This window comes from Armigeres subalbatus, chromosome 2, assembly GCF_024139115.2.
Source record: "Armigeres subalbatus isolate Guangzhou_Male chromosome 2, GZ_Asu_2, whole genome shotgun sequence".
In the NCBI taxonomy this organism is placed as follows: Eukaryota; Metazoa; Arthropoda; class Insecta; order Diptera; family Culicidae; genus Armigeres; species Armigeres subalbatus.
Window position 1 is genome coordinate 359,086,181 of NC_085140.1, and position 72,089 is coordinate 359,158,269.

At 39.6% G+C, this 72,089-nt stretch overlaps 3 protein-coding genes across 3 annotated transcripts; 1 reads left to right on the plus strand and 2 right to left on the minus strand.

The window, feature by feature from the left end:
* Window positions 1–771: 771 nt before the first annotated feature.
* LOC134217140 (putative ATPase N2B) lies at window positions 772–13,671 on the minus strand. Its single transcript, XM_062695922.1, has 6 exons — window positions 13,089–13,671; window positions 2,112–2,297; window positions 1,724–1,965; window positions 1,494–1,665; window positions 1,288–1,434; window positions 772–1,192 (listed from the first exon to the last, which is right to left on the minus strand). Exons 1-6 carry the CDS (start codon window positions 13,467–13,469, stop codon window positions 950–952), a joined length of 1,371 nt encoding a protein of 456 aa, XP_062551906.1. The 5' UTR covers window positions 13,470–13,671; the 3' UTR covers window positions 772–949.
* A 37,910-nt stretch (window positions 13,672–51,581) lies between these two features.
* Window positions 51,582–61,279, plus strand: LOC134217141 (endocuticle structural glycoprotein ABD-4). Its single transcript, XM_062695923.1, has 3 exons — window positions 51,582–51,716; window positions 60,436–60,611; window positions 60,671–61,279. Exons 1-3 carry the CDS (start codon window positions 51,705–51,707, stop codon window positions 61,014–61,016), a joined length of 534 nt encoding a protein of 177 aa, XP_062551907.1. The 5' UTR covers window positions 51,582–51,704; the 3' UTR covers window positions 61,017–61,279.
* Window positions 61,280–70,782: 9,503 nt separating this feature from the next.
* Window positions 70,783–71,461, minus strand: LOC134217142 (cuticle protein CP14.6-like). Its single transcript, XM_062695924.1, has 3 exons — window positions 71,227–71,461; window positions 70,999–71,169; window positions 70,783–70,936 (listed from the first exon to the last, which is right to left on the minus strand). The coding sequence occupies exons 1-3, from the start codon at window positions 71,352–71,354 to the stop codon at window positions 70,870–70,872; spliced, it is 366 nt and encodes a 121-aa protein (XP_062551908.1). The 5' UTR covers window positions 71,355–71,461; the 3' UTR covers window positions 70,783–70,869.
* Between the last annotated feature and the right edge of the window lie 628 nt (window positions 71,462–72,089).

The window sequence follows — 72,089 nt, forward strand, 5'->3', positions numbered from 1 at the left end:
TTACACAGTAGCACAATTGACGGCTCATTCCGAGATATTGGTGGGATGGGGCGTCGATATTTTTAAAAGTTGCTTGTAATTTATAATGTTTGTGATTTTTTTTTCAGCAATGAGCACGCATGATAAGAATTAAGACGACACAAATTAATCCGGAACTATCTGTTTTACGAATCTGATTTATGTGGAAGCATAATTATATTATTAATAATGGAACACATATCTTCTTCTTCTTTCTTATATATAAAAATGAAATGGTCTGTGTTCGTATCCGCATAACTCGAAAACGGCTGGATGGATTTTTTTCATTTCTTCAGCAGAAACATTCGTTATAGTTTCCGACGGGTTTATATTATATTTCCTAATGGGAAAATTACGAGTAAGGTTGAGCAAACCGTGAAAAACTAAAATTAAATTTTGTATGGAAATTTCACATGGGCAGTTCACCGCGCGTTTTCGCCTACTATGCAGGACAACGTCTGCCGGGTCGACTAGTTTTATATAAAAATAAAATGAATTGTTTTCGTATCGGCATAACTTGAAAACGGCTGAACGTATATTCTTCAATTCTTAATATCCGACGAGTTCATACGAAATTACGAGTGAAATTTAGATTTGTATGGGGATTTTGTGTGACAATATCTGTCTAGTCAGCTAGTACAAAAGAGAGGGTTTTCAGAACAACTCACAAGTAGGTACTGTACAAGTACAGTCAGATCTACTAAACATTTCGGAATATTCAGAAAAATTGATGCAATGAATAAAACATTAACATAAATTAAATCATCTATATCAACCAAATAAATATATTTACATTTTCTCTGTAAATTTACACGAATTAGTTATTCTACGGTACGTGACTCCAACTAACGACGCTTCAGGCGCCATCTCATAAGCGTAACTGCATTGTGCGGCAACATCAAGCTCAACAGAACAAACATAAATGGCAGCCTTATCGGTGCTTCTCCCAGAGGGACCAATACTCGGCCGACTGCATCTCGGCCAGCCGAGATACGGTCCGTTCGAAGGCAAACAATTCCTCCTCACCGGTGAAGATGTTCGAGCTGGCATCGCTGGAGTCCTTCGTGATTTTCAAGTCATCCATCAGCATACGGTGCTCGTCCGAAGTGTGCATGTCGTCGGGTTTCTCGTTCGAGAAAAGGCTCTTGTACGGAACTTCCGAAGACACGACCAGCTATGAATAAGGTAAAAATGAATTATATTTCGACTGCAATGTTTCAAAATGCAAAGATGTCTAGATCATAATGTTTTACTAAACACTCTACTCACCCGAACACGACTATCGTATAATGTATCAATCAGAGTGATAAACCGCCTCGTCTGCGATTTAAGTTTCAAATTCAACTGTGGAATATCTCGTATAAGTACGGTGTGAAAGAACTGCGATATCTGAAGGTAGTCCGATGCACCAAGTGGCTGAAATAAATATAAAATATGTAATGATATTAATCTTATGGAACAAACTAAACAGTTACCCTATCACAGAGCTCCTCGAATGTACTGTCCAATACCTGCCCACAGGTTTTAGCAAAGGAAATGTTTCGCCCAAAATGGGTAAAGGTTTTCGGTCGAATCATATCGTTCTCTTGCGAGCACAGAACCTTGAACAATTTGTCCATGGCTCCGTCAGCATCCATTTGAGATTTACTGAAAATAAAGTAATTATCACTTCGATTGATTTTTGTTAACTCGACAAAAACCTTACACGAAATAGTGCATCCCCTCGCCCTTGAGTGTTGCCGTGCGATAATCGACACCGCTGTCCAACGTGACCACCTGGCAATGATTCTTCAGCACGCCGATGAACGGAACAAAGTTGCTACGTTGCAGCCCATTCTTGTAGAGATCGTCGGGGGCTCGATTGCTTGTTGCCACCACGATGACTCCGCTGTCGAATAGATAAGTGAACAGCCGTTTCAGAATCATCGCGTCCGCGATGTCTGTGACCTGTAATTGATTACGGTGCAGTCGGTTTGAATCATATGTTCCGCAATTGATAAGCGCCCCACATGTCATGGGCGTGTGATGGATGCATGAAGCTCAAAGATTATTTTTGCATCGTATCAATCGGTTGGGGGATAGGCACGACTTACCTGGAATTCGTCAAAACAAATCAGCCACGAATCCTGGCTGATAATTTCTGCAACCGGTTTGATTGGATCGAAGGGTTGAGGCTTGGTATTGCTCACATCACGGACCTGTTTCGACTTTATCTCGTGGATTTTCGAATGCACATCGGTCATAAATGAATTGAAGTGCACGCGACGCTTATTGTCTGTCTGTTGTTTGAGCGAATATGAAAAGAAAGAACTGATTAGCACCTCGGATGCGCTTTGAGTGGCTTGATTATTTAGCGATAGATGAAAATGTCAGTCGAAAAAAAGTAGAACTTAGCATTTGGCCAGTGTCTCGCATAACTCCAAAAATAAAGCAATTTTCGCATTTTTTTTCTATGGCTCCATCTAAACCAAATTTTGAACTCAGTTGGTTAGTTAGTCAAGTTGATATTATGTATTTTATTAGACCCTTGACTAGACACTGTCTTTGGAGCGTGACAAAATTGGTAGCAGTATGTTTGTCATTGTCACTGTTTGCCACTTTAATCAACATAAATTTTTAATGAAAGATTTTTTTAAATAAGGTTTTGCGTAACAGAAATTAAAACAAAATGCGTTGCATTTTTAGTGAAGAATCTTATTTAAAAAAATCCAACATAAAAAAAAAATTTTTTTTTGCCTTTTGCAAGCGAAAGCCGCGATTGTCTAAACTTCCAAAAACAAATACACCCGATTCTTTTTTTACACGGGGGATGCGTTCCGTGTAAAAAAAGTTTTCAGTTCAAAATTCGAGAATCCGTGTAAAAAAGTTTTATGATTTCTCGACGAATCATGCAAAATGGAGCAACTTTGCAAAAATTTTGTATGGGTTTTTTTTTACACAGCCGTGTAAAATAAATCCGTGTAAAAACATATTCGGGTGTAATACAATATACAGAAAGGCAAATATTTTTTCCGAAGCAAATCACTACATAAAAGGGTCTGGAGCATTTCTGTAGAACTACTCAAAATTTAAAAAATAGAGGTTCTGACAGGCAATTTTTGAAATAAGTAGTTTTTTTGTAAATCCGTCGGTGCTATGCAATTATGTGACATCTACAACCATTTAAATATCATAATAAAACAATTTTTTTCGATGATTTTCGCAGAAAATCGCCTCGTATCCTGAAAATATTTTTTTCTCATGCTTTATCAAGTACTATTAAAAAAGTATTTTTTATAACAGAAGTTTTAGAGAGAACAGGTCGAAAAAATAATGTAACGGGGCTGAAATATTAAAGTTTTAGTAAACCTTAATAAACACAAAATTGGCTAATCTATCGAGTATTCAAAAATGAATATTTCAACATCTTTGACGTTTTGACATCACATAAATCCGTCCGTTCAACCCGAGGCTAAAGCATTTAATATATTCTACTTCTAACCATAGGCGTAACTAGAGTCTCGGTCTAGGGGGGGCCATGGCACCAGCTGGTGGGATGTAATTTTCAAAGGTGATTTAAACAAGGATTTAAAGCACTGTGCGCATGGATTGCAATAGAAATTGTTTGACTAACTTAATCGCTCATTCGTCCTAGAACTAACATAAAAAAAATCGCGAATAATACAATTGATTTCCAATGATGCTGTGATTGCTTCAAAACGCTGTGTCTGTGTCAACTTGTCTTCTCCATGTTACTAAATGTGGATAAGTATGTAATCTAAGATTCAAGAATCTTCTTCGAATTATCTATAAATGAAATTCAATATGAGTATATTTCTGAAAGTTTTCAAGCATTTCCATGATTACTTAATGCATAAAGATCTCGATTTTTTTGAAACTTGAAATTTTTGAAACTCTTTAGATGTGGAATAAATTCCACGAAATTTTGTCATCTTCTTATATATAAAAATGAAATGGTCTGTGTTCGTATCCGCATAACTCGAAAACGGCAGGATGGATTACATTAATTCCTTCAGCAGTTACTTTTGTTATAGTTTCCGACGGGTTTATATGATATTTCCTCATGCGAAAATTATTAGTTAAGTTGAGTAAATCGTGAAAAACTAAAATAAAAATTTGTATGAGAATTTCGTATGGGGAGTTAACAACGCGCATTTTCGCCTACTATGCAGGACAACGTCTGCCGGGTCGAGACTAGTAATCAATATAAGTATTCATGCAATTCCAAAATGTATGCTATGTGCTGAAATAGTTAAGTACCGATGAACACAAATTTGGAATCATAATTTGTTTTTTATGAGTCATAAATTCCATGAGTCATAAAATTATGAGTCATAAATCAAACTCCAGAATAACATAGGGTTTTTGTAGTTACTGACGTTAGGAAGAGGCTTTATTATGGTTTTCTGAATAGGTGAGCGATTTCTCTGCAAAAATCAAAGAGACTCGAGAAGCAACCAAATCGATCTGAATTGTGCTGCAAAAGAAATGTTTTTTAAAAATATTTCTTTAATGCAATCTCTGTTGTGAGTGCGAAGGTTGCCTTTTTGTCCTAATACTTTCAATGGAATGCGTTGTTGATTTTTCTGTCACTGTAACAAAGATTCTTAAGTTTTATAATTTTATATTTTTCTGTGCCAGAATTATATAGCGAGAGCAAAAAGCTCCATAGGAATTTGATCAATTGTTTTGCGACATACCTTGCGATTAACTCGAAGATTTTCGAAAGAATGGTCGTTCGAAATTTCATTGACCGGATTTGTATACATGTGCTCATTTTGATGTAGTTGCTTCAGTCTTTTTTGAAGCAGATGGTAGTTTAATAGAACAGAAATATTTATATCTTAATACAATTATGTTTTTATGTTTCTGCGACCAGGATACTAGTCAAACAAATGCAGAACAAATTTATTATTTTAAACTAGCAACTGAATTAGAAGCGGCATTGATTTTAGCTTAAAAATCGAGAAAATGTTCCCGGGGGTCCAACTAAAATATTTCGATGCTTTGCTGAACAAATCTCGCTTAACTTTTCAAAAGGACCTAAGTAACATTTTTTTCATGAATTAATTTGAATAGCGCAATCAACAGAAAAACATGAAAGCTTTTAATTAATTGCATATTATTCGGCAACTCGGCCGTACGAAAACCATTTTTTTGTTAAATATCTTGGCTGTGCATATGCACAGCATATGTTTCGAAATGGACAAATTGATATGAAATTTGCGAAAAAGAATCCACGTGTCTTGGAGGGACTCGAACCCTCAACCTCCTACTCTCTAGATAGGCGTGATAACCCCTACACAACAAGACCACTTAAAGGTCACGATTGCGGAAAAGCCATCAGAATCCGACTACCAACCACCACCGCGGTTCGCACTCTTTTCTTGCAAATTGAATATCTTTCGGATGCTTGATTTGCCCAATCTCCACATTTGCTTTACTGTTGTATATCCACAGCCAAGCGAGTGCACATTGTTTATTAAACGAGAGGATCGCACTCCATGCCCCCCAGCAACGGACTGGGCGGGACGGTATAGAATGCGAATTCAATCGCACTCTGCTGTGCCAAAGGCTTGCTTGGCTAAAGCATTTGATGAGTTTGATTGCCTTTACGTAAACGGTCGCGTGTACTCAGACAATGTGCACTCGCTTGGCTGTGGATATACAACAGTAAAGCAAATGTGGAGATTGGGCAAATCAAGCATCCGAAAGATATTCAATTTGCAAAAAAGAGAGCTAACCGCGGTGGAGGTTGGTACTCGGATTCTGATGGCTTTTCCGCAATCGTGACCTTTATGGTCTTTGTTGTAGGGTTATCACGCCTATCTAGAGAGTAGGAGGTTGAGGGTTCGAGTCCTCCAAGACACGTGGATTCTTTTTCGCAAATTTCATATCAATTTGTCCATTTCGAAACATATGCTGTGCATATGCACAGCCAAGATATTTAACAAAAAAATGGTTTTCGTACGGCCGAGTTGCCGAATAATATGCAATTAATTGTAATCAAGTGTCGGTCTTTCACCGTCATTAGTCGTCTGAGTACACGCGACCGTTTACGTAAAGGCAATCAAACTCATCAAATGCTTTAGCCAAGCAAGCCTTTGGCACAGCAGAGTGCGATTGAATTCGCATTCTATACCGTCCCGCCCAGTCCGTTGCTGGGGGCATGGAGGCGATCCTCTCGTTTAATAAACAATGTGCACTCGCTTGGCTGTGGATATACAACAGTAAAGCAAATGTGGAGATTGGGCAAACTCAAGCATCCGAAAGATATTCAATTTGCAAAAAGAGAGCTAACCGCGGTGGAGGTTGGTACCTGATTCTGATGGCTTTTCCGCAATCGTGACCTTTAAGTGGTCTTGTTGTGTAGGGGTTATCACGCCTATCTAGAGAGTAGGAGGTTGAGGGTTCGAGTCCCTCCAAGACACGTGGATTCTTTTTCGCAAATTTCATATCAATTTGTCCATTTCGAAACATATGCTGTGCATATGCACAGCCAAGATATTTAACAAAAAATGGTTTCGTACGGCCGAGTTGCCGAATAATATGCAATTAATTGTAATCAAGTGTCGGTCTTTCACCGTCATTAGTCGTCTGAGTACACGCGACCGTTTACGTAAAGGCAATCAAACTCATCAAATGCTTTAGCCAAGCAAGCCTTTGGCACAGCAGAGTGCGATTGAATTCGCATTCTATACCGTCCCGCCCAGTCCGTTGCTGGGGGGCATGGAGTGCGATCCTCTCGTTTAATAAACAATGTGCACTCGCTTGGCTGTGGATATACAACAGTAAAGCAAATGTGGAGATTGGGCAAATCAAGCATCCGAAAGATATTCAATTTGCAAAAAAGAGAGCTAACCGCGGTGGAGGTTGGTACTCGGATTCTGATGGCTTTTCCGCAATCGTGACCTTTAAGTGGTCTTGTTGTGTAGGGGTTATCACGCCTATCTAGAGAGTAGGAGGTTGAGGGTTCGAGTCCCTCCAAGACACGTGGATTCTTTTTCGCAAATTTCATATCAATTTGTCCATTTCGAAACATATGCTGTGCATATGCACAGCCAAGATATTTAACAAAAAAATGAAAGCTTTTGATTGCAGTACTCAAATTAATTCATGAAAAAAATGTTACTTAGGTCCTTTTGAAAAGTTAAGCGAGAAATGGTCATAGATGTGATAACGCAACAAAAAATATGTTTATAGAATTCATAATCAAAATTAAGAAATATGTAGAAAATATGTAAATGAAATAAAAACTGACTAAGTTGGAATCACTTTTCAAAATTTTCTGGGGGGGCCACAAGTAGGTCTGGAGGGGGCCAGGCCCCCCCCGGCCCCCCCTTATTTACGCCAATGCTTCTAACACGTGGTTTTGGAAAGCAGTCAGTTTAAATTATGCCATTTTTGTGATAATAAATCATTAAAACATTCTTACATATATTCAACCAGCCAAATCGATCTTTACATACTAAAGAACAATAACGGTTTCCATAGTAACTAGTGTGCGCTGTATAATTCACATTTTTTAATTTTATTTAAGGTGTAACACTTTCTTGTTTCAAAGCTTGGTTCTTTGTTACCTACTACAAAATATTTTTAAAAAATCGATTATAGAGTTGTCCACTATTCGCTTTTTTATTGGTTGACATTTTTAAAACCAATAAACCCGATTCTTTTTTTACACGGGGGATGCGGTCCGCGTAAAAAAAGTTTTATGATTTCTCGACAAATCATGCAAAATGGAGCAGCTTTGCAAAAATTTTGTATGGGATTTTTTTACATGGCCGTTTTTCCGCTCAAACTTTCGTTCGACAGATTTAATTGATCTCAAATCGTATCAGATATCCCTCAATCCCATTACTGAGGATATCCTTCTGCTAATGTACGCTTAAATTGATATGAAACTATTTCCGTTGTCCTTGTACGAGCAAAATATCACAAGTCAATCGAAAAGCCGCTTGATGCGGTTTGGCCACATAACATATAGGCATCTTTGCTGTGGAATGTGGTCTTTCCATGATTTGGAACGCTAGCGAACCTAGCGGTGGAAGTCAAGCTTTACTGAAAAACGCGCATTAGACAGAGTAGCATCGCAAGCTATGCTGTCTCTATCTTTCGCCTTGGATATACGGGAGTGCCGTTCGTCGATTATTGCTACACAAAAAGCCTACTTTGAAATTTGCAGTTTGTTCTATGATACCTAATCTGTTTTGTGGTTTGGCTGAACCCCGACCAGTTATTAGTGAAACTGGCAATATTGACAGTTTAGGCATCGTCAGAATCGTTAGATGTTGAAACTGTTATGACCAGCAAAACGTACACTAAAACGTTATTAAGTTATAATTAATTAATAATGTTTGTATAAAATAAAGTGACCAGATTTTTCTTGGGCTAATCCGGAACACAATATGCATTTTCCTCCTGTCAACCTACAATATCCAGTATGATGCTAAAGACTGTCCACGTTAGATTTCTTCATTGAACTACTGAATGTTGTCCTTTGTCTATTGTCTTATGTAAGTGTCCAACTGAACGACCGTCGTAGGTTTCAAGCAGTTTCTTGATTATAAAGATTTTTAGATCTTTGCAGATTTAAGAATACACAGTAGGGTGGCTCAAATTAGTATGGGAAAAACTTTGTTCAATTTTTTTGATGGGCCGCCCTCTTATTCGGTTCTATTTGATGCCCTGATGCTCTGGACAAAATTTCAGCCAAATCGGTCAACGTTTGGGCGGTGCTAAACTCGTTGGAAGTTTATATGGAAAAATGTATGCAGAAACATCCAAAAACAGTAAATTTCAGCTGGACTACACAACTTACGATGAAGAACTATGATACTCATTCAGATCTTGGAGAATTTAATACAGAATGTTATGCAGAAAACCGCGAGAAGATTCGAGTTTGCCCGGCTAAGTTATTAGCATTTCTCTGCAGTGGGGTTTGAGCAAATTTCGTTTCTTTTACCTTTGAAAAGAAATAAATTCACCCCTACAACACTCCAGTAAAATGCTAATATCTTTGCGTAATAAACTCTAATCTTCTCGCGGTTTTCAGCATAACGTTCTGTATTTTATTTTACAAGAACTGAATGAGTATCATGGTTCTTGATCGTAAATTGTGCCGTCCAACTGCAAATCACTGTTTTTGGATGTTTCTGCATACATTTTTCCATATAAACTTCCAACGAGTTTAGCACTGCCCAAACGTTGACCGATTTGGCTGAAATTTTGTCCAGAGCATCAGGGCATCAAATAGAACCGAATAAGAGGGCGGCCCATCAAAAATTTGAAAAAGTGTTTTTTGAGCCACCCTAATACACAGGGTTCTGTTTTTACACGTTTTTTTCGCTTGTATTTTTGATCGTTTGACAATTTGTTACCAAAATCTTTGCAACATGTTTCAAATAATCCTAAATAGTTCAAAGAAAAACCACAGGGCAATTAATATGCGTTAAACATTTGGGATGCGTGCAAAATTGAAAAAATGTAAATCGTGTAAAAACAGAATCCAGTGTACTCTAGATTATACAGATTTTCTGATATCCCATTTTTTCTCGATTATGGAGGTGGCCTTAACTTCTCTGAATATCACTAGACATTTTTAATTTTGTACCTAGGTCATAAAAATTCCTAATATTCCCACATTTCTCCTTTTAGTTCAATAAAACGAATAAGATTCCGGAGATTTCTGCGTTATCCAAAGGCTGACAAATCAACTCAACTTTTGTTGATTTTTTAACAAGGCTGGGGTTTTAAAAAAATCGTTTTAGTTAAGATAGCTTGGTCAACTGGTCCACGGATTTTGTCCCAGTCTATTTTCTAGTGGCGGGAGTAAAGAGATCTCGACATGAAAAATCAATTATCCCGCTGGCCTCATTTATTAATTTATTTAAATTATAGAAATTATTTCAATCCTCAAAACATTTAAAACTTTATTCTCCAAGTTCAGTGAACCCTCTAGATTGCTTAGTTCTTCCTTTTTCTTCTGAATAGTTCGGTCTTTTACAGTTTTTCTAAACATCCCATTACCTAATGAATCCATACATGTCCCGAATTTTATGGATTTATCATGGAATGCGGGACGTTTTCCGGGACACCTGGCAATGCGGGACAGGTATGCTGAATCCGGGACTGTTCCGCACAAACCGGGACGTCTGGTTACTTTAGTATAAAATATGAAATAAACATTACAGCATTGAAGCTGTTATAATATTTTTCAATCTGTTTTCACGAAAACTTTACTTATAAAAAATAGTTCTCGAATAAGAGTTACAAAGTACGAGGAAAAATTATTTTACGGACACGTGGCGAAAATTATCATTACCATGCATTTTTACGGTATTTAAATAGTTTTAAAGGTCATACTATTGCACAACATCAATCATATTACCATGTATCACACTCATAATGGTACACGAAAATTCAAAAAAATATGTAACGATTGAAAAAGTTATTAAAATATGCCAAAAAAGTCAAAATAAGATAATAAATGAAAAAAAAACACCTTTATTCAAAAATAGCTCTGTCGGAGCCTCTAAATTATTTTTTAAATTTTTAGGTTGTTCTACAGAAATACTCCAGAAAAAAATCTTTCATTAAGTGCTTGAGCATCATGACTTTTCGAACATAGTGTTTTTTTTGGACGCCCTACAACATATTTAAACACAGGAGATTCAACATAATAAATATCAATGGTAAAAATATGTCTTTGTCGGTTTTTTAACGAATTGCAACTGAAAATCCTCCATCCACTCAAAAATGACGCTAGATCGCAAAAAACTGTAATCAAATTGACATTTCAATTTATTTTCTGGCTCAGTATCATCTTCTTCGAAGTTTTTGTTTTCCTTAGGTTTGTGTTTTTTGTTTAATTATAAAAATTAAACCAAATCTTAATCCCAAAACTAGTGGAATCTCAGGAGTTATTTCTATTCCCATGTTCTATTCGGTACCACCAAAGACTAATATTATTATCACGTCATGAAACAGTTTAGGGAAAATTACTTCATACAAAGAAAAAACTATCTGTCACATAGACGAGCCAGCCTAGGGCTGAAAGCCTCTCTAATGAAGAAGCAAAAATGTATAACATTTACAAAGCTTATTCAGATAGCAATATAACATAATTTAAATTATGCTTAGTTAGAGCTATCCCAAATGATTACGATTTGCATAGTTAAATGCAATTCAAAAACACCTAGTCGTTATATAAATTGTTATCTTTTACCGAATGATAAAGGATTTCAACAAACTTCCCTTTGAATCACATTGCGGAACAACCCTAATCAAGAGTCACACACCTTTCTTGCGTCACTACATCAGCTTCGGGCAGCAGGGACCATGTCCAAGGGCTTGACGACCCCTCCCCAGCCGTCTGTGAGTCAGGGGGTTCTGCCTAGGAGGTGGTGGGGTTAACAGGGGGCGCTGTTAATTCCCTCCCAAAAACCACATATCCGCAAGCAAACCTTATCAAGCGACCGTGTGCCGCTTAAAGCATACAAGCCCCTAACCCCGAATCCCAAGGTGTCAGGCGACCCGTGCCGAAGGGATGAATGGCCTGGGGGGTGAAACAATTAGCCAGGTCGTTAACGGAGCCTGTGGAGGTTCCACAGAGTGAGGGCTGCTTCGGCGGCAAGCGGGTGGCAGTGGGTGGTACCCACACACCCCCAAGTGGTGCACATGTGGTGCAAGCGAATGGAAGTTGGGGGTATTCCTTGTAATACTCCTACAGAATGAGGGACCGAGTGTATGGGTGAGCACACAAGTAAGTCTCGCATGGTACGCATGGTCGGTAGTGTTAGAATGACTGAAGTCTGGTGAGGCCTGGCAGGAGTGTCAGGGGCAGATACCTCTGCGGCACCTCAGAAGTAGGGGACACGAAAGTCTCGCTGCGTCTGGCAGGAGTGTCAGGGGTTGATGCTTCTGCGGCACCTCAGAAATCGGAGACATGTAAGGTAGTGGTGTGACCCCGTCCCAGGATGGGGAGACCACCACATTGGCTGAGGACTACCTGGGCCTCGAAACGTCAATGGGTGGGTGCTACCGGCATAGTACCTTATGGAGTCCTATTGACAGTGTCAAGGCCCGGGTAGGTGAGTGTTAGGCACGCTTGACGTGCCGGGTGTTCCACGCCCAAACGATGCACAGGAGGTGCACAGAGTGGATAAAAATGGGAGATGGGGGTATTACAACCCCCACTGAGTGAGTGACTGAATGTCAAAGAGAGTGGTGCACAAGTGGTGCAAGCGATTGGGACTGAATGTATGAGCGAGCACACAAGTTAGACTCGCATGGTACGTATGGTCAGAGTGGCTGCTTAGGCAGTAGTGTGATCCGGCTGTCAGGGACGGAATGAGTGAAGTCTCGCTAGGCCTGGCAGGAGTGTCGGGGGCAGATACCTCTGCGGCACCTCAGAAGTAGGGGACACGAAAGTCTCGCTATGACTGGCAGGAGTGTCGGGGGATTGATGCCTCTGCGGCACCTCAGAAATAGGAGACATGAAAGAGTCTGCCTCATAGCTGAGGTAGGAGCGGCATAGGAGCCACCAACCTAGGGTCGCCTCCGGCTTGGTAGACAAGTGGTGCCATTCTGTTGCAGGACGGGGTGAGCACCATACTGAATGAGGACTGTCTATGTTGTGAGATGGCGGCATTGGGGTACCCCCTGCAGGGTGCCTGATCTTCCCTTGCAGTCATTCAAGCGGCATAGGCAGGTGAGTGTTGGGGCACATGTGGTGCCAGTATGTCTTGTGCAAATGTGTTGCATGGGGAGTGTCGAAGAGTTGAGGCGCATACGTGCACTTGTGTACGTCATGGAGGGGGCGCAATGCCCAATAGTCATCCCCCGAAGTATTGCTTAATTGCGGGCCGGGGGAATGACTGGAGAGGAAGGAGTTGGTTTTAGTGGGTCGGGAGTGGTGATCCCATCCCCACACTACCTGGGTTCGCCTCCCCAGGTGTCTGTTTGCAGATTTCCATTACCTTCGTTAAAAAAAAAAAAAAAAAATAAACATAAGCTGCTTGTCATGCCGTCTATTCGTTTTCGCCATCCACCCTACCACTCTTACTCACCGAGCAGCAATCGTAGAACATATCCATTAGCATGGTTTTTCCTCCACCCACACTGCCATAGATGTACAATCCCTTCGGGGCTTTCACCTTGGGGTCCTTTTTCCCGAAGCTGAACCATTTGCCCAGCCCGCTGGACGCCTTCGGGGGGATATAGCTCTGAATACTGTCGTACACGGCCTGCAAGGCCGCCGTCACTTGTCGCTGATGGTCATCGGGCTGAATTTCATTGCGGGCGAGTTTGCCATCCAACAAATCGAGTGGTGATTGTCCGGCCGAGGCGCTCCGCTGCTGACTGTACCATCTCACTAATGCACAAGAACACTGCTTCCAGCTCCCACTAGCAATCAAACCACCAGCACTGGTTCTCGTCAGGAATAGCATCTTAGGACCTAGGATTTTTGCACAGACAACAGGAAGCAGCTCGCGCTAGAACGGTTTTCAGCTGGGTCAAGTTTGATCATACTATTTTTTTATTATGTAAGGAACGGCGGCAAAGACGTAAACTGGCAGTACTGGCAATGAGCAGAATTTCGCGCGAGTGTCAAGTATAGCACTAACTGCTTGATGCGGAACGTTTTCTCTAATGATGATGACGTTGGGAAATGCCTAAGCAGAAGCGGGTGAGAGATTGGCGGTGTAGTGGTGTTTAATCAAGGGGTCGGTGGATGGTAATGTGCATGACAAATACTTTTCTACAGTTGTGTTGATACGGTTATTGAGGCTAAATATTGCACAACGCAGTTATATTACCAAAACAAAATGCTTTATACCATTGTGTGGTCCCTTGATGAGATCATGCTGTATTTGTTTTCGATTCCTGTCACCAGAGCGATATGACGCGCACGTGGTTTGCTTTGCTCGTGTTTGTATACCTCGATTTCATTGCCATAAGTTGTGTTTGAGAACCGTCGCTTTTCAGTTATATTGTGCTATGAGAAATTTTAAACATTTATTTTAGGCAATTTAACCAATAATATGAATATTGGTGTCGTGACGAATTGGAATCCGTCAGGCTAAGGGATTATTGCAAGCTTACCGACGGTCCGATGGCAGAGGGCAATAATCTGTATAAGGTAAGCTTCTTCTTCGTCTTCTTATTGGCATTACACCCCACACTGGGACGCTGCTGCCTCACAGCTAGTGTTCATTTAGTACTTCCACAGTTATATTAACTTCCAGCTTTCTAAGACAAAGTACCATTTATGCATTCGTATATCATGAGTAATGTGACCAGCAAGCGTCCTGCGAAGCGCGGGACGCCTATCTGGATTGCGTCACTGGCTTGAAAGTGGATCCTCCAAAAGTGCATTTCGCATAGATTTTGGCCCAAAAATTGGAAAAAAAATTGTAAGGCTGTATAAATTGTAATAAATTTGTAAAACGAAATTGAAAAATGCAGCGTCCCGCGAAACGCGATGTCTGGTCACATTAATCATGAGGCTAGCACGATGATACTTTTATGCCCAAGGAAATCGAGACAATTTCCAATCCGAAAATTGCCTAGACCGGCAGCGGGAATCGGGTATTGGTTTGTAGTCGTGCGTCTTACCGCTAGCCTAAGGAGGGCCCCATTAGAGGTAAATTTTAGAGGAGAAATTTATTAACAGAACGAAAAATTGAGAAAAAAAAATTTGTGTCCAGTAAATTTGTATAAAATGAGCCACCTCATTCTTACTTGATAACACAAATTTTGTCGCAATATTGAAATTGGCTTAAGCCAATAAACATTTGTAAGGAGCTTAATGATTTTCTTTTCAAAATCAACTAAAAAACCACAAATTGATAAATCAACTTCGAATTGATTTAGCAACATCCGATTTTGGTAACATTCATTTTTGAGAATAATTCCATTGTATTTTGGCAATAAAATTATTCGACTTTTTTAAGTTAATTATTACATCACGTATATATCTCGAAATAATAAAAAAAAAGAATTATGAATTAATTCAGGGGTTTCTAGTTGGTTAGCAAAGGCCTAAGAATGCCAATCCATCCATAAGCAGTTGGGGTAAGAAAGTTAAAGAATATACATGATAGCTATCAGTAAGCAATCTTCAAAATACTCCGTTACAACGCAACGCAAAAGGCCTAAGATTGCCAATCCGAAGATGGCGACCTCGATTCTCTGTCCCACTTAAGGATGTTTTTGGATGGTAGATATTCTTGGCTCTGTGTGCTCTTGGCTGTTAATGATGTTGGTTTGCGTGGGAGTGCCATCAGACCCGTTAAATCGACGTTTGAATCTCTGTTTGCAAATGCAGACAAGTAGTTTTGAAAATTTGGCATTGAAAATATAAATGTGATAATAAAATTTACGAATGATTGAAATATTAAAAATAGTTAAAATCGGTTAGAAAAATAGTGGAGTCAAACAAACCAGTTTATCTTACGACCCGGTATGACACCTTGACACATACAGTAAGCTTTAGAAAACCTCTAGTAAAACTGAATGGAATCTTGACAAATACTTAATTGCCAGCTCCCTATGCACATATTTCATATAAGGCATGAAAAAGTAGTACATATATGCACTTTGAACTGAAATTATCAAGCATTGATTGCTACAAGTCCATCCGGGCTTTCAGTTTTGTCAATAACTATTGATCTATATTGAAAAAATAAAAACGGCTTTAAAATGGATATTTTTATGTTCGAAGAAAATTATTTCTTATATATGTAAATAATTCATATGTTCTCTTGAGCTTTATACAAGAAAAACAATAATAACAAAATTAGAAAACTTTGAAAAGCTCATCTCAAAGAACTATACTGAATTGTAATTAAAGCTAAACTTATTGGTAATGGCAGCAAAATAAAATTTCCATGAAGAATAAGAAATTTTCAAAAAAAAAAAATAGAAAGTCGCCAATAAAGAAATCAGGATATGAGCAATTAATAAAGATAAAATTCCCACAAATAAGGCAAAATTTCCATAAACAATCAAGAATTTTCCACAAAACAAAAATAAACTACCACTTTTAAAAGCAGAAATTGCAATTATAAAAAAAGAACTTTCCATAAATAAATCAATATGTTATACGGAAAAAAATCAAAATTTTCATAAACGAATCAATATAAGCAATTAATAATTGTAAGATTTTCCACAAAATAATCAATAAAGAGCAATAAAAAAATAAGAAAATTTCCATAAAAAATACAAAAAAGCAATGAAATTGATGAAACTTTCCATGAAATTAAAACGCTTTTAAATAAGTGGTCATCTATGGAAAAATGCTCAGTTTTATTGCTTTTTATATTTTTTTATTGTAATTTTGATATATTTTTATTGCTTTTTGTTATTTTTTTCTGGCAAAGTTTTTAATTTTTTGTGGAAGACAAAATATTTATTTTGTGGAAAATTTTGTAATTATTAAATTGATTTAGTTATGGAAGTTTTGTATTTTTTCTGTGAAACATTTTGATTTCTTTATGAAAAATTCTTCTTTCATAATTCAAATTTTTGCTTCTAAAAGTGCTAATTTATTTTTGTTTTGTGGAACATTCTTGATTGTTTATGTAAATTTTGCTTCATTTGTGGGAATTTTATCTTTATTAATTGCTCATATCCTAATTTCTTTATTGGCGATTTTCTATTTTTTTTTTATTGAAGGAGTTTTTATTTTAGTCATTGGTAACACTCGTATCTGAAAACGATTAAAAATGAAACAAAAAAAACATATCCCATTATTATTTCACAGGATATGTCCTCCATCTTCAATAAAAGAGCAACCGCAATTCATTCCTTAGAAACTTCCTTCCGACCAATACCGGTACGAGAATCGAAAGGGGTGACAACGACTCACAAGGCAGAGTTGTGATTTTCTATCAAAACAGTTTGTTCAATAACTTGCCACAAAATTGATTAGATTGATAGAGATCAGTGTGATTTGAATATTTCTCATAAAATCATTATTCGATCATCACATTTTTCGAATCAAGATCCATCTATTCTCCATGTATTTTTGGATTATTAGATTATTATACATCTTCACGTTCTTGTTCTCCGTTGCGCTTACACTTGCTCCAACACTATATCAACAGAAATTACAATTTACAACAGATAAATATTTCTTAAGACTATTACAATTTTACAATAAAATAATACTTTATTTCTATCCTGACTAACTATCTATCAAAGGGTGTTTGTGTTAGAAGCGGCAAGTACCTATTTGGCAAAAAAATTCCGAAGATAAGGACGAGAGAGGTGGAAGTCAAATTCAGTAGCACATCGATTGAAGATACGGCTCATACTAGTGAATGGCTTGATATGTCCATAATTTGTACGAGCACCCTGGAGGAACAAAAAAGAACTGAACCTAAGCTGACGACGGGGGGCATTTAGGTTCAAAATAGAGAGCAAATAGGAGGAATCAAGGGAGGAACCAATTATTGATTGTAGAAGGTCGGAAATAAATAAAGCCCTGGATATATCCCGACGCTCACTCAACAACTCTAATCCAATGAGCTTGCAGCGGTCATGGTAACTTGGTAGGTTGTTTGGATCATGCCAATGATCCCGATGCCGTAAAGCGAAACGAACAAATTTTCGTTGGATTGCCTCGATACGCGATATACTGTTTTGGTAAAACGGTGCCCAACAGAGAGTATTCTACAATCGATCTTACCAAGGAACAATACATTGCTTTCAAACAATGGATATTCTTGAAGTCTTTAGATATGCGGAAAATGAAACCAATTCTCTTATAAGCTTTGGAGGACACGAAAGCGACATAATCGTTGAAAGATAGTTTTGAATCTAATAGTACGCCTAGATCCTTAACTACGCATTATTTTTTAAGATTCGTTGTTCCAATTTTATAGCAGTAGTCAATCGAGGAGGGTTTGCGCGAGAATGAGATCACTGAACATTTGGCAGCATTAAGTACCATACAGTTTATCTCACACCAATCGATGAACACGTCAAGCTGAGTTTGAATATAGGCATCAGAAGTGTCATTAACAATCCAGTAAAGTATGAAATCGTCGGTAAAGGACAACTTAAATTCGTTCCTTGAACAGTCGTTAAAATCGCCGCTTTTCACCTTCACACCCATTCACAGTAAAATCTGTCAAAATAACCGAAGCTGCCACGGGATTTTTGCTGTTTCCTTTAGACTTCTCTTTCTTTTCCGATGTATTGACATCTGTTTTGACAGTCAAGGACTAAAAAGCAAGGCAATCTACCGAACATTTATTGATCTTTGCAAACCTTGGTGCAAAACAAACGTTTGAAATAGATTACTGAACCGAGCTTCGAATCCATTGGTCAAGTAAATCCACAATATGTATCAAGAAATTATTATCAAAAACCAGTTTGTTAACGTTCACGTTTACGGGAGGTTTACAGCAGGCTAAAGCCGAAACTACGAGCACAATTGCTAACGCTAGCATTTATCTATACATTTTGTAAAATTAGTTTAAATACATGAGTTTGTATCCGCTGTATACACTGATTACAAATTTGATTAAGGCTCTATAAACCGTAATCAATTTGATGATGAAGATGATTTTGTTCTCATTCGCACTAATACTAATGCAATTTTAGCCAAAATTCAATATTTCACTGCTATTCACCAACTTACCTCTGTCAACGTATATTCATGGTATTTTCATATGAATTTTTCACTCACCTAGCTAATTAACTATCAATTAATTGACTAAAAAGCGCTTAAAACTGCTTTTTTCCTAGACAAATTTTCGTATGCTAATTATACACACACCAACTCCGAACGATCGAGACACACACATACACATGCACTCAGTTTTTCACTTGTTCTTTTCTCGCCGTTTTCTTGATTTTATCACAACTAAACATAATTCACTACCTAACTTTCACTTTTGTTTTTGATGTTGCACACCAATTTCTTCACTTCATGTCGAAAAACCAACGAAAACTGCTTTAAAAAATTTGAAGTGAGAGACAAATTTGACGGCCGTATTGTGAATGTAGCAAAATTCGGAACACCCAAATTCACTACCGCATTAGGTGAAATAGTGCGCTCAAAAGCTCGGCAAAGCAACTTAGCAATATCAAAACAATACATCGAATATGCTAGTCGACACGCAAACAACTTTATGCATATACAAGAAAAGAATCATCATTTCATCGTTGCCAGATTTATTTGATCAAATAATTACTGCGGTTTGTAGAATTAATCAAATCCCCCAGAAAAAAAAAGATTATGCAAGCTTTTGTTGGCAGGGTGGATAATGGTTGACATTTAATTTTACCGTACCATTCATCCTACCATGCAGTCAAAAAAAAACAAAACTATGGCAGCCGCAGCAGCAGCCACGACCAAGCAGACGACAGCATATACTTTTACTATTTTCTCCCCCCACAATCAATGTTTTCGTAGAATAATTTCTCAACGTATAGCCGGTTTTGGTGGCAAATATACATTTCGTTATTCCTTACTCATTTTACAGATTAGAACTAATAAATCAGTATCTGTGGCTAGCACTCTTTCAAGGCTGTGTGCCACAGCCTAATTCAACTCGATTCTGTTCTATTTGCACTGCGCACAAGAAAGTGTGGATGGATGGCACGAGACTCACGCAGCAGCAAACAAACAGTCTGCGGATGAAGAATAAAAAAAAACTTAATTTCTGTCTCAGTGTGCTCGACTGCTCAGTGCACGAAATTTTACCGGATAAAATGTAAATATTCGGAGAATCAAAATGTTTTACTGTACTTTCCCCAACACTGTATGTTGAAAGCCCAGTGGTGTACGAAGAAATTTAAAATAAGTTTCCATATAATAAATATTTCATAAATGCTCAAAAATAAACATTTTGTTGCATCTGGCAACATTATGTAGCAGCTGACAAGCTTTTACCACCCCATTTCCACCCACCTCAAATTTTCGTCACTTTTTCGTACAAGTTACCTCACCAATACTAACAAGCAATAACGTCATTAATTTTCAAAACAGAGTTACGGAGCCTTGAGCCTTAAAAGTTTACCTATTTTGATTTTCTTTGCAATGTGTTAAAAATGTGTTTTTGCTTATCTAGATGTATTACCCAAAGTTTATAAGACTTCACAAATTGAATGTTTATCTTGAGCCTGACTCTCTGATTCAGAAAACTGATCCCTGGGTTGCCTCTGTAGCGACGTCCAGCTAGGTTTAAATAGCAAAGCTTGTTTACAGATTTCGTTTTCACCCCTACGTAAGGTGTGACCGACCCAGCACCACTTCCGTTTTCGCATTTCAGTTACAATCGGCCTCTGGTGATAACGACGATGGAGCTCGGTGTTTGACATCAAATAAAGGGGCCATCAGGCACGAATCAAGCACCGCAGGCATCTGTTGACATCTGCAACTGTTGAGTGTTCTCCAGTGACACACACCATGGTTCACTAGCATATGGCAGTACAGATTCACGCTAGAATTGAATTTTCGGATTTTGATGCGCTTTCGTCTGACTCATTTGGAGAATTAAACTTAAGTCACAGTTTGCGAATAAAAAAATCACCCGGTCATAAGAATGGCTAGTGCTATCCAGCAACTCCAATAAGACGTCTATGGAAAATGATTCAATATCTGTCAAAAGTAATTTTGCAATGCGAGCAGGGTTATACGATATTTATTGAAAATTTTAATTTTAATCTCACCTGTCATAAAACGAGCTTAGTACATTCCATTTAATTCCACCACGTTTTGTAATCTATTCATTCATTCATTTAATCAGACTAAGGCCGAAGTGGCCTGTGCGGTATATAAAAGTCTTCTCCATTCGGCTCGGTCCATGGCTACACGTCGCCAACCACGCAGTCTACGGAGGGTCCGCAAGTCATCTTCCACCTGATCGATCCACCTTGCCCGCTGCGCACCTCGCCTTCTTGTGCCCGTCGGATCGTTGTCGAGAACCATTTTCACCGGGTTACTGTCCGACATTCTGGCTACGTGCCCGGCCCATCGCAGTCGTCCGATTTTCGCGGTGTGAACGATGGATGGTTCTCCCAACAGCTGATGCAATTCGTGGTTCATTCGCCTCCTCCACGTACCGTCCGCCATCTGCACCCCACCATAGATGGTACGCAGCACTTTCCTTTCGAAAACTCCAAGTGCGCGTTGGTCCTCCACGAGCATCGTCCAGGTCTCGTGTCCGTAGAGGACTACCGGTCTAATTAGCGTTTTGTAGATTGTCAGTTTGGTACGGCGGCGAACTCTATTCGATCGGAGCGTCTTGCGGAGTCCAAAGTACGTACGATTTCCAGCCACTATGCGTCTCCGAATTTCTCTGCTGGTGTCATTTTCGGCAGTCACCAGTGAGCCCAAGTACACACAAATTCTTCTACCACCTCGATTTCGTCACCACCGATGCAAACTCGCGGTGGGTGGCTCACATTGTCTTCTCTTGAACCTCTTCCTATCATGTACTTCGTCTTCGACGTGTTGATGACTAGTCCGATCCGCTTAGCTTCCCTCTTCAGTCTGATGTAGGCTTCCTCCATCTTCTCAAAGTTACGTGCCATAATATCTATGTCGTCGGCGAAACCAAATAGCTGGACGGACTTATTGAAAATTGTACCACTCGTGTTAATCCCTGCTCTTCGTATTACCCTTCCAAAGCGATGTTGAATAGCAAACACGAAAGACCATCACCTTGCCGTAACCCTCTGCGGGTTTCGAAGGGACTCGAGAATGCCCCTGAAACTCGAACTACGCACATCACCCGATCCATCGTCGCTTTGATCAACCGTGTCAGTTTATCCGGAAAACCGTGTTCGTGCATTAGCTGCCATAGCTGGTCCCGATCGATTGTATCATATGCGGCTTTGAAGTCGATGAATAGATGATGTGTGGGCACATTGTATTCGCGGCATTTCTGCAGTACTTGGCGAATGGCGAACACCTGGTCCGTGGTGGAGCGTTCGCCCATAAAACCCGCCTGGTACTGCCCCACGAACTCCCTTGCAGTTGGTGCTAGTCGACGGCATAAAATTTGAGAGAACACCTTGTAGGCGGCGTTCAGCAATGTGATTGCGCGGTAGTTGCTACAATCCAGCTTATCGCCCTTTTTGTAGATGGGACACACGACACCTTCCATCCACTCCTGCGGCAAAACTTCCTCCTCCCAAATCTTGGTAATGACCCAGTGCAGCGCTCTAGCCAGTGCCTCACCACCGTGTTTAAATAGCTCTCCTGGTAGTTGGTCAACCCCAGGGGCTTTGTTGTTCTTCAGCCGGCCAATCTCCTCCTGGATTTCCTGGAGATCCGGAGCCGGTAGAATTATGTCCTGCGCGCGTTCTCCCAGGTCCATCACCATACCGCCATCTTCGTCTGCCACATCGCCATTCAGGTGTTCTTCGTAGTGCTGCCGCCACCTTTGGATCACCTCACGCTCGTTCGTAAGAAGGTTCCCGTTTATGTCCTTACACATATCAGGCTGTGGCACGTGGCCCTTACGTGAACGGTTCAACTTCTCATAGAACTTTGGTGTGTTATTAGCGCGGTACAGTTGCTCCGTTTCTTCACGGTCTCGATCTTCCTGCTGGCGCTTTTTCCTCCGGAAAATCGAGTTTTGTCTGTTCCGCGCCTGTTTATATCGTGCCTCGTTCGCCCTCGTGCGGTGTTGCAGCAATCTCGCCCATGCTGCATTCTTCTCTTCCACTAACTGCTCACATTCGCCGTCATACCAGTCGTTTCTCTGATCGGGGGCACCGTGCCAAGTGCAGCGGTTGCGGTGCTACCAATGGCGGATCGAATATCTCTCCAGCCATCTTCAAGAGACGCTGCGCCTAGCTGCTCTTCCGTTGGAAGTGCCACTTCCAGCTGCTGCGCGTATTCTTGGGCTAGTCTACCATCTTGTAGCCGCCCAATGTTAAGCCGTGGCGTCCGACTTCGACGCGTGTTGTACACCGTCGAGAGTTTTGAGCGCAGGCATACTGCAACGAGGTAGTGGTCGGATTCAATATTCGCACTGCGGTAAGTGCGGACGTTCGTGATGTCGGAGAAGAATTTACCGTCGATTAGAACGTGGTCGATTTGGTTTTCCGTTTCTTGGTTAGGTGATCTCCATGTGGCCTTGTGGATATTTTTGCGGGGAAAGAAGGTGCTTCGGACTACCATTCCGCGGGAGGCTGCGAAGTTTATGCATCGTTGGCCGTTGTCATTCGATACGGTGTGCAGACTATCCGGTCCGATGACCGGTCTATACATTTCCTCCCTTCCTACCTGTGCGTTCATGTCACCGATGACGGTTTTGACGTCCCGCAGTGGGCATCCATCGTATGTCTGCTCCAGCTGTGCGTAGAACGCTTCTTTCTCGTCGTCGGGTCTCCCTTCGTGTGGGCAGTGCACGTTGATGATGCTATAGTTGAAGAAACGGCCTTTAATCCTCAGCTTGCACATCCTTGCGTTGATTGGCTGCCACCCAATCACGCGTTGGCGCATCTTACCCAGCACTATGAAGCCGGTTCCCAGCTCGTTGGTGGTGCCACAGCTTTGGTAGAAGGTAGCCGCTCGATGCCCGCTTTTCCACACTTTCTGTCCTGTCCAGCAAATCTCCTGCAGCGCCACGACGTCGAAGTTGCGGGGATGTAATTCATCGTAGATCATCCTGTCGCAACCTGCGAAACCTAGCGACTTGCAATTCCATGTTCCAAGCTTCCAATCGTGACCCTGTATTCGTCGTTTTGTAATCTATACAGATACGTATTTCGACCTTAACTGTGAGGCCGCCTTCAGTGTCTCATACTTGACTCTCGTGAAACTTGATACGACGCAAGATGCACTTCAGATGGCATCAACATTTGTTTACTTTTCCGAGGGAGGTTCCAATGAATATTTCCAAACACGGCCAATTATGTGTCGAAAGAAAAAAAAATTGAAGAAAAAGATATTTGTAGAAAGCGTACAGAATGCATTTCATGGGTTTGCGTTCAAAATTTTAAAGTTTGGTATGTCGCACACAGGAGTAAATAAGCCAATAGGTGGATTCGAGAAGGATCCAGTGGTAGAGTGCGCTGCGAGAGTTTGGGAGAAAAGTCGTCAGAAGCGATTATTTACATTCAAAATCAAATTTTCTCCATCAAATTTACTTCACTTTTTGGTATATAGTCTCATGTTTACCACTGGCAATGGCTTCTTAAAGTCTTTAAGCAGCTGTTGAAAACAAATCCCACTCAAGTAAGCTGCGAATTAAAAATCCGGGAATTCATAACCAAGATTGTGCGGTGGAGGCACTGCAAGAGATGTGCTGTTTAATCGGAAAAATCATATGCAAGCACACACCGGATGGAAGCTCATCCCAAAGAAAACAAAATTTTCTTCCAATTTGCGACTATTTCAGCTTTCATAAATGATTGGATTAATCAGAAAACGCGAAAACCGTACTCCCTCCGTATGCTGCCAATGCACTTTTTTGGCCAACGACACTTTTTTCGTGGTTCTTGTGACGACCACCAGATGTCGAAATGATCGATGAGCTTTACTCAAATTCGCCTATAGGCGGATTCGAGAAGGATCCAGTGGTAGAGTGCGCTGCGAGAGTTTGGGAGAAAAGTCGTCAGAAGCGATTATTTACATTCAAAATCAAATTTCCTCCATCGAATTTACTTCACTTTTTGGTATATAGTCTCATGTTTTCCACTGGCAATGGCTTCTTAAAGTCTTTAAGCAGCTGTTGAAAACAAATCCCACCCAAGTAAGCCGCGAATTAAAAATCCGGGAATTCATAACCAAGATTGTGCGGTGGAGGCACTGCAAAAGATGTGCTGTTTAATAGGAAAAATCATATGCAAGCACACACCGGATGGAAGCTCATCCCAAAGAAAACAAAATTTTCTTCCAATCTGCGACTATTTCAGCTTTCATAAATGATTGGATTAATCAGAAAACGCGAAAACCGTACTCCCTCCGTATGCTGCCAATGCACTTTTTTGGCCAACGACACTTTTTTCGTGGTTCTTGTGACGACCACCAGATGTCGAAATGATCGATGAGCTTTACTCAAATTCGCCTATTCTTGGCCAAAACTATTTTTTGCGGTTATTTGGGCCTAATATTCCTAGGATGAAGTAATAATAGGCGAATTTGAGTAAAGCTCATCGATCATTTCGACATCTGGTGGTCGTCACAAGAACCACGAAAAAAGTGTCGTTGGTCAAAAAAGTGCATTGGCAGCATACGGAGGGAGTACGGTTTTCGCGTTTTCTGATTAATCCAATCATTTATGAAAGCTGAAATAGTCGCAGATTGGAAGAAAATTTTGTTTTCTTTGGGATGAGCTTCCATCCGGTGTGTGCTTGCATATGATTTTTCCGATTAAACAGCATATCTTTTGCAGTGCCTCCACCGCACAATCTTGGTTATGAATTCCCGGATTTTTAATTCGCGGCTTACTTGGGTGGGATTTGTTTTCAACAGCTGCTTAAAGACTTTAAGAAGCCATTGCCAGTGGAAAACATGAGACTATATACCAAAAAGTGAAGTAAATTCGATGGAGGAAATTTGATTTTGAATGTAAATAATCGCTTCTGACGACTTTTCTCCCAAACTCTCGCAGCGCACTCTACCACTGGATCCTTCTCGAATCCGCCTATTGCCAATTATGCAGGAAAATGCAATTTTTTGGCTAAATCTATCCACCTAACAGTGTAAAACCAGATAAAAATGTCAAAATACATATGTTTTCAAATAAAACCTCGCGTTTTATGTAAAATCTCTTGCTTCCGCTACGCGGACGATTCCAAAATGGCTATATTTAACAAAGTAGCAAGAAACTCGTAGTTAAAGCTTTAACCTTAAATGGATTTTCTAACAACATAGGAAAAAAACTTATTTTAACCCATGCCCAAGATCCAAAAAGAAAAATGGTTGTATAAATTCGCATGCACAAGAGTAAACATTGTTTTTTACTTCAACACTCTTTTCTCCTTAACTTAAACCTTAACCTTAAAAATTAGGGTCTGAAAAGGTGAAACCTGTAGTAAAAAATAAAAATCACCTGTATTCTAAATACCATGGCTTGAAACAACAACGATTACCATGTCCGAGTCGAAGCCCACAAAACATCATAGCTAGCCATGACGAAACTATCAGAATAAGGCACCGTTCATAAATTATGATAATGAAAACGGGTTCATCCTAAATCTAGGTTATAACAGATTTCTCAACAATGCAGAATTTTAACAGATAATTGAAATCGCTTTCGGTTTTCAAAAAGATATCAACACATGGGAAACCCATTATTTTCAATGTGTCTTGACAAAATGCATGCTAAATAGCATGCTTTATACTTTTTTTCCTGGATTCGTTATATGTGGTAATTTATGAACAAATGATAAAATTTTGTTTTAAAATGATGAAAAATCGCATTTCATTCAATTAGCCCAGAGTCTAATTAGCGGACGTTTGCAGACGAGTTTTCACGTGGAATGCTTTGTCCATATCTTGAAATTACACCCAAGTGATTAATCTTTGCCGGATCTTGCCGTATAGATTAAGTTTTCCTCTGAAGAAAAACATAAAAAATAGAAAAAAAAAGTGATTTTCAAGTGGTCATCACCTGAAACATAAAATTTATAATTTGACCAAAAACATGAACAAAATGGAGACATACAATTATAATCTACTCATTGTGTACTACATAATAATAGCTTGTTGATAACATTTATGTTGTGTAAAAATCAGATTTTTCAAATACTCCACAAATAAAGTAGATAAAATCCAATTCCATACCTCATTTTTGAGCCCTTATTATATTATTTTAACAAAATTTTGGGTCACTTCTGAAATAGCCATAGTATGCAGAATGTTTTTAAGTATCTAAAAAAATATAAGAATGTACAAAAGGTTGAAATTTTTTTTTGGGTTTTGTCCACGAATTTGTTCTAGTTACTCTTCTGTGGCGTCTCAACATGGGCTGAGGAACCTAATTTTATTTCTTTTTCTCTGAGAAAACGGGTTCCCAGGACAACTTGCAAACGTGGCTTGCAAACGTTATCAATAAAATTGTCAAAGTTCCAACTGTTGGGTATGTACTTCAAAATCTTGAAGTTTTGATATGTTTTTGTTTGTTATAATATGCTTGTGTTTGAAACCAGATGAGATGTTACCAGTGCCCTAGTGAACTAGGTTCTGGAAACATCTGAACCGGATTCTGATTATCAAATTGTACCAAAACAGACATCATTATAATTTAGCACATTTGCACCAACATTGAGGGCATTTTCGCTTAGGCATCTTGTTCTTCTTCTTATTGGCATTACATCCTCACACTGGGTCAGAGCCGCCTCGCAGCTTAGTGTTCATTAAGCAATTCCACAGTTATTAACTGCGACGTTTCTAAGCCAGGTTACCATTTTTGCATTCGTATATCATGAATGGATGAATGGACACGATGATACTTTTATGTCCAGGGAAGTCGAGACAATTTCCAATCCGAAAATTGCCTAGACCGGCACCGGGAATCGAACCCAGCCACCCTCAGCATGGTCTTGTTTTGTAGCCGCGCGTCTTACCGCACGGCTAAGGAGGGCCCCCCTCTTAGGCATACACTGTTCATTTTAAATCCGCGTTCTAGTCCGGACCAAAACGGACTAAGTGTGTACTCAATTGGATATATCAAGGATCATCATTGCATGGATCATCATTACCCGAGTAGACGAAAATAGCTAGAGAGATAAAAGATCAGACGACAATATCAAAATTTTGCACTAAAATATCATGAGGATATCAAGATATGTTATTTGTAATAAGTGATCGATATCAAGGGCCATTAATTTGTTCTTATCTATAGCATATCTTGATATTGAAATGATATTTCGGTGCAAATTTTTTATACTGTTGCCTGTTCTTTTATCTTTTATATCAATCAATTCCATATCATGTTTTGTTATTCTGTTCATGGCTTCTGCCCGGGTATCGTATCATAATAATCTTAAACTGTGGCTATTCTCGAATCAGTGAGATCAAAACATGAGCTAAATATTTCCCTTGCAACTTTGAATGTTCGAAATTTGATGCACGGTATTCAAACTTTAGCCTCACGTGTCCAAAATATGAATCAGTATATGTTTGAAAGAAAATGATTGAAAGTTTATGTACTAAGCGATCGGAATATGAATTTTCACCACACTCATAACATCATTATCGTACATTAGGCAATTATTATGACATTATGAAAAATAAGTACCGTCAGCTGGGGGGAAGATGATCATTGAGGTGAAGATGATCATTTGATGTGTCAGTCAAAAGTGCCAAATTTTTTTATGAAACGGTAGTCAACAATATTCTCCGTTCAAGTAATATTACCGCTAGGTAGAAATCCGAGTTTTTCGATTATAATCATGAAAATGTATTTTGTGGAAGAAAGAGAGAGATAGTCATAAATGACGCTATTTTCGTTTCAAATATTGACTTCGTAGACTTCTTTACTTAGTAAATTCAACATTCATACACATAACCTAGTGTATTTTGACTAGTAGGTCACAATGATTTTAGTAGAGCTGTCTTGATCAACTTCACCCCAAACCAGATTACTCAAAAAATGTGTGATAATTTAATTTATTTTAATAAATGCGAACGCATTTCAGAAAACTAAAGTTGTTGATTATTGCAACGTATAGCAGTACATGTTTTTAAAATATTTGTTTCGATTTAAAATGTAAACACACATTGTTATTGCATGTTTTGTCTTAAAAATGATCATCTTCCCCCCAGTTGACGGTAACGTAAAAGTCTCTCTATTACGTGGTTTTTGTAATATTGCCATATGACAACTAACAGGCAACGTATATTAAACTTTTTGGACTATCAAGTAATTTAAAGATTACGTATATTACGTTAAAAAATTAAGTTAAAGTAAAGTTTTTAAAGTACTGCTTAAGGGGGGGAGGGGGGCATATGACGTTAAAAAATTAAGTTAAAGTAAAGTTTTTAAAGTACTGCTTAAGGGGGGGAGGGGGGCATATGACGTTAAAAAATTAAGTTAAAGTAAAGTTTTTAAAGTACTGCTTAAGGGGGGGAGGGGGGCATATGAAACCGCCTTACCCTACATAGCCATCACATGGAAGAATGATAGTATCAACCAATCGACATTTGCTAAATTGATTAATTATTACTAAAATGAATCATTTATTTGTGCGAGCTTATGTACTAATTATGCTGCCTAAGATCGTATATCAGTCCCATGTGGATAGGAATCCCAGCAAAGGTGAGATTGATATGCGATTACATACAGTTTATGGAAAGCAGCACATATTTTCTGTAATGCTCTGATAGTTTCTGGCTTTTTTTTTTTTTTTCCAATTTCGTTTATTTGGTAGGCTCAGGCGTGTATAACACTTTACGGAGCCATTGTTCTTTGTGATATATATACAATCAATATCATTTTATTATACGGTTAGTAAGAGGGGGGTAGAAGCCAGCGTACTCGTGGTGACTCGAGGTTAGTTAACAATGTTTAAGGATGGACGGGGCTTAGGATTTGGGATCAGGAAATTTCAGTTTCTCATCCGGGCATTTGGCGTCAGTGACGATGTGGCGTGTCGTCGTGCTCGAGGAATGGTTCGACTGGGAGCATCTTCCGGATGGCAAGAGCTATGGGGCTCTACGGAACAAAAAGGCAGAGACAGAACAAAAAAAAAACTTTAAAGAAAGAAAACAAAATGTTAGATTTTGATGTCAGAAGCACAAAGAAAACTATAAATGGCCTGCATATAGACAACATCACGATCTCCCAAAACACCGCGAACTTCCCTGAAGGGTTGTTTACCTCGGGCCACAAGGGTATCCAATAATTGCTCTCTGGAGGCGTCATTTTCCGAGCAGGACCAAACTACGTGATCGATGTCATCATAACCGGCTCCGCACCTACATAATAGTTTCTGGCTTACTAATAATGCAACTAGGGTAGTTTGTTTCAACTATCTGTGATTTTTTTAATCACAAGTTTCGACACAAAAAAAATCATCCGTTCAATAATCTACAATTACGTAACCTCTGCATTACTAATTTTCCTTTTACAAGCATGCACTGATTGCGCACTCATCAACTCGTCAACCGAAGATCATTCGAGGCATTGGATCGTAGTTGCATACCCGATGGACTATATGGATGGATCGGATGGTGGGATGCGACACCACCATCGGCATCAGCCAGCAGTGCAGGAAAGAAAATCAGCATCCCAAACACGAAATCGTATGGATTTAAAACGAGTTGTACGACAGCGTGTACCCTACCACGCCGTAGAGCTCCGTTTTGTGTTCAAGTTCATTGCTTTCAGTCATTAAATTCGCGATGGTACGAATTCGCTAGCGACTGTGGGTAGAGTCGTAAGCCGATGATACAAATAAAACAAAGCTCGAAAGCGGTCACAAATATACACACCGATTTGTCATTTTTTTAGGTTTATTATTTAATGAAGATGTGCAGTCAAACGTATTTTGACCGGATCTCCGTCGAAAAATCTCTAGTTATTTTTTGTTAAATATCTTGCCTATGCATTGGCTGTGTTTCGAAATGGACAAATTAATATGCAATTTGCGAAAAAGAATCCACGTGTCTTGGACTTGAACCCTCAACCTCCTACTCTCTAGGTAAGTGTGATAACCCCTACACAACAAGACCACTTAAATGTCACGTTGGCGGAAAAACCTTCAGAATCCGAGAAACCTTCAGAAACGTCCACCACGATCAGTTCAGCGCGTTGTTGGGTGACAAACAAAACCGAATAATATAAAAAATTTATTGTTAGACAACGGATGCGGAAAATATCTACATGTTAGAATTTTAATCGGAATTGCTCATGTTTAATACTACTGGGTTGATTATAAAAGTCATTTTTAATTTTTGTTTTAGTTTTAGTGCTTTTCTCAATTAACAAGACAGGTATCCACAGCATCAGGTGTATTAGAGATTTTTTCAAACCAGTTAAGGTGCTCTATATCTGTATTCCATTATATTTTGATTGTATAAGAATACAGGGTTTTGTGACTAACAATCAATCATTTGCATATGTTCCAACGGCGCTGAGCTCTAGAAAGGCAATCAAAGACCAACATTACATTCGAGCTGATTTGTTTTCAGTGAAGGTATTTCCTATGGTTTATGGATGTTTCTTTAAACTGTGATGAGTAATTTGTCCTGAGTACATTAAAAAGGCCAGATTAATCCAATTTGCGGGTGCCTTTTTCGTGCATTTGAAGATGTATATAATAAAGTAAAACATTATATTTCTAGAACAATTCTCATTAATTAACATTAATTTCTGCGTCGAAAATAATCTCATACTAATAATGTCAGTGTTTCAACATATTATCCGTGTGCCACATCATCAAATTACTTGTGCTCACTTGATAAAATAATAATGTATGAGTCGAATGCAATTTGCTGGAAGTAAATGGATAGAACTGTGAACTATGTCTATGTATGTACATTTCTGTGTCAAACACACACGTCGCCTCAATTCATCATACTGAATCTATTGGTATATGCAACATCTCGTTAAAAACCTCCCATCAAAACTAGCCTATTTTTGAAATGACCATATGGCCTTTCTTTGAACTTGCAGTATCCCACTTTGGTAAGCGTTTTTGGAGTTGCATCTAGTCACACCGGATTTCCAAACAGCCTGGTGTGAAAAGACGTTAGCCTACCAGTTTGACAGTGGTGAGTTCAATTTTTTGGCTTCGGGCTCAAAAAAGAAATGGGTTGGAAATTTCTCACAGACATTTATGCAATGGTAAGTTGCATGAAATGCACAATAATGTTGAGTTCAGAAAATTTGATTTCAAGTTTTCATTGTGACCGTCTAATCGCGGATCAAGTTTAAGTGATATTGTAATGCCACGAGAAAAAGAACATTCCGCAATTTCTTTAATTTACATGCAGTTTTTTCGGCAGTTATATCCGCTACGGGTTTGATATAAATGTAAAACAAAATGTGTTTGCACAAGAGGAATTCAGTTGCATACATTATCAATCTAAATCATAAAAAGCAATGGACTGTGAATAGTTAGATAAGTTAAGCCATAAAATGTTATTTATTTCAACAAAAGCTATCAATTCCTGTGCAACCAAAAAAAAATTGTTGCACGATGCGATCCTTCCCAATCATAGTGTTTCTTCGGTGCCACTAATAGAAATTTAGTTCCCAGTACGTTGCAGCTTAACCAAAATGCATTCAGTTACATTCGCCGCGATTGGCCAAATCACGGTTTTTCAACTCATCAACATGCAAATAGTCACTAGCCAACAAACGGTCGTTAGAGTTTTCAACATTTCTCATCCCATTAGCTTTAAGCGATGAGCTCAAATCGCTCCAGGCAGTAGGTGTTAAACAACTTTGCTTTGGGTCTTTGTTGCTGGAAATTGGTCTACCCAACCGGGCTAACTTCTATTGTAATCAACGAGGCCGGACTATGCCGCTCGGATGGTTGCTCGATTTTCCCATGGCTCATTGAGTGGGCTGCGCCGAGCGATGCCCGCTTGGAGACGCCATGCTGACTGTGCAAAACAAAAGCAAAGACAAGCGGTCTACTTTGTCGTTGAATGACGCTGTCCCTGGTAGGCCTACACGACAGACGAGCCTTTTAATTTTACTATTCTTATAGTGGAACGTGAAAAACAACCATTGCATATCGGTTTACCGTTCCGAGTTAGTTATTTTATGAACAAACGTTGAAGCGTTAGTACTTTTGAATCAAATTTAAGTAGACGTCATATCATCATTTCCTTTTCTTCACTAGTAACGGAGTCTCCAGTAGCTTAACCGAACTTTCAAGTTCACATTAAGTCTCTACAAACCATAATCAATTCCATAATGACGATGATGTTATTCGAATCCGCACTAATACTAATAAAATTATGAACTAAATCCAATATTTCGGGGCTATTTACGGACTTATCCTCTATCATAAAATACTCATGGCATTTCCATATTAATATTTCACTTATTAAAACTAGCAATTACTGAGGAATTGCTGCAGCAGAATTGCGTGACGCTGAAAACTGCGTTTTTCCTAGGCCGATATTCGTATGTTCATCGAACGCATACTAACGTTCGAACGTTCGGATCAAACACATACACACTCACTTGATTTTTCACTTGATCTTTTCCCACCTTGATTTTAACACTCCTAAAACGTATACACTAGCTGAGTTTCATATTTTTCTTCAATCTTGACTACCAATTAATTCACTTCACGTCCAAAAACTGTCGAAAACTGCTTTCCGAAGTGAGAGACAAATTTGACGACCGTATTGTGAATGTAATAAAATGTGGAAGACTCAGATTCACTAGCGCAATAGACTTATGCAGGAGTTCATCGAATTCACTCACCCGACGGATTTTGACATTTGAGCGGGTCGTTTTCTCGAACAAAAGTTCATTTTGCGTTCATTATGCGACCCGCTCAAACGTCATAATTTCTTGGGGGAGTTCATTTTGCGTTAGTCTATAAGTAAAATGGTGAGTACAAAATCTACGCGATGCAACTTCATTCAATCCGAACAATACGACGAATACGCCAGCCAACACGCAAACAAAGGTGTGCATACACACGAAAATAATCATCTCTGCACTGTTGCCAGATTTATTTATTGGGAAAAATCGTTGCTGTTTTTCGAATTGTATAAAATAACCAAAAATAAATATTTAAACATGTTAGGCCGATACAAATATTTAAAATCTATTTTGTTTCCCCCCCCTCGGTTTTTTTTGCCAAAAAATAATATTTTGAGGGGGCAACAATATAAAATTCGGATAATTTTGAGGATTTTCAAAACATTCTTTAACAAATCCGAGGAGTTTTTTTTATTTTTTTTCATTTTAATATTTATTTTTTATTATCCCCTCCCCTTGACCTTTCGGAGACCAGTAGGACAAAATGTTGATTAAAAATTTGTAACGGCCTTATGTAAGCTTCTATTAAATTCCAAGTGGTGTATAAACAATTTTAAACCGATAAATACCCATATATTTGATACACCGTGAACATGTGTTATGATATAAAATAAACAATTCGTCAAGTCTGGCATCTTTTTGCATCAGCTGGCATATTTTTAACACGCCATTTCCACCCACCCCAGTTGTAAACAAAATTTATTTATCTCTGCTGCACTTTTCCGTACCAATTGCATCACTATTACAAACAAGTGATACAGTCATTAAATTTCAAAACATTGTGATGGAGTCTTGAGCCTTAAGGCAAATAAAGTGGCAAAATTTTACTTCATGAATTGATTTCATATATGACACTTGTGTCAAAGTACACCATAAGTTCAATTAGGATAAAATGTGAACTAGAAAGATCGTATAATGTCGAGGATGCCACCTAAATGTGAACTTTATGTCACAAAAAGTTTAAACCAAAATGATTCTTAGTTCAATAAAAGATCGTATGGAGCTTGATTCTGAACTTTAATGTTCATAAAAAGTTTATGTAAACCTGATTGGCGGCTTTGAGCAGTTTGACGTTTCACTTTGTTTTGTTTTGTAACAGTGTGCCTATGCTCAAGTTCGTACAATTATGTACTATTATGTGTTTGGTTCTTGGCTTAGCAGTCTTATCATTAACTCGAACGAACTTTAATGTTCTTGCTCCAACGTTTCGGTCCAGATTTGGGACCTTCTTTGTAAGTGAGTAAGTGAGTAGAAATTTATGTTTATTGTTCAATTTCAAATCCGATAAACATGCAATGATAAACATTTTAGATCCCTGAAGAAGGTCTCAAATACGGACTGAAACGTCGGAGCAAGAACATTATACTTCGTTCGAGTTAATGATAAGACTGCTAAGCCTATCTACCACACTCTAAATAATAATGAAAATTACTTGCGACTTAATCTCTTAAACGCTTGAATATTCAGAGACGGAAACAATAATACGACTTGAAATTACACTCTGATGGATGTATCCAAGTCAAGCAGCTCTGATATGTGACTAACACATACGATATTTTAGTTTTACGAATTGCATGATTTAAATTTACATGACTTTTTACTTCGGTGACGGCACTATCACTTGTAGGTACAGCGTCCAGTCTAACAACAACAATAGTGACGAAGGGATGCATTTTTCAACTTTTTTTTTCGGGTTAAAAAGTGTCGCTTAGAAAAAAAAGTCGGGTTGTGCTTTTAAAAGTAGTGAATAAAGAACCCTTTCGTCGATGTATCTCGTTTCATTGACAAATACGGGTTAATAAGTAGCTAGCAGCAGCAATTTAAGGTGTTAACCAGTTATGTAGTGCCGATGTGAGAAATTCGCCCTCTGTGCCGTCCTGCAGTGCGATCGTGTTGACAAAATGCCTCTTCGTTGTGCGCATGCTGATTAATTGTAAAACTTGGATTATATATGACTGTATTAATTGTGAATAAGTGCTACCTAATCAATGTGCAATAGTTGATTTTTTGTGTGATGATTGGACCTGCGCCTGCGTCTTGAGAAGGACGCTAGCCAGGTAAGCTAGTGCCCATTCAATTAAAAACTGATCTGAGTCTAGCAACAAAACATTTTATAAACAAGCCTAATAATTATAATCGAATAGTCAACATCGGATTATTGGATTGTTATTCTTTTGTGTAAAAGTACGAAAGGGACAAATGAAAGCAAAAACAAACTATAATTGATTTTTATGTATTCTATACGGGAACACATGTTTCAAGTGAACGAATTACTTGAACGAAATATTTATTATAAGGAGTAAATGAACAATCATTAATCATGCATGTTTGCAAATCAGAACTTTTTTCAACTTGTTTTTATTTGTTCTTTTCAGCTCAACAGTGATGTAATAATTACACGTCATGATGTAGAAGGAGCTAGCTTACTTTTACGTCGTGACGTGTAATTTTTTTTTTGGATTTGTTATTCATGTAATTTTAAGATCGAACCTAAATTCTTGTCTTAGAGGCCGCTCCTTTTATGTGCATGAGATATGATTTAAAATTACACTAACTTTTTTAAGTGTGCATAGCATATTATTCAGAACTTTTTTTGTACTTGTAAAGTGAAAAAAAATAAAAAGTTATTTTGTAGAATTTAATGCTGATTGGAACTTGATATTAGAAGTTTGGAACAAGTTCCAAAGTAGTGTAATGTGAACTTTATAGTTCGGAATAATGTTGATTTTTCAAGTTGATTGGAAGTTTGATTAGTACTTGAACAATAAATTAAGTGGCATGACATAAACTTTAAATTTCAGGTGAAGAGGAATAAGCAACTTTTTTGAACTTTCAAGTTTATTAACAGAATTTATTGAGAGTTAAGTTCGGTTTATGAACAATGGAGCTATATTCGAAGTAAATGTGAATTTCATAGTTCAATCATCAAGTCTAATCTGCACTTTTAGTTGCTTGGGAATACTGGCATCACTTGAACTTTTTTCTTGCTTCTTATGGAAGCAACATGTGAATAAGTCAAATTGGAATCGGGTTTGACGGTTCGATTGGAAACAAGATGGCGTCTTCGCCTATCTCTTATTCTAGTGTTTTCATTTAATAGTAGGTAAAATATTCTCGCAGGACTCGGATAATTGTTATCTTGGTGTTAGTGGTTTTGATGGCGCATCGAACATCATAACTTTACAGGACCATTATTTTAAAAGGAAGAGGATTGACTTGGAGGGAACTTTAGTATTAAATAGTATTAGATATCTATCTCCATTTTTCGTGGTATTTGAGAGGCTTCAGTAAGCTACCTTACCGGGGTCGCGTTACCTACATCGCGATGATGGGGCTGCCACCTTAGGTATCGCTGACGCGATACAGCATTTCGTTAATCAGCCGCTGGGTACCAGGCAGACGCTGTTTGAGCCGCACCTCCTGGTGAACAGACGCTCGAGGCGTACCTTCTCACTCTAGCTGATGTCAGAAGGACAACAGTGCCCAGGCTGCACTACCAGCTAAGTACACAACCCTTAGCTGGCGGTCTTTTGTCATCGGACGACCCGTGGAAGCGTAAGATAGGGACTTGTGGGGACCAGAGCTCTGTTGGGCGCTCCTTCCTTGATGTCAACCCACCATTTTGCAGCCTCAAGGCGGCATACGATTCAGTGAAACGGAATGAATTATGGCAAATTATGCTTGAACATGGTTTTCCGGCGAAACTGATACGGCTGATTCGTATAACGTTGGACGGATCGAAATCAAGTGTAAGGGTTGCGGATGAAATATCGACGTCATTTGTTACCTTAGATGGATTGAAGCAGGGTGATGCACTCTCGAACCTACTGTTCAATATAGCGCTCGAGGGAGCGATTAGGAGAGCTGGTGTGCAAAGAAGCGGTACCATTATCACAAAATCGCATATGCTCCTGGGATTTGCGGACGATATCGATATTATCGGAATTGATCGCCGTGCCGTGGAAGAGGCTTTTGCGCCTGTTAAGAGGGAGACAGCGAGGATTGGACTCACGATCAATACCAGCAAAACGAAGTACATGGTCGCTGGCAATCAACGTGGGTTCATTAGTGGTGGTGGTAGCGAAATAGTGCTGGATGGTGAAAAATTTGAAGTGGTAGAAGAATTCGTGTATCTTGGAACATTAGTGACGTGCGATAATGATGTTACCCGCGAGGTGAAAAGGCGTATTGCAGCTGCAAATAGGGCTTATTACGGACTTCGTAACCAGCTTAAGTCCCGTAGTCTGCAAACGAAAACAAAACTCGCGCTGTATACTACTCTGATTCTTCCGGTGGCTTTATACGGCCATGAGACATGGACGTTAAAGGAGGCTGATCGGAGAGCTCTCGGAGTGTTTGAGCGTAAGGTGCTGCGGACAATACTCGGCAGTTAACAGGAGAACGGTATCTGGCGGCGTCGCATGAATCACGAATTGTACCAGGTGTATAAAGGGCTGGATATTATTAAGCTTATACAACACGGCAGACTACGGTGGGCTGGTCACGTTGTTCGTATGCCGGAAGAACGTCAAGCGAAGATAATATTTAGTAGAGAACCCGGAAGAGGCCGCAGGCTTCGTGGAAGGCCGCGTACACGATGGCTTTTTGCAGTTGAAGAGGACCTGAGGGCGCTCAATGTTCAGGGCGACTGGAAGCGATTGGCCCAGGATCGAGTCCAGTGGAGAAGGATACTCCATTCGGCGTAGGTTCATCGAAGAGCTGTAGCCCATCAAGTATCAAGTAAGTAGTATTAGATATCAATGAAAGAGTCATTAGGGGTCTCAGCGGCTTTAGTAATGGCAGACGTGATTGTAACTAAAAATTAATTAGTCAAGAAAGATTCGAAGAATAGTTTGATTGCTGATTTGTGGCAGATGATGATGTTCCTTTTAGTGTTTGAAAAGGCGCATTGTTGAAAAATTAACCCCAATTGCTTATGGTTTTTCCTTTGAGATTTAATGGCAATCTAATTCGGGATTCGAAATGACAAAGCATAGATGCTACCATTCGAGTGCTACCAGGCGAGTTCGATTCTTGGTCTGGTCTAGGATGTTTTCGGGTTGGAAGCTTTCTCGACACCCTGGGTATAGTGTATCCATTGTGCTTGCCACACAAGGTACATACTCATGCTATGGCGGGCATAGAATAGCTTTCAATTAATAACTAAAGAAATGCTAATAGAATACTAAATTGAAAAGCAGGCCATGTTCCAGTTGGAATGTAGAGCCATTGAAGAAGAAGAAGAAGAAGAAGATGCTACCATTGCCGGCTACGCCCATCTTCTCCGTTACTAGGGAAGGAAAGAAAATAATGCTAAAGACATCTGCTCAACGAGAGGCCAACGACTCACCAACGCCCTCATAGATGTTAAGGAGTTGGATGGTTGGTAGAGCATGTGGTTTAGGAGTATCATTATAAACACATTTGTAAAAAGACATTGGGAGTGACTTTGCTACAAAATTTATGTTACTCCGTTATCCTTGCTGATAATTTTTCTCGGGTGAGGCAAAGGTACTGGCCTTGTTCTGGCTAACTACTCTAGGTTTAAGCGCCTTTGATCGCTCTCTGAATCTAAAAAGAGTATAAATAAATACAAGCCTCCCCTTCTTATATTTATTTAACTTAAATTATATCATTTATTTCATCTAGCTTAAATTATATCATCTATAAATGAATCCTGGATGAATATACGAATAATAAAATAACAATACCATGATTGCATTTCTTTGGAATTATTATTGGATATAATGAACTTGATGTCATGCAAAAACATATAGCAACATAAATAAATAAATTTAACGAGAAGATCGTCAGTTCAGTGCTTTTACAATGAAGAAAACAAATATAAAATACGAGAAAGGCAAAACTTACGATGATTCAAATCAAGCATGATTTTTAAAGGTGATCTCGTGTTAGAAAAAAATATAGTGAAGGAATGGAATGTTGAGGCACGGCAAATGCTTGCTGAAGCGTACGTACCATTGGTACTTCGTACCATTGGTACCTGAAGGAATAAAATAGATCCCATCTTGCGGTCCTTAGCCTCTTACTCAGCAACTCCTATCCCTAACTCCTCGTGGTGCTGGCCGGGATACGAGCAAGCAACCTTAGGGAAGATCGGGTAACCAACCCCGGTGGCAACTATGGTCGTATGTTGACAGGGAAGGGGAGTTTGCTCTTCTCCGAAAGGGGCAAATCTTACTGAGCGTCTGTACCCCATGTTAGGAGCGGCTCAGAACAGCGTCTGTTCTCCGTGTTAAGGGGTGAGGGGGCGATCAGCGTTCGAGTGCCAGCGATGGACTTCAAGTGAAACTGTGCACCATGGTCCACCGAAAATAAGAAGAAATGGTCCTCCGGAAATTTAGTGGGTTTGGTGTCATCGTAGTCAAGGCATCGTAGCGCTGCAGGAGGTTTGTTGGAAGGGATCAAGGGGTGCGAACGTTTAGAGGTAATCATATACCATATACCATTTACCCGAGCTACGGCAACGGCTTTCATAGTGATGGGCGACATGCAAAGCCCATACTCCGGAAGCACTGATGACGATAAGGACGCATTCTACGCGCAGCTGGAACGTGACTACGACAGCTGCCCAAGCCACGACGTCAAAATCATCATAGGAGAGTTTAACGCTCAGGTTGGCCAAGAGGAGGAGTTTAGACCGACTATTGGGAAGTTAAGCGCTCACCGGCTGACGAACGAAAACGGCCTACGATTAACTGATTTCGCCGCCTTCAAGAATATGGCCATTCGCAGCATCTATTTCCAACACAGCCTCCCGTATCGCCACCTGGAGATCACCACTGCAGACAGAATCACAAATCGACCACGTTCTGATTGATGGACGGCACTTCTCCGACATTATCGACGTCAGGACATATCGTGGCGCTAACATCGACTCTGACCACTATCTGGTGATGGTTAAACTGCGCCCAAAACTATCCGTCATCAACAATGTTCGGTACAGACGACCGCCGCGGTACGACCTAGAGCGACTGAAGCAACCTGATGTCGCCACTGCATACGCGCAGTATCTCGAGGCAGCGTTGCTGGAATACAGTTAAAGCAGCCATTAATCACGCAGCGGAGAGCAAAGTCGGGTATGTGGGACGAAGTCGACTGAACGATTGTTCGACGAAGAGTGCAGACAGATTCAGGAGGAAAAGGACGCAGCGCGGGCGGTCACGCTGCAGCAAGGTACCCGGCAGAACGTGGAACGTTATAGACGGAAGCGGAGACAGCAGACCCGCCTTTTTCAGGAGAAGAAACGCCGCACAGAAGGACCAATCTTCAAAAAGACGGTCAAAAACCATTTTTTCAAAATGATCCAAATTGATAACTTGAGTCATGGGGTGTTAGTAGAATACTTGACGATAATGTTGACATAGTTTTGAGTCATTTTATTCGGGTGGATCTTACCTTTACAGTCAATACAAGTTGAGCATGTTGTCGATTTTTAATTCTGTTAAATCCTGTAACATTTATCTTACTGCTTCATTATGTTGGCCACGACGTATACATCACCCAAACCTATTATATTTGGCACCATCACAAAGTGCCGTCCAAAAACTAATAAAACCACGCATATACGTTCGTAAATTATTTTTGAGTACGCAGAAAGTACTTGGTCTTTATTATTTATAAAATTATTATTGTATTATCTTCTTGCTGTATTAATTGTGAAATTCAAAAAGGTACCCATCGGTACCCATCAATGAAATTCACACTGTAGTTTCATTTTTTTGTCAGGAATCCAATCCTGCAGAAATTAGGTTCCGCCACCCTCCGCCCGCTCAGTTATTTCGGTTTTACTGACAGTGGTCGTTTCGGTCTTGTCAATCAATTTTGATAAAAAGCAACGCACAATATGTTTACTCTTCTCCTTCTACTTCTCATTTGCCCCAATACAATGATGCGACATTAGCTGAAAATTGTCTAGGGGTCGTACACTTATTACGTAAGCGTTATTTCTGGTTTTTTCAACATCCCTCCCTTCATGTAAGATTTCTTACATACAAATGATTTTTTATTTATAGGTAAAACGACAGATCCCCCTCCCCCATCAGGGCATACGCAATTTGTGTACGGTCCCTTAGTACCATTTGTTCTTGTCTCACGCATACTTTAATTAAGGAAATTCAACGTGATCAAGAGTTTTTACAGGCACTTGCGCTCTGAGATTTTGAAAATATTGCTAAAGGAAGTAGAACAAACTATCAAGTCATGTCATGTTTAGTCGCAATGCAGGGAGAGTATTTTTTTTTTGACCCCTACGTCTAATTTTCCATACTTACTCTGTAAAAAGATCATGAGTTTTTCATATGAACCGTAATATCAAGAAACGATTTGCGCCTCTACAGCTTTACTTTGTGTAGGGACGAAATAAAATCCATTCTATATGTTTACAATTTCTAATAATGGAATACATTTTTCCGTTAGTACTGCAGTGAGGTGACGACAGAAATTGGTGATTAAAGGAATACCTGTGAAAGTGTTCATAGAAATAGAACTCTACACTGGCGGCGCTAGCCATTAATATTTGATGAGGCACCACTTGGTGCAAGCACGTTGTCTTTGAGAACGTTAGCGTGCTTGCGACGACTGGCTCGTTCCGGTAGTGGATCTCTAGCTGTCGGGTCGATGATGTCGAGAAGATGAACCATCCATTTAATGAAATATCATAATATGTGGCCTGCTAGACCATTTTATTCACTTCTAACATTTTTGACCGTCTTTTTTGGAATTGGTCCCACTGTGCGCCGCCTGGAAGAAGCGGAGTGCGAGGAGATGGAACAGCTGTGCCGTTCTCAAGAAACACGCAAGTTCTACCAGAAGCTCAACGCATCCCGCAAAGGCCTCGTGCCGCGAGCCGAAATGTGCAGGGATAGAGTAGAGTGGGGCAAGAGTGCGCGTGGGGTAAGAGTACGTTTTCGATTTTTTGAAGTAATAAAAAAAGATAAACTAGCAGCACTGCATCAGTTTGACAGGTATTCTGGCCAACTATTATCATGTGTAATTGTAAACGATTTGAATAAACAACAAGGGAGATATGGAGTTAGATAACTTTTTGGTCATTTTGCTAAACATAATTGGATTTCCGCAACTAGTATTTCATTACATTATATACGTTCAATCAGGTGAACATTATACCATTTCGATAACCTATTGTATAGAGTACTTTATGGTACAGAACACCAATCCGGTTGGTTTTCCAAGAAGTCAAAACCATTACTTGAATAATTTTTGGGACTGTAGGGTAAAAGTACGCAGGAACCGGTGGGGCAAGAGTACGCATATGAATCTTCAAGTTATGATGTCAAACCCGTATCTCCGGCCGAAATAAGACTTGTTCCAAAGCGTAAAGATCCACAACTAAGAAAAAAGGGACAGAATTTGAAATTATCACAAATTTTTAGGATAAGTTGAAGGAATTTGGTGTTAGAAAGGACTTAGCGAATAAAGCTCTGAAGCGAAATAATGAAATTGTATTAGGACTTGTTGTACACCTAAACATAGTACGAAAACACAATTTCATCTAAATGATAATTTCATTTATAAATTACGCAACGTTTAGCTGGGAGGGGTTGTGAGATGTGTGACGATCCATATAATTTTTAGAGGATTCATACAAATAGTGCAAGATAGGGGGGGAGGGGTGATGAAATAGCCAAATTTTACGTTACGTGATTGGTGGATTTCTTTAAGGAAAATGCCTTTGTGTACGCCACGCGTAACCTGATATATATTTTTACCTCTGTAGTTTTTTGTATATATAAAAAACAATGGTTTTTAGAATGACAGTGCACATTTTTAGGAGCCCCTCCCCCTTTAAGAGTTACGTGCGATGCGCACTTTCACCCCGCCGGTGGGGTAAGAGTGCGTTTTTCACTTGTCTTGCAATAAGGGTTCTACTAAAACGAATCTCAATAATGTCAATATTTTTTACACTGGGTAACACAAAGGAAGAGTATATGAATCATCGACACTGATTTGATATGCAGAAGCTTGCTTCATAAGGGCCACATGATCGATTGAAAACTAAGTGCGTACTCTTACCCCACTCTACTCTAAGGGTGGGAGCATCTTGACGGACAAACGTGTGGTGATCGAAAGGTGGAAGCAGCACTACGAAGAACATTTGAATGGCGCTGAGAGTACAGGCAGTGAATGTCAAGGCAGCGGAGGAGATGACTACGTCAGTTCAACGGACGATGGAAGCTTACCAGCCCCCACCTTGAGGGAAGTTAAGGATGCAATCCAACAGTCAAAGACCAATAAAGCAGCTGGTAAGGATGATATCGGAGCTGAGCTCATCGAGATGGGCCCGGAAAAGCTGGCCACTTGCCTGCACAAACTGATAGTCAGAATCTGGGAAACTGAACAGCTACCGGAGGAGTGGAAGGAAGGGGTAATATGCCCCATCTACAAGAAAGGCGACAAGCTGGTGCTGGAGCGTGAAAGCTTTCGAGCGATCACCATCCTTAATGCCGCCTACAAAGTGATTTCCCAGATCAAATTCCGTCGTCTGTCACCATTAGTGAATGAGTTCGTGGAAAGTTGTCAAGCCGGCTTCGTTGACAGCCGCTCGACCAGATCTTTACTGTACGGCAAATCCTTCAAAAATGCCGTGAATACCAGGTCCCAACACACCATCTGTTCATTGATTTCAAGGCGGCATACGACAGTATAGACCGCATAGAGCTATAGAAAATTATGGACAAGAACAGCTGCCCTGGAAAGCTTATCAGATTGATCAAAGCAACGGTGGATGGTGTGCAAAACTGTGTGTAGATTTAGGGCGAACACTCCAGTAAGTTCGAATCGCGCCGAGGAGTAAGACAAGGGGATGGAGTTTCGTGCCTGTTGTTCAACATTGCGCTAGAAGGTGTCATGCGAAGAGCCGGTTGTAATAGCCGGAGTACGATTTTCAACAAATCCAGTCAATTTATTTGTTTCGCGGATGACATAGACATTGTCGACCGAACATTCGTAAAGGTGGCAGAACTGTCACCCGCCTGAAACGTGAAGCAACCAAAGTTGGACTGGTGGTGAATGCATCGGAGACAAAGTACATGTTTGTGGGAAGAACCGAGAGTGACAGGGCCCACCTGGGAAGCAGTGTTACGATAGACGGGGATGCCTTCGAGGTGGTCGAGGAATTCGTCTACTTTGGATCCTTGCTAATTGCTAATAACAATGTTAGTCGTGAAATACGAAGGCACATCATCTGTGGAAGTCGGGCCTACTACGGGCTTCAGAAGAAATTGCGGTCAAAAAAGATTCGCCACCGCACCAAATGTGTCATGTACAAGACGCTGATAGGACCGGTAGTTCTCTACGGACAAGAAACATGGACATTGCTCGAGGAGGACTTGCAAGCACTCGGATAATTCTAGAGCCCAAGAAACACAATGTGTTACTTGGGATATAATATGGCTTTTGTAAGACGAACGCACAAATATTGTGTCTTAATGTTCGAGATTTTCATTTGTACTTCTGTACGACTAAAAAAGTGCAGAAGGTGGAGCGTATAAAACATAAATTCAATTTAGTCTCAAAATATGTTTCAGGAGAGAAACTGAAACATGTATGTAGTGCAAAAAACATGTATGACTATTAGTAGATTTGAACTTAAATCCACGAAGTTTGTTGAACATGTTGCCATATACCAAATTTGCTTACACAAATGTCGTTATTAAAAACTCATAACTATTCGAGGGTATAAATGTTCAAATTCAAAAGTAAATAACTCCAACGGTACCTGTTTGCCTCTATGTCTTTTCTGTAGAAGAATATGAGATTTGTCGTACACAGATAACTAACCTTCCCTACTCTTCAGTTACACCTTTCCATACTTAACATTGTAACGACAAAATTAATAATTAAACGGGAAATGTTTCGTTCCCGTCTTATTTTTCAGAGCAAACTATTCTAAATAAGTAGCGCAATCCATCCGATGTAAACATCTATGTTTTAAAATAGTTTTCAAAATACATTACATAAATATTTTGTCACAGCTCCCTTATACAAGTTCATTTTAGTAAAAATGCTACAGAACTTGTTTGTGTATACCGGAGAAAGACTAACATGTTACTTAAAACAAACTTCTTGAAGCTCAATTACAGCAAGTGTGGAAAAGATCTAGTTACAAATACGTTATGTTAAATTGACTGTCCAGACATCTTTGTGACATATTTGTTGTGCCATACACTTTTATGACTAGTTTTAAACTAATTTCATGTACGCTTAATCAAAGTTATGTTTTCGATGGTACTTGGGAGACGGGTGCTTAGAACCATCTTTGGGGGCGTGCAAGAAGACGGTGTGTGGCGGCGAAGAATGAGCCACGAGCTCGCCCAGCTCTACGGCGAACCCAGTATCCAGAAGGTAGCTAAAGCCGGAAAAGCACGATGGGCAGGACATGTTGCATTCAAGGATGGAGAGATGCGGCCTAGAACCGTGTATTGTGGCGTCAAATTGTTGATTCAGTGTTATCAGTTTAGATGTAAACTAAATAAATGAATGGAATGTTGAATAGATGCAGCATGCTAACTTGGAACACACATTCTTACCTTAATAAGGAGACGGTGATAGGGGGTAAGATAATCTTTGGAAAAGGAATTGGTTTTGTTTGTTATCGATCAATTGAACCCCTTGACCGTTTTCAACCAAATCTGGAACATATATTCTTTGTCCTAAGGAAGCAATTATAGTGACAATGGGAGGGTAATTGGAAGAGGGTGCTGGAGTGAAGCGAAGGTTATTGTTTAGTTATCGATCAACTCAATGTAACTCCTGAACCCCTTAGCCGACTTCAACTTACTTTGAAGCAAATAGTCTCAGCCCTATGGGAAGATTTTAGTGGACGCGTATAGGTCATTGGAAAGGACGAGGGTTTGAGAGAGGGGGAGGGTTTGGGATAGGGGTATTGTTCAGTTATCGACTTCTGAACCTCTTGACCGAGTTCAACCAAATTAGGAACACGTATTCTAAGGAGATAGATATAGTGAGTGATGGTGGGCGGGTCTATTGAAGGGAGAACAATATGGAGGGAGAATAAAACTAACTTTTGACCCCGGGAGTTACTGCTGCCTTAGAAGGAGGCTAGCCTAGACCACGAACTGTTGGTCTACAGTGTGGTAGACGCGGCCAGACTAACACCCAAAAAATATACCAGTCCACGGTGACCGTGATATAAATTAATCTGAACTCGTCTATGGTTCTTCTAAGACTGATCTTTATTATTATAAAAATGACTTAACCCAATCTCAATAGTACGATTGCTTACCCTCAAGTAGGTAGCAATCGTTATCTTTACTTTCTCTTTCTCTTCTCTTTCTTTACATTCACACGTACACGCTTAAAATCAATAACACAGAGATGTGTTTGCTTCACACAAAACGGACCTAATGCGGAACATCCCCTAGATGAGCGACAGTTACACAGGCACAAAAATGCCTCGTACGGTCGTGATAACGGTCCTTTTCAATAAGTAAACGTTTGTACAGATTCCTTGTTTCATGAGGAACTAAATACTGTTGAAAATATTGAAATCCAAGCTTCAATTTAACTACGCGAGCTATTTTTGTGGCTGTGTAACTGTCGCTCATCTAGGGGATGTTCTGCATTAGGTCCGTTTTGTGTGAAGCAAACATATCTCTGTGTTATTGATTTTAAGCGTGTAGGACCAACTTCCCGCCGTTGGCGCGAAAAGTCTTAAGATGTAATAAAAATGTATTACATCCTCTTGAAAAGAAACATGGAAATAATCTTTTAAGGCAGACAGACATGTGGTGATGCTCAAACTAGTGCTTACAGCTCACCACAACAGCCAACGACAGCTCATGCGGTGGATACCAAAGGCTTCTTTTGATCCCGGGTCCCAGGCGGAATCGCAGATTTGCAGCCATAAGCAGCTGGAATTTTTTTTAATGCCTTCTGGGAGGTCCAAAGAAAGTCGTAGTGGTAGTCGCTAAGCGAAACTTTGAGAAACTTTTTTTGTATGGAACTTTTTGTATGAAAAAAACATTTTTTTTTCTTCGGGTCATTTTCGGATGTTTGACTACCTATTTTCCCATAACTAACCCCAAGTCCATGAAACAAGCTTTCAGAAACTTTTTAAAGAGTTGGAAAAGAGCTACTGTAGCCGAAGATATTGACAGTTGAATAATGCATTGATTTTTCAAAAACTAAAAAGTGTCTGGCTCTAATGCCTATATCTTGATAACCATATGGCTTAGAGTGCTGATATGCTGGGGTTTATTGCTCCAAAGCATTAGCATTTAGTAGGTCAACTTGAATTACGAATCAGAGAAAGATTTTTTTTATTTTCGGCCACCTGATTCCCCATAGTGCAGGCGTGGGGAAGCTTTCGACGGAAGTGATTCTTTGAGTAGGGAAGAATATTTGATTTTAATTACCTTTATTTTGAATACGGAGTCGCATCTGCCAGCAAATAGCAAACACTTTCAAGCCGTCTAGGCGGGATATTGATACTTAACCGACATTGCCGACGAACCGATACCGCACTTTTTTCGTCTCAGCATCTGTCCCTCATCTTTATGTGGTTTCCAGGGTTGAAATATGTCAAAGTCAATGTGTAGTGAAAAATATGGATCTCAGCATATTCTCCGGTCAATCTTATCGCCGCCGTCATGAGTGCAACTGTATTATCAATTGTGGAAGAGACGATTTTAGTGGACGTGGAAAAGGGGAGGATTTGAGGAAGGGTTACTGTATAGTTTTCGATCAATTCAGTGTAGCTTCTCGACCCCATTACCGATTTCCACCAAATATGAAACACGTATTCTCTGTCTAATCAATACGAAGAAAGAGTGGATGGGAGTGTCATAGAGAAAAGCAGGGGAGGTCATATTTATAAAACAAACAGTTTTGTATAACTTTTTAACGCATGGTTCGATTCAAACCAAATTTTGGAACACGTTATCTCTATCCAAAGAAAACGACTATTGAGAAGTTTGGAGAATCACCTGGAATGTGGGAGGTTATTGGGGTTGGATATGTTGTTCAGAAAACGAACAATTCAGTATATCTTCTGAACCCCCTAACCAATATTTATCAATATTGGGACATATATTATCCATTCTTAGCAGATGATTAAGGGCGAGGGGAGGAGGGTGTGCTGCTAGCATAGAGTTTGAGGTTATGCATGGGTATGTTAAGCTTATTAGCGTTAGACATAATGGACCTTCTGGATAATTCTAATTCCCCATTCTTTATTTCATCCGAAGATCTTTGAGATTGTACAATTCCCCGGAAAACCAATTGGACGAATTATTGAAAAAAAAATGGCAAACCCTCTACATTAAAATTTTTCTGGAAATAACATTTCCCTAAAAATGACTTTTCAGCGAAAGTGATTTTTTCTCAAAATAACGCACTCCCCCAAAAATGACATTTCCCTGAAAATAACATACCTTTGAAGAAAGCGGGCCAATGGCATAAAGGCCATTTTGCATAAGGGCCATTTGGCATACGAGCCTTTTTGCATAAATGCCATTTAGCAGAATTGAGAAAAGCGTCAAAAGCGATGGTCATTTGGCATAACGGATGCTTGACACTTTTTTTTCTGATAGCTCAAATTATTATTTGACTGAGTGGTGCTGGAATAAAGAAGCAATAGTTTAAAAAAAGACTCCGAACCTGGGTATAAAACAATGGTAATTATTATCCCTCCTTCGGAATTATGGTTTGCCAAGTGAAAAACAATGATTCATGTGTTTCCTTCTGAGACATTTTCTCAAAATAAGACAACGATGGATGAGATTCCTTCATTAGAAACAGATGTACATTATACTCACCTATGACGAATCCATGGTGTACAAACCCGATCTGCAAGCGATTCCGGGCTGCACCTAATAAACAGCATCATAGTCACAAGTTTCAAACAGAAATCACATACCACTGCCATTTTTGCTTTGTTGACGGTGCAGAATCACTATAACTTACTAGATTCAGCCAAAATGTAGAATGGCTTCAAAATAATTCTACAATTGTATTCAACAGTACATCATGAATAGTCTTTACGCAAAGTTAAATTGTCATATATGATTGTCAAATTGTCAAATATATTTAATTGTTGAAACAATGATTGGTATATTATCTGATTTGAAGCGACAGTAAACCTAACTCTGGTTTAGGTAGATCGATCGAGCTTTTGTTGTTGCGGCAAAATCATAAATGTCAACAAGATTCATCAGATTGCTTGGTCGGGTAAATAAGAAGGGGTGGGTGCGTAAACGTTTCAAGCAAGTGTTAAAAATGCCCATAATATTACCACAATTACGTAATTCGACTGTAGGTCAGTTATTCTTCGTTGGTGGGTCGTCCGTCACCGTTAACTTTCATGTATTTCGCCACATAGTCCCAATTATCAGCTTGACGGCAGACGGGTGCGAGCGCGCAATTACCTGTAGGTACGATTGGATCCCCCTAGACGAAAACAAGGACACGTGATCGGTTTGATCTTAAGATAGACAAACCAACCGAATCACGCTCATTGCTCAGCGAAACGGAAAACAATCTAAACCTTCATTCACCATCCAAAACAACGACAATAACCGCTGCAACTAAGGTCGTTCTTTAAGATCCATCCGCTCCGCAATCGAAAGTATCTGAGGGCTTAAAACGACGACGAGATAAGTACATGGTGAAAAAACGTTTACCTATTTTACAAGTGTTGAACTGCACTCAGCAGCAACGGCGGCAACAGATGTCTACGGAGATAAAAACGTCAGAAAACAATGCGAATGCCAAAATTAGCTATCCATTTAAGACGACCGACACCGCTAAGGCAGCTTGATGTTCAGCAGCAGATCACATCCTCTTTTTGGTTCGGTTGGCTTCTGGTTAACATGCGGTGCCGTAGTTGATGAAAGGGTGGCATATGGAATGATGTCTCTATCCTGCGTGTTTGGCAAGAGGCACATTGCGATTCAATTGAACATGGGTGGCTTGTAAGCTTAAGATATTTGAATCTATAAACTGAACGGCGATTCAGTGGTAGAATACTTCTAAAAAAAGTTGTTTTTTTTTTGTTATTTTTCTAACTTTTTCATCGTATCGATTGGTCACTACTGTGATTTATTTTCATTTTCAGCTTTTTAAATTTAAAAGTACTCATTTTTGGGTGGCTGGTCAATTTTCTTTGTTTGAAATTTATTAAAATAATTGAGTTCAAACACGAGCTCAAATTGGAATCGTATTTAGGCCACTTGGCAGCTTACTACACTACCTTGAGAAAAATTGTTACGAATATTATCGAATAATAGCTCGCGCTGGCTGAAAAGTAGTTGAGTTGAGTTGAGCTTTATTATGAAAATAGGATCAACGTGATGAATCATAATTCAAGAAATTTACTAAACAAACTCAAGTAGATAATTATTTGCTAAACACTCCAATGGAATGCCTTAACATGTCATTAGACAAGTCAGTACTACTAATGGTATTTCTTATGACAAGCACACTGAAGTATTCAAAGTTGAATTTCCAAAGCTAGTTAGAGCTAGTTAGAGGAGGAACTAATGAAAATAAAACTATGCATCACACTTCTCAAGCATTTCTTAGTATTCAGTTAAATGTGCAGACGACAAAGTTAGTGAACTATTTTAGGTATATGCATCCTATAATCGTTTCGTGAAAGCATATTTTCACATGTCATTTAAATCTTTTTCAAAAATAAATTATTACACCGCCCTATGGTTAATAACTATTCGCAAATGATTTGCATTATCCGAAACTAAAAACGAGTTCGCCGGGAGGCTGTCGTGGTTCCATTCATATTTTTCCACAAAACTCAATAACAATTCTGCAAACGAAGTACAGATCAAATCCATCTGAAGATGCTGATCAACCAACCGGCTCGCACTATTCGTGTATGTATGCCGGGAAATAGTTGGCCATCAGCGGCAGTTGGCATTAGCCCGCACTGCAGACCCACTAGAGACTGGCGTGCAAAACAGACCCCCAAAGCCCACATAAAATGGATAGAGGGGAGCGGAGGGGGCACTGCACCAAGTCAGCTCTCGCTTCCACGCCAAAAGAGGTGTAACTGCTACGAAACGAAAACAAAAACTGCATCAGATTTAGACGGTTGGTATATAAAGACCCATCAATGGGGATCTCCGACCGCAGTCTAGATCTTACTTTCTTCCCTGAAGTACTATTCGGTTCTTAGCTTGTGAACTGGTAAAAGGTGGTGACATTTCAAGTGAAAAGTTCAAAGTGCGTGATCTAAAAATGAAGTTTCTGGTAAGTGTGCGAAGCGGTGTGAACTTATGTAAGAATGTGGTGACCCTTTCCGACAAAAAAAATATCCAAAGAGTGAATGAACTTTAGTGTAGACAAGCGTGACCTGGAAAACCGAACGTGAACAAAAGCGGCGGGCCACAAGCTGCAATAAATCATCTGCGGCAGCAGCAGCTCGACAGGCTTTATAACTTTTGTGACTTCGTTGGGTCTGTTCTTCGGGCTTGGCTTTCCTCGAGATCGTGATTTTGCAAGCCCAGACCTGAATTACCTAATAACAACGGTCGAAGTCGCGTGGTTTCGACCTACCTGCCTATTTACTCTGTGGTGTCGTGGGCGAGCTTCTAGATGAGTATGAAATATCAAATGTCAAAGAGGTGGCAACTGGCGGCTGTTTCATGAAGAAGGTTGTTGCTGAGGATCTTTTGTAGGGAGTGGTAATATGAGACCGCCAGTACTGGTTTTTGCTCTCCAACTGGTGCCGTACTGGATATGTGTTTTTCATAGAGAAGAACGAAACTTGAAAAAATGTTACTAACAGTATACGTACTTCCACACAAACAAGCCATGGATGGTGAAGCACTGGCGGAGTGCGAAATGATGAAGTTAACTTTCGATTTCTATTGGCACAGAAATCGAAAGGATGATGGTAGAACAAGATGCTTGATATTGGCACAAGAATCGTTCAACAGCTGATGCTGCTTTAAAGTGAGTGGAGGATGTCGAATTAGCATTTCATTCGAATAAGTGCAACCGTGCATGAAAAAAAAAGAACGTAAAGAATAAGGAGATGACTCAACACAAATCGATTAAAACCTAGAATAAATGTTACGAAATATTATGAATCGTTGATATTGCCTCCGTAAGTTATCAAAAGTGAGAATCATTGAAACATAGATTAATTTATCTTTATTTCAAAAACCCAGCTTAATCCTCCTAGCGGTAATGATGCCTTTCTCGTTCATTATAAAATGATTAGAGAAAATTTCGTTAGGGAGGTCAAAACAGCACAAATAAAAAGCAATTAATGGCTTAGCGCTAAAAAAAATGTACATACGGTACATTGTGTAGGGCACATGTTTGTGAATGTAATGAAGACTTCCAAAAAATTTGGAAAAATTATTTTTCCTCTATAGGCTTCCAAAACGCATTCTAAATAGGTTAGTTGAAATTTGGACACGTTAAAAATAAATTGAGTCATCACTATATGTTCATCTTGTACATATTTATTTATGGCATGATGCTATGAGAACGACATAGAAAAATATTGAAAATGACTTTTGTTTTTCAAGTTAAATTGTGAAACATTCGTTCATCTTCTCTATCTTCTCTATATAATAAAAATGAAATGGTCTGTGTTCGTATCCGCATAATTTGATAACGGCTGGATGGATTTTCTTCATTTTTTCAGCAGATATGTTTGTTATCGTTTCCGACGGGTTTACCTATATGATATTTCCTCATGCGAAAATTACGAGTAGGGCTGAATAAATTGTGAAAAACTAAAATTAAGATTCGTATGGAAATTTCGCATAGGCAGTTCACAACGCGCATTTTCGCCTACTATGCAGGACAACGTCTGCCGGGTCGACTAGTTTTTGATTATGTCAAGTAATGAAGCTCATAATGTGAACGGACTATGAGCATCATTATTACTTTCATCACATTTTAGAAAACCAAACATTCTTGGTATGGATTTGTATGGAATTGTGACAAACTATATCTTATTAAAATTTTCATTTGGAGTTTCTTTTACCATCATTTACTTTATTTTATCATTTCAACACGTATTTCGTCGATGTATTATAAGATGAATTTTGATGCAAAATTTAACGGTTCAGAAAAGTGTTCCCTAGTACCCGACACTATTGCATCATGTTCAAATATGTCCAAAAGCTTGTTACAAGAGCAAAGACATCATTTGAAATAATAATATTTTTCACTCACTCTAAGTTGTAGATATTAAAATATGTTAGTAGACCCTCGAGTTACATTTCTTATATTTTAATCCAAATTCCCACCTTTGTCAATGTTGGCTTCAATTTTAGTTTCTTTTGGACAGGTATTGGATACAGCAATTGATTTTGCACCACAGTCATATTACATATGTTTCAAATTATGATCGTTATTAAAAATATGGCTTATATTGGGCATCTCGATATAACTAGAATGCATTTGAATGATTCAAATACAGATGATTCAAACCTTCTAAAATAGAGCAAAAAATCAAAATTTTGAGCATTTTTGTTCAATTTAAACTTTTGCACAAAGTTTACAACATGAGGATCTGATATTCCATGCAGCTAAAAGACTTTTCAATAGCTGTCTTTTGTACTACTTAAGATGGCCTTTCAAAGTGTCGTTTTGAGAAGTTTGTCGGCAACCTAAAATCGCATCCCATCCTTTTCCACATTTGGGCTAACGCCACGTTCTCTGCCAGTCACTAGGTACTTAGTTTTTCCAGAGTTTATGAGCAGTCCTATTGTTTCCCAGTCAACACAAGATCGTATACGATGTCACATAAGATGCTTAAGTGGAGGCTTTATAGATACTTCCCCATACAAAATGTACGTACATCGCCTCGTACATCGTATATCTTATGTTGCATCATATACAATTTTGTGTTAACTGGTTCAGTCTCCCGTTTAAAAAGATCGAAAGCTTCCTCCACTGCTCTGCGATTTACACCAACGATGTCGATGTCATCCGCAAAACCAAGAAGCACGTAAGACTTGTTGATGATGGTTCCGTTCCTTTGTACACCAGAACTTTGAAATGCACCTTCTTGACTTGAGAAAACCTTCAATCTGTATTTGTCGACGACACTTGATAATCTATCTCTATTTGATCGTGCTCGACGTATTTTGCACACACAAATTTGTATTTGGGCAGTAACTTCTGAGTCCGTAATAAGATTTTCCTCAGAAAACAATGAAAAATGACCTAAATGACGAGTCAAGTACAAGACACTGAAGACGGCCTTACTGTTGAGGTCGAAATACGTATCTGTCAGGATACAATTAAGTGGTGGAATTCAATGGGATTGTTCAAACTCGTCTTATGACAGGTGAAAACATTCCACTAAAAAGCTCAAAATAATTTTCTTATAATGAAAAATGATTCCTCGTCGATAGTAACTTGTATAGAGATTGGATAAGTAACTGATAAGTGCTCTAAAATGTGGGAGTTTTTGAAACGCGTTTTGCGTATAAAAATTTTGGCCATAATTTTTGAGCTTATAGTCGGATCTGGTTAACTTTTATCAAGGATTAATGTGAATAGCTTTTGCGTCGAAAGCAACTTCGCATGTAAATCGTTGAAGGAAAGCGAACTATCGTGGCCCCAGATCTGTGCTAACAGAACATCTCTGTGTCCGATGAAAACAACCAAAGCCTATTAGGGTAGTGTTGGCGGGTCTTGATCTCGATTACATGTCGTATGTCCGCCGATTTTTGAAAGTAGCTGATGTAAGACTGTAATTATGGTCCACACATCCTCTTGTCTGTCGTACCCTATCTCTAATGTCTTTTTATTGTTGTCCATTTTAATGTCTGTCGTTTCCCTTTTCGTATGTCTTCTTGTCGGTATTGTTTCCCAAGAAAATGTTTGTTCGTCCCGTTACAGAAGTGAAACATCGTCAAGAATGTCAACGATGTAAACATCAGCATCGTTATTATTTAAGTACCCTAAATTCCCTTCCTTTCCTAATGTATTATTGTCTTTCCGTCCCCCAAAACTAACATTAGTGCATAAGAATCATGAAAATTGTATAAAAACATGATTTTGCCTCCGTAACGCTTAATGGCAAATGGGCCTTCCAAATAAACGATAGATATAAACAAAGAAAAGTGAACGTGACTTTTGTTACGCGTTTTGGTCATAGCTTCTAAGCCCATAGTCCGACCTGACAAATAATTTTTAATCCAGCTTTCCGTGAGCGGTAATGGCTGCCAGCTTGCCTGTGGGTTAGATTCTTATTTGACGTTTGGGGAGACCAACTGCACCCACCGTTCCGAGCATTTTGATCAATGCGGTAAATAATAAAGCGTGAATCCAGTGCATCAGCACCTTCTAACAGAGAACAGACATGGAGGCTCATACAAAATTTTGTTGAAAACGTGTGTAAAGGTCTGCAGCGCCGCCAACGCAGACTGCCCGACATACAAACTCAATCTCACTAAGCGATGGCGTTGGCTTACACTACGTAAACAAGGTGATACTGCTATCTAGTGACAATACTGACTGAACAATAGCCCCCACTAGCGCTAAAAGTAAAATACGGCAAAACTTTCACCAACATTTTTAACACACTTAGCACAACGCAACGGGGGCATAACGACATACTTCAAAATGATCAGTACAAAGTTTTGTCACAACTGTGCGACGTAAGATGATCGTCTGTTCTCTGTGGTGCTAGTGTGCTGATAACAGGGGAAGAAGGAGCTCCGAATCCCTACCCCGACATGTGCGACACCTGGATTAGGTTCTAAAATGTAAACAACAGTGTTAATTCTCTACCACCTTTTTGTTATGGCGAGGCAATTTTTATGCACACTTTTGTTTTCGATATTTTATCAAAATTTAACACTCAATCATGCAGCAATATAATGATGTGGTATGGTTGAGATACCCACTTGATTATGAACTAACCAAATATAAAAAAGTTCGCATTACCGATTGCGCCCTAACACTGGTTCTAAGCTTCGATGCAGAGTACACGAGCTTTGTTCGCCAGTGACAGGCGTACGGGGCCCTTGGCTGATAATGTTGGTGAAAATTTGCTCGGCTAGTGTTCATTCCGATTCACCACTAGATGGTAGCATCACCTTGTGTAAGCCAGCGCCATCGCCATCGCTTGGTGAGATTGAGTTTGTATGTCGGGCAGTCTGCGTTAGCGGCGCTGAAGAGCTTTACATACGTTTCCAACAAAACTTTGTATGGGCTTCCACGTCTGTTCTATGTGGTAAAACAACCAAAGTCAAAAAAATATAAATTTGTAGGATATAAATCTGTAATGAACAAAGGCCAGTAACAGCGATATAATTTTGTCACCGTAAGTTGTGTTCACTTGAAAATTTTTGATAGTTCCCTCGGGATTTTTTCTGGATTCCATACGTTAGCAGAAGAATGAATTCTGTCATCAAAAGAAAAAGTAGAATCATGAAAATAATTTCACAGCGAGGTATGGGATGCAGCTTTCAAAATAATTTTCAAAATTTCAAAATGAAATTTATTTACAAATAATTTATAGCATGAGGTTAGAATTTTGATTATCTACTTTATACATAAATTAATTTGATTGTTAATGACAATGAAGTTTTTTCTTGAAATGATTCCGGAGATGGTACTACTTTTAATCTTTATTAAATTTCTAATCCCGCCTAATAAATCATTTTCAAAAAAATCTCAGTTTGTAATTTTTAAAATTATTTTCAATTCCATTGCATATACCTTGCTGCGTTAAATTTCAGTGATTCTACTTTTCCTCTGATGACAGCGTTCATCCACTTCTCCTCGCGCATAGGAAAATTCTTCGATAGTACGGTGGTTGCTCGAGCGAACCAACGAATTTCGGAACACATATCGCGATAAGTTGTCGACCACAGTGTCCAGTGTCGTGCTTTTGTATGTCATTGATAAACTCGTTTTGACAGCTATAGTGATCAAAAACCTGAGACTATTCAAGCATAACAAGAAACCTGCTGTCGATCTAACCGATTGATTATTCACCTAAGTTCTGAACGAGCATCTTCGTGAACTAATGGAAAATCCTAAATATAAAGTGTTTGGTAAGCTCCCTGAATCGGGTAAATGTATTTATTTCACGGATACGGATCTCATTTGAAGACAAATCCTCATTCGGAAGCTACAGGAGCTCCATAAGTAGTAGTAATAGTGGCAGCATTAGCAAAGTAGCTGTAGCACAGCGTTTGAGGATTGGAAACCAAGCAACTACAAACAAAACAAAGGAACGTCAATTACCGGAGAGGGCATTCATGTATTTGTGGACTTTGTTGAGCACATTATGGTTATTTAGTGAGTTACAAATGTTTTTTTCCCGGATTCGTTTCTTGATGGATTTTCTTTTGGACTATTCCATCAATGATGCATCAACGCTTATTTGTATTTTTCCGGAAATGATCTTTTTTACTATTGATTATCGATAATTGATAAAAAGTTTAGAAATAGGTGAATCAACCAATCACGTACATGCATCTAAAGCACAGACATCAAAATCAAGCAACTTGTGGATTTGGATCTAACCGTCAGTTCGAACAAGATTTCATGCAGAGCGGACGCAGCAGCACGAAGGCGCTGGTATCATTTTCGACGAAAATTCATTGCATTGTTGATGGTCATCGAAGTGGTTGCTGCAGATCATTTAACCCCAATGAATCAGCATTGTTTGGAAGAAAAAGTTTACTACAAAATAACACTGTTGCGATCCCGCGCCAATGCTGGAAATTTATTCCAAATGGTGGCGTCTTAGCGAAAAGTCATCAAGTGGCCGTCGGTAGTAGCACGAAGTGAAATTTCAACGAAATTTCAAGATTTCGACAAGAGTTTGCAGTTAGTTTTTGAAAGGTGCATTGAGGAAGGAAAATTGGTTCTACTCCAAACCAGCATTTTCTGGAAGGAAGGGGTTGATTGCAAAAATGGACTATTTCGGTAGCATCTATCCATTGGAATTTATTGTATCATCACCCTTCGACGCACGCTTGTGATTCTGCTACCGAAGGGTAACTTTCTGCTGTCGCCAAATGATTAAGTTTTGTACTTTGAAGAAAACTAATCTCGGATCAACCTTCTTTTGTTCAAAATGGAGGACCGGAAAGAATAGATTTCATTTACAATGACTAATAGAAACAATTCCAAACAATCTTGCCAGAACAGTTTACTTTCCGCCGACGACAGCAAAATCGTTGAAGACGCCACCTTCTTCTTCTTCATTGGCATTACATCCATTGGGACATTGCCGCCTCGCAGCTTAGTGTTCATTAAGCACTTCCATAGTTGTTAAATGCGAGGTTTCTAAGCCAAGTTACCATTTCTGCATTCGTATATCATAAGGCTAGCACGATGATACTTTTATGCCCAAGGAAGTCGAGACAATTTCCAATCCGAAAATTGTCTAGACCGGCACCAGGAATCGAACCCGGTGGTCTTGCTTTGTAGCCGCGCATCTTACCGCACGGCTAAGAAGACGCCACCTTAGTAGAAATTATTTACAGCAACCACCCATCGGTGACCGTCACTCAGACCGACAAGCGACAAGACGACAAGCCAAGCGATAATGTTTTGTAATCTGAAGAAAATTCGTCGTGGGTAAATTTTTTGATGTTAGTCTTCGACCCATAACTCTTTTTAGCAATACACATTTTGAATAACTAACAGCTAATTTCAGAGTCGGTTCGCTCCCTGCGGAATTCCGATCAAAATGGCTCGCGCACGCCGGAAAGCAGCTTTATCTAATGAAGTAATCCCATTAGCCACGCCCCTTCATTAATCGTTACGAGGGCACTTTATATTTAGACCCATAACAGATCACAAAAGGGGGGAACTAATAAGCCCATTATTGAATACAAGAAATCTGATTACCGGCACGCGTGAGCCATTTTGATCGGAATTCCGTCTTTTTTTTCAAGTTTCTGGTATTCTGAATTCATGTTCATTTCAGTGAACCCCTCTCAACATTCCACCTCAACCGTAAGATTGTAGTTCAATTCATTAATTAATCAACAAACAACCATGCGTTCGCCATTGAGTCATTTTACACCACCAATCAGGCGTTTTGCCCTAGCTCTATTTTTGAAACTTTTTATAAATGCGTTAGAAAGTGATGAAAATCTTATTTTTCTAAATAGGGGATCATTGGGAAATGTAGCTGGCTTCACGTTCATGTTTATATTCGTAAATGCATCGAAACCGCTTATGGGTTGCATTTTGCACCGTTCTCCCTACATATAAAATCCATTAGATAATCCAACCCGATAAGGCTGCAGCATTGAGTTTTTTTTTCAAAACTGTTCGGGAACACGTGGAAGCTTCAAAAAATGTAATCGATTTTTACGCTTTGTTTTTATGCGAATTTTGGTATTTATGCGGTATTCCTTTTGCGCTCTTTTGAATTTCGCAAAACATATCCCTTGCGTTAAAACCGACTTCAGTGTACATTTGTGCTTCAGTTCAATTGTGTAGTTTTACTAGATGATTTAATTCCAAGAGTTAGTTTTTGACTGCATTATCACAGTTGTACAAAAGCCTGAAGCATTATTATTATTGAGCATATTGAGAGAAATGCAATAATTTGGATGGAAACTTAACCGTAAAGTCATCTTCTGACATGATCATCACCATGTACAACACCATACTAAACTGACTAGTAAAATTCGTACTGTCTCGCGGGGCTAACTGCCTTTGGAAGCTACTTTACCGTGAAGTAGAATTAAGTGCTGCTAGTGCGATTAGAAGGTTGACTACAGCATTATTTTTTTTCTTAAATTTAGATATGCCTTATCACCTATAAAACTCATTTAGTTTCAAATTGGGCCAAATAGGAGTTGTAATAAGCGTTGTTATCGACAATCGTTCTACTTTTTTTTTATCAAAACTAGATCCGCATAGCAAGCGATATTTGATTTTTTTTCACAATGGTTTACCAACTTCAATTTTAGTGTTTCTTTAGAAACCAAATCAATAATCTAATTTAAATTTATTTCAGATTTTGATAGCGCTGCTGGGATCGGCTTTTGCATTTCCTCAACACAATAACGATTACGACCACCAGCAACATCACCAGCAGCAAAATATCGAAAAGCGAAATCATGAAACCACCACATGGATTCCAATTCTAAAATACAATAAGGAACAAGGCGAAGATGGCAGCTATAAAACCGAGTAAGTAGAACCTCCTTCGTATATTCTCCAGCAAGTTACTCAAGCATTTCCTCCTAAAGGTATCAAACCGGCAACAACATAGTTCACGAAGAATCCGGCTACCTGAAGGACTTCTCCGATGCGCACCCGAACGGAGTTCTGGTGCAGCAGGGTGCCTATTCATACGAGGCTCCCGACGGTCAGATTATTCAAGTGCAGTACACCGCCGACGAGAAGGGATTCCGTGTGACCGGTGACCACCTACCCACCGAACCACCAATCCCGGAAGGCATTCGCAAGGGTCTGGAGGAGATCTACGCTGGTATCAAGCGCCGCGAGCAGGAGGCAAAGTCCAACCCGAAGTACGCGGAAACGGCTGCACAGCGGGCGGAACTCGATTACAACGGACAGTACTACCACCAGTGAGCGGGGGTAGATTTTAGACTTAGAGAGTATTCGTGTGTGTATTTATATTAGAATTAACTGAAGCTGGAATGCTTACTAACTTAGTGACGACTCATGTTAAATGTTGGTTTCTTGTTAAGGCTCATGCGTCGAGCGTGGCAGCAAGAACGACTTTTGTAAAAAGAAGACTGTGATTTCCTTTCTTCAGCGTATTGCGGGTAATTATTCACGAAAGAGTCGAATAGCTAATCCGTAAGCGATGGAATACATTTTGATTCGCTATACTACTTTTAGTTTTATTCTCAATCCGAACTACGCAGACTTAGTGTTCCAAATCTATTTTTTTTCAGAAAGTTTGGGGGGAAAAACAAATTAGGAGATAAATTATTTGTTCTACCCTTATACTGCCGCTAACCGGAATCAGTATAGCTTATTTATACTATGATCATTTACGAGGTATTTGAAATGATAAAGAGTATCTTGATGTCAAAGTTCACTGATCTTATTTTAATTTCATTTCTTATTGTCATTTATCACGTCAAAAACCTCGCAAATTCTCATAATCTGAATTGCTAATCTGGAGATGACGAGCTTGATTCTCGGTCGGGTTTAAGATGTTTTCCGGTAAGATTCTTGACTCTCTAGGCATAGTTTATCTATTGTGCTCATCACACGGGATATGCAGGTATACATACCCGAGTAGACGAAAATAGCTCAATAATATCAAATGTTGATTAGATAGCAAAATGAGATATGGAAATGATTGATAGGTATAAGAGATAAAAGATCAGACGATAATATCAATATTTTGCTCTAAAATATCACAAGGAGATCAATTTATGCTATTTGTAAGAAGTGATCAATATCATGTGCCATTAGTTTGTTCTTTCCCTTTGATATTCAAATGATATTTTGGTGTAAATTTTTGATATTGTTAACTATTCTTTTATCTCTTATATCAATCAAGTCCATATCATGTTTAGTTATTCTGTTCATGGCTTCTGCTCGGGTATTCATGCAATAGCAGCCATAGGAATACTTAAATAATAACTGTCCGATTGAGACTGAAAAAAAAAACGCTATTAAAAAAATGTGGTAATGCTTAATAAAATAGAAACTAAGTTAAAAAGCAGATCCAGTTCTGGCTGGAATATGGAGATGACGAGTTCGATTATCGGTACGGTCTAGGATGTTTTCGGGTTGGAAACATTCTCGACACCTTGGGCATAGTGTATCCATTGTACTTGCCACACAAGATACATACTCATGCATTGGCGGGCATAGAAAAAGCTTTCAATCAATAACTGAGGCAATGCTAAAAGAATACTAAGTTGAAAAGCAGGCCAAGTTCCAGTTGGAATGTAGAGCCATTCAAGACGAAGATGTACTCATATCTTTTTTTGAAAGATCAAGAATTTTTCTAGTTGTAAATACGTTAGGTGTAAAGAACCGTTTAATCTGCCTTGCAATTGAGGTGCTTTTCCAAATGACCTCTGTTTTCGAATGTTTCCAAGATTAGTTCTAAGAGAACACGCAGATACACCACAAAAAGGTTTGGAGTCTATGAACTGTCGACATGAACCAAATTGTGCCAGGATATCGGCTTGTTTGTTGCCTTCAATAGCACAATGACCAGAAACCCAATCTAGGTTCACTTTGTTACAACAACTAAAGGTTTGGAGTGACTGAACACATTCCCGAACCAGTTTTGATTTGGGATTTCAAAGCATTCAATGCTGCTTGACCATAAGATATTTTTGAATGCCTGTAATTTCGGCGTAAGCATTATAGGATATCTTGAACTTCATCTTGGAGAACAGTTGGCCACTTGCCCATGGGAATCGATATATTTATCTCTGGGACAGTAACCCCTGCTCCAACTTGTAACCAGTCACTTTCCTAGGTTACAATTTACTGCCTGCACTTGGTCAATTCGGCTCACTAAGAAGATTGTATTTTTTTTTATGTCATATTGCAAGTAAATGTCTAAATGTATAATAAATGTTCAGGCTCCGTGTTTTCATGTTTGAGTGAACGTTTATTGTATATTTAATAGCCCTTGGCTGATGTAGAAGTTGAGTTTTGTAGATTAATGTTCAAATAAAATGTATATATTATGTTCTTGTTTTCTTTCGTAAGGAGTTAAATTTAAATGTTCGTCTGGTCAGCCATATGTAAATATTGCACTAATATGTTTGTGCAATGCGGGTTGCAGTCCCAAAAGAACCGCCAACCGGCGATAATTATTTGGTATGGCGGTTGAGCGAAGAAACCAACATCAAAATGCGATGGCGGGGCTGGGTATAAATAAGCCAGAAGAAAGCCTTGAGGAGAGAAGTTTGAAATCCGATCCGGAGGAGTGACGTTTGGTGACCGTTCCGTTTACGCCCGTCCATTTGCGTATCAGTAGTTCCGCGTGGTTGGCCAGTGTGGTAACCATTATTCGTCCAAAGTGTACAGCTACATCGTCACGGTAGATATTTGGACTTAAGTTTATTCCGTACGAAACTTTGGTCGACCACACCACAACGGCCAGTGTACGACACGCCCAAAGCTAGTGCTGGTCGCGTTAGGTCGACTTAGTTCATCATCGTACAAAGAACCAAGCGAGTGTGGTGCAATAGACTGCAGTGTTTGCGTGTTGGTCAGAAGTTGCAGGTTAGGTTCCTTCCGGTGTTCGGAGGTCCTAGTGACGATTCGCCAAGACTGTAACCAGCCAAATGAAAGTGTCGGTACTCGCTTAGATTTCTGACCACAAGAGAAAGTGCTCGCTCGGTACCACTCCCCGGATCTGCGGAACATTCGATGACCAATCGTTAATACAGGCCTAGTGTCACCCAGTAAACCGGTCCCGTGTTCAAGGATCGAGTGAAGAGCAAGCTACCCACCACCCGCCACCAGCTAGTCGCTCCCCACCACCGTGAAGTCTCGAGAAAACCACATGTCAACCAACGTTCATCATGGCCACAACGACAGTTAAGTTCAATTATCGTCCATAAATAAACTTATTGTTCAAAATTTGTATTGTATAATTCTAAATTGTTTGTTTGAGCCGAATTGTCTAGTCCCCTTTTGTTCTTGTTTTAAGTTCTACTGAGTGTTTAAGGTAAGTTAGGGAAGCAGATTCCTCCCAGAGACCAATCCGTAAATATATACGACCCTGAGGATACGCGTTAGGACAAGGCAGACTAAAGAGGTCTTGTGTGCCCACCCCGGAGGCTGCCGTTGGATTTAGACCAGCAGCTTGGGGCTAGGCTGGGCTCCTTCTGGGACCAAGCGTCACTCCCGAGGTCCCAAATCGTATCAAACTTGATCTTTCAGCTTGGACCATCACATAATACAATTGGTTCTGAGCGAAGATTCGATTTTTAGGATTCTTCAACGGGCAGCAAGCAAATCTTTGTTATTAGACGTCGTATAACTCCCCTGCTGGTTAGCAAATCAACGACTCGAGTGAGCCCATCTGGATCGGGGATGATATTCAGGATTCTCGCCAGCGGCCACTTCACAGGAGCAAGAAACTCGTCGTCGATGACGACCATTCTACCTGGTTGGATGTCAGTGTTCGGGATGATATGTTTACTTTCCTTTTGCAGCTCCTGTAGATATTCAGCCTGCCACTGACTGGTGCCAAAATTGTTGGACGCGATGACGTAAACTCTTATAGTGCTCTAGACGATTTATGGGAATTCTACTAACATCGTCTTCAGGAAAAGTGGACATTGCAGTGCCTATTAGGAAGTGGGGTGGTGTAATGGGTGGCGAGATCATTCGGGTCCTCAGTTAGTGGTGTTAGCGGGCGAGAATTCATTGCTACTTCAATTTCTGCTAGGACTGTTGTTAATTCCTCGAAGGTGAACCTTGAATCGCTTAACTGCCGGTGTAAATGCTTCTTCGCTACCTTCACCGCCGCTTCCCAAAGACCTCCAAAGTGTGGAGCCTTAGATGGGGTCATGTACCACTCGATGCCCTGATTAGAGTAGTAATTAGCAACCACTCCGCTTGACTCTTCCTCCTGAGATAGTTGGTACAACTCGCAAAGTTCATTGCGAGAACCTTCAATTTTTGTTTCAAATCGAACCGTTTTAATTTTTTCCAACCGAGCCGCCAACTGTCAAATGGTTGTTCGAACAACTCTAGACCAATATTTGAAAAGGGCGTAACAGCCAAAATTTGATCTCTCCCTATTTTGTCTATGTATTTAGCTATGTATGTAGATAAGGAATCCGAAGGAACAAATTTTGGCTGCTACGCCCTTTTCGAATGATGGTCTACAACTTTACACACGTTCGAACAAAGCAGTAACCGAAGTGTTTTCTTGGGGGCGGAGTCAATGTTCGTCAAACTGCTTGACTTGTGTGTACGTTGCATTACGTTTGACACATTTCCAATGGGAAAACTGTCAAAACGCACGCAAACGTATCGATTGTGTTTGGCCCATGACAGTTGACCTAACCGATATAGTCGGTGAATATTGCCTGATTTTCTCAAAATTGCACGCGGCGAACCCTTCATGAAAGGTACCACCGCGCTTTCTGCACCCCGTTTACTTGATTCTTATGGGTGAATAGCATTGCGGTGTATCGTTTGGCGCGGCCGTACCTTTCGACAGTCATTCGCCGCGTGAAGTTTTGTGCAAGTACCCATTTGGGAACACTACAAACGCCGCGCAGTGTATCATATCCAGAAAATCTGACAATAGTCTCCACGGTGGGGAGATGGGGAAGAATCAGTGGCGTAGCCAGAAAATTGGTCAGTGGGGGTTTTCTGAACTTTTTTTAATTCGAGAATTTTTTTGTTAAATATCTTGGCTGTGCATATGCACAGCATATGTTTCGAAATGGACAAATTGATATGAAATTTGCGAAAAAGAATCCACGTGTCTTGGAGGGACTCGAACCCTCAACCTCCTACTCTCTAGATAGGCGTGATAACCCCTACACAACAAGACCCTACAGTAAAGGTCACGTTTGCGGAAAAGCCATCAGAATCCGAGTACCAACCTCCACCGCAGTTAGCTCTCTTTTAATAAATTGAATATCTTTGGATGCTTGATTTGTCAATCTCCACAGTAAAGCTTTACTGGAGATTGGACAAATCAAGCATCCGAAAGATATTCAATTTGTTTATTAAAAGAGAGCGCACTATACCCCCAGGTCTGGGCAGGTACGGTATAGAATGGCTTTTCAATCGCACTTTAAGTGCGATCTTGTTGTGTAGGGGTTATCACGCCTATCTAGAGAGTAGGAGGTTGAGGGTCTGAGTCCTCCAAGACATGTGGATTCTTTTTCGCAAATTTCATATCAATTTGTCCATTTCGAAACATATGCTGTGCATATGCACAGCCAAGATATTTAACAAAAAAATGGTTTTCGTACGGCCGAGTTGCCGAATAATATGCAATTAATTCGAGAATGTTCGAAAAAAAAATCTCTTCTAAGAAATTTGTCTCCTGGGGGGGGGGGGTGGTGTTATGTCCAAAACCACCCCCGTGGCTATGCCACTTGGAAGAATAAAAGTGCCTAGAAGGTGAAAGAATCTTATACCTAGTGGACAGTTGTGTCAGATTTTATTAAAAAGATCCGTTTTATTCTTTCCACCTGTAGTGAAAGTTTTGTGCGCTCCTTCCCGATTGTTTTTTCCACGGTGAACAACGAACGAGTGAGCCGGTTCCGAACGTAAAGCCACAAGTAAAAAGTGCGGAAAAAGCGAGCAGCGTGAAGCCGAAAATCCCCCATCATCATCGTCACGGACGCGGCACGCGTTCCATAGGTGAAAAGTGTGCGAAAGTGGGCCGAAGTCGCCATTGTGAAATTGCCTGAGAAGCTTGAATCCAGAATCACCATCATCAGCCAGCTTGGCTACGGAAAGTTAGGGCTCCGCTTCACTTGGTTTCCTGACGTGGTTATGTGGAACTGTGCCGCTCGCCCAAACCAGCGGACTAAGTAAGCTACCGTCGCTCACACCGAAAGCGGAATCGGTGCGAACATCAGCCACCGTGAAATCGCTATCTTTCCATCTTACTCGTGCTATACCTCCAAGCCAATTCCTCGGTGCGTGTTCCTTGGATGTGGCATACTCAACAGGACAAGGCAAGTCGAGTGTTATCGAGGATTCGCGGTATGTGAAAAGCTCACTCATTTCCAAATATTTCCCCTCTTCATTACCATAAACGGATAAAATATGAACGAAATTTAAAAAGTAATACAAAATATTAATCTAGACGATCATTGCAATTACCGATTATTACCCTTCGATAATTCCTCAATTCTTGATAATTCCACCTTGTGTTTTTTTAAGGGAAGTATTTCCACAAGTTCACACAATTCCGCCAAAAGCAATATTAACGACCCTGAGGTCACGTCAAGGGCAAAAGAAGAAGAAGTAAAAGAAGTAAATAAAGAAGTCCCCTAATAAAGAGACTCTAACACAAATAAGCGGTTCACCAGCTTCCAATGGTAGTTGGGTCTGCATCCTCCTCATTGCTCGAAAACAGAAGCGACGGAGCTCGGCGATCATTTTATTCCACCAGTAGATTGGCCTACGTGCATACCGTGGCTGTGCCTCTCTCGGCATGGTTGCATCGCAAGCTCGGGTAAATACTGCAACTAGCTCGTCCGGACTCAGATTTAGCAGGTTGCGCTCGAATCGCATTGCTTCCGCAAACACATCCTTGTCAAAGGCTTCTGTCTTCCACTTTCGCTCCTTGAACTGCTCTCGCGTGGTTCCGAATATACCTTCCCTCGGACACAATATCGGATTGCCCGTAGGTCGCTATGCGTATAATCCTCGTGGACTATCTACTTCGTGTTCCTTGCTACGACAGGACTGCGGAAGGTAACATCGATGATGGACTTTCTGCTATCCCTTCGATATGTGCTCGTCAAGCCTTCATATATTAGGTATACATTGAGCCTGGCAAGTGCTTCCAGTAGACTTCAACCTCTAAGGTTCGTGCAACAGCTGCCCCACTCTACTGCCTAGGCGTTAAAGCCCCTTGATGGGGCTATCATCTTAAGAATAGCTGACGTAACATCGCATTTTCTGTTTAGCCGCCCGCTATAGACGAATCCAAGTAAAAATCAAAAGAAGATAAACGATGGTGTTAACTTTGATAGATCGTACAGCGCAGGATAGGAAGGTAATTTTTAAATGCGTATAATAAATTCTAGACAAAATGTAATTAAAATCTGATGTACGATACGGAAAAAGTTCAAAACTATAAGATAGATACTTTTTCGGAAAATATAAAAAAATAAATGAACTGCCCAAAATGTACTTCAGAACTTTTTTTTATATTAATCAGAATTTAAATTCATTTGTCTAGAATTTTTTAAAGGAAATCATCCTTATTTGATGTGCTGTAGGATCTGTCAAAGATAAAACCGTCGATTGTCTTTTTCTTATTTTTACTTGGATTCGTCTAAGGGCCAGAAGCTGTTTTGGGCCGCCCCTAACATAGGGAACGGACGCTCCAGCAGGTTTGTTCTAAGCCCTCCCACTCCATGGACTGGGCTAGTGCGCTTTAATGGCATATGGTCGCTTTGGTGAAGGCTGATTTGCGGGTATGTGCAGCTTTTGAAAGAAGATCTGGTAAACCTCGCCAAATCTTAGACAGGCCTCCCCGCAGGAAATGAGTCTTCACGAAACTACCAATTTAAACGACCTGAGTCAATTTTACCGCAGTCAGGTGAATGGTGAATGGTCTGTAGCACTTATTTTGTACGCAAAAATTCCCGAAAAAATACTGCGTTCAATACATGGCTGTGTGGTGAAAACTGTGAATAGTGCAGACGCACGAGTCACGACATGTACCAAGTGTACACAAATGCATATATCGGAAGGCCTATGAAATGCGGCAAACCACAGTGGTCTGGACATGTAGTGCGTATGCCGGATGAGCGACTAGCAATATTTAGCAGAGAACCTGTCGTCAGATGTCGGCTTCAGGGTAGGCTCAGCACTCACTGGCTGTGTGCAATCGAGGAAGGTGCGTGTGCGGCCGTCGTTTGGAGGTTCACGAACGAGCGACCTGGATTATGACCATATGACGTTACATTCGATTCATAAGTATAGGTGGGTAATTTAGGGAGCATCCATAAATTACGTAACGCCTAGAGAGGGGAGGGTGGTTGCCCAAAGTGTGACAATCCATACAAAAATTTCAGGTGCTTCATACAAAAAGTGTGACATTGGGGAAGGGGGGGGGGGTTGAAAATTGTCAATTTTTGCGTTACGTAATTAATGGATCTTCCCTTACTGGTTTTCGGAAACTTTAGAAAGTTCAAAGAACATCGCATGACCTCGTACATAATATAAATTATTCCTATTGTCAATCATGCCTAACATCCGTTATGTCTTATACCTACGCCCTCCCCTTCCTCCTTTTCACAAACCTTCTATATTCGTCTGCTGAGAGTAGAGAATATGTGTCCCAATTTTGGTGGACATCTGAAAAGGGATTTTGAAGTTTCAATCGATTTTTCGTTCCACACTACCGCTCCTTCGACTCCCAATAACTAATTACCTTTAATCTATCTAATCGATCAAATGTTTAAGAATGGTTCGTTTCCGATACAATATTTCCTATTCCAAATGACTCATCTGGTTGCAGATTTCCGTTACCCTATGAGAAATAAACCGTAACAAGATAATTGTTACTATTTATTTCTTCGCTGAACGGAAATGAAACTCAATAAATAGTAGTTTGTGCAACTAGTTGCAAAAAGATGATTTTTTCAGCACGAGTTGAACGTTTATCAAATGAGGCTTGCCGAGTTGGATAAATACTACGAGTGCTGAAAAAATCGAGTTTTGCAACGAGTTGCACACGCTATTTTTTGCAATGACGAAAAATGGGCTTTAATGTGATAAATCTGTACCGAAATGGTACAATTGTATTTATTTCACATGATCAATGTTGCCAAAATGTCATGCTGCTGCAGAAAACAAACAAATCCAATGTTATCGTGCCACATTGTATGCTCGACAGACCATAAAGCGATAGATAGAGAATTTGATGTCATGTCCATTAAATTATTTCATTTATTACGTGACACAGAGAATACACTGTTTGAACACTCACCCAAGTTAATTGAGCTAAATCTGGTCATAGAACTATTGTTCTAATGCTGGTTTTTCATTATAGCACCCAAATGAGTGCTATAATGGACATTATGCAACCCATTTGAGTTGCATAATGTTCATTAAAGCACCCATTCCATTGGTATGGAAAAGTAGGCCATTCTATCACTCAAATGCCAACTGTAAACCAGGTATTATGATCAGGAATTGCAAAAAAGTAATTTATTATTTTGAAATTCTGGTTTCATTTGTTTAAAGTAAAATTAACTGTATTTTTTGAATAGTGAAAATCTTATCTAACTCATACAAAACTTTCAGAAATCCAGAAAGACGAGGATTTTTACTTGAATTCTTTCGATAACCCAAGAATTTTTTCAATTGGACCAATTTTTTTTTGTTATTTAAAATTTTTCTAAAATTATTTGTTTTTTTTTTCACTTTTTTGGAATTGAATTGATTGATTGGATTGAATTGAATACATTTACAGCACACATGTGTACATGTGTAGGTACAAAATTCGTTCAAAAACCACTCCCGATCGTAATTATGATAACATTGCTTTAACCTATTCTCGGAATCTAATTTTTCCAAAATATACAATGATATACAACGATAAAGGATAGAAAAATGCATCTCCAGCGTAATATTTCAATCGAATGATGGGTTTTGTCAGCACTTTCGTTAGTTTGAAACACATATTAAAGAAGTTAAAGTAAATTTAAAGTTTATTTACAAACATTTACAGTTCTATTTGACATGCTATGCTCAAACGTAAATTGTGTTGAATAATTTAGGGAGTTGGCGCAACAGGAAGATGATCTGCCTGTGGTTGGAATCCATTCTCATCGGCAATATATCTGCAATAGAAAAAATCAAATTTCAAGCTTTCCTGGTGATTAACAATTTCTCTCGCACATACCTGACCGTGTAGACCTGTCCATCTGGAGCCGTATACTGGAAGGAACCCGTCTGAACAGCAACGGGAATTTCTTCCTCACCCAAAGACCTTCCAGTTTCGTCAGTCTTGGGCACTTTTACTAGTTTAATGGTTCCCTGATCTTCGACTTTGATTCCATTATCGGTTTCGAAACTGAAATTAATCTCACGTTTAAATGCGATATCCAAATAGGATTATTTACACACATACGCATAGTTGAAGCTTCCATCAGGATTGATATCCGAGTTCTGGCTCACGATCTTGGCGTCTGGCTGACCCTGGGGTGCAGCGTGAGCAAGGGCCACCAGCAGGGCAACAGCAGCAACAAACAGCTTCATTATTCTGCAGAATACGGTCACTAAATTATTATGGCACTCGCGGATCGGTTGCGATCACTTTGCTTAGATAGCACGGAGGATGATGGCACTCTGATGTCTTTGGATAGGATTGGGTAAGCCTTATATATGACTGCCAGTGAAGCTGGGCGTTGTCGTGTGAAATGCATCAAAGCTTGATTTATGCGAGCATTAGTTCGTTGTTTCTTTGGAGGTAGCGCCGTAGCATCCGAAAAGACAGCAAAAAATTAACCGATCTGCACACTGTGTGTCTTCTTTCGTAGTAATCGCAAACCAATGAGATATTGGCAAGCTGCAGCTGAAAGCATGTTTGTCCCATGTTGTTCAAACAGACGAATGTCAAGGCAGTAAATGTGTTGCTGAAGATTAGGCAAGTTTATGTATGGCAAGGAAGGTATTTTGGATCGCTCTAGGAGTTAACTGAATAATTTGTCATAAAATGAAAAAAATATTCCTTTTTCTTTAAATCTGGATGGTTTCTATTCATGCTTCTTTATTTTTAGCTGAATTTTCGAGGGTGCCCACAACCGAACCACAAAATTGAAATGTCCAAAAATGTCAAATTTGCAAAGTTGTCAATAACATTTTCAAACCGATGAAACCAAATATTTTTTTTCGCTAGTAGTAAGATTATTAGACTAGCTTTCCATTGGTATACAAATGTCGGCAAAAGATCAACTAGGGCCAAAGTTATGGATCAAAACCAACAGGGTGCCC

Bases quoted from the DNA above. Each gene is read 5' to 3' on its own strand.
- LOC134217140 (XM_062695922.1), bottom strand. From the start codon at position 13,469: ATGCTATTCCTGACGAGAACCAGTGCTGGTGGTTTGATTGCTAGTGGG. The intron at 1,966-2,111 runs GTAAGTCGTGCC...AATCAATTACAG, and splicing joins TTTGTTTTGACGAATTCCAG to GTCACAGACATCGCGGACGC. The intron at 1,666-1,723 runs GTAAGGTTTTTG...CTTTATTTTCAG, and splicing joins GAGGGGATGCACTATTTCGT to TAAATCTCAAATGGATGCTG.
- LOC134217141 (XM_062695923.1), top strand. The intron at 60,612-60,670 runs GTAAGTAGAACC...TTCCTCCTAAAG, and splicing joins GATGGCAGCTATAAAACCGA to GTATCAAACCGGCAACAACA.
- LOC134217142 (XM_062695924.1), bottom strand. From the start codon at position 71,354: ATGAAGCTGTTTGTTGCTGCTGTTGCCCTGCTGGTGGCCCTTGCTCAC. The intron at 71,170-71,226 runs GTATGTGTGTAA...GATTAATTTCAG, and splicing joins GATGGAAGCTTCAACTATGC to TTTCGAAACCGATAATGGAA. The intron at 70,937-70,998 runs GTATGTGCGAGA...TTTCTATTGCAG, and splicing joins GGACAGGTCTACACGGTCAG to ATATATTGCCGATGAGAATG.